The 72,089-nt window shown below is 32.0% G+C and overlaps 11 protein-coding genes across 11 annotated transcripts; 7 read left to right on the forward strand and 4 right to left on the reverse strand.

Moving 5' to 3' along the window:
- Positions 1-1,112: 1,112 nt before the first annotated feature.
- Positions 1,113-5,730, forward strand: HELRODRAFT_171194 (hypothetical protein; the record flags this gene model as incomplete). The annotated part of the gene is made up of 11 exons (XM_009017939.1): positions 1,113-1,306; positions 2,022-2,134; positions 2,402-2,749; positions 3,001-3,242; positions 3,607-3,687; positions 4,055-4,178; positions 4,583-4,713; positions 4,788-4,881; positions 5,016-5,094; positions 5,212-5,296; positions 5,515-5,730. The coding sequence occupies 11 exons, from the start codon at positions 1,113-1,115 to the stop codon at positions 5,728-5,730; spliced, it is 1,707 nt and encodes a 568-aa protein (XP_009016187.1).
- A 457-nt stretch (positions 5,731-6,187) lies between these two features.
- HELRODRAFT_77483 (hypothetical protein) lies at positions 6,188-10,780 on the forward strand (the record flags this gene model as incomplete). The annotated part of the gene is made up of 12 exons (XM_009017940.1): positions 6,188-6,292; positions 6,584-6,655; positions 7,112-7,188; positions 7,650-7,780; positions 7,990-8,088; positions 8,242-8,425; positions 8,568-8,708; positions 8,849-9,041; positions 9,119-9,305; positions 9,368-9,451; positions 9,595-9,686; positions 10,736-10,780. 12 exons carry the CDS (start codon positions 6,188-6,190, stop codon positions 10,778-10,780), a joined length of 1,410 nt encoding a protein of 469 aa, XP_009016188.1.
- Positions 10,781-12,886: 2,106 nt separating this feature from the next.
- Positions 12,887-14,040, reverse strand: HELRODRAFT_171196 (hypothetical protein; the record flags this gene model as incomplete). The annotated part of the gene is made up of 3 exons (XM_009017941.1): positions 12,887-13,018; positions 13,109-13,223; positions 13,907-14,040. The coding sequence occupies 3 exons, from the start codon at positions 14,038-14,040 to the stop codon at positions 12,887-12,889; spliced, it is 381 nt and encodes a 126-aa protein (XP_009016189.1).
- Positions 14,041-25,252: 11,212 nt separating this feature from the next.
- Positions 25,253-27,374, forward strand: HELRODRAFT_77547 (hypothetical protein; the record flags this gene model as incomplete). The annotated part of the gene is made up of 6 exons (XM_009017942.1): positions 25,253-25,371; positions 25,778-25,970; positions 26,160-26,346; positions 26,409-26,492; positions 26,749-26,840; positions 27,327-27,374. The coding sequence occupies 6 exons, from the start codon at positions 25,253-25,255 to the stop codon at positions 27,372-27,374; spliced, it is 723 nt and encodes a 240-aa protein (XP_009016190.1).
- A 1,435-nt stretch (positions 27,375-28,809) lies between these two features.
- Positions 28,810-30,557, forward strand: HELRODRAFT_171198 (hypothetical protein; the record flags this gene model as incomplete). The annotated part of the gene is made up of 2 exons (XM_009017943.1): positions 28,810-29,375; positions 30,425-30,557. The coding sequence occupies 2 exons, from the start codon at positions 28,810-28,812 to the stop codon at positions 30,555-30,557; spliced, it is 699 nt and encodes a 232-aa protein (XP_009016191.1).
- Positions 30,558-32,392: 1,835 nt separating this feature from the next.
- On the forward strand, positions 32,393-32,878 carry HELRODRAFT_171199 (hypothetical protein; the record flags this gene model as incomplete). The annotated part of the gene is made up of 1 exon (XM_009017944.1): positions 32,393-32,878. One exon carries the CDS (start codon positions 32,393-32,395, stop codon positions 32,876-32,878), a length of 486 nt encoding a protein of 161 aa, XP_009016192.1.
- Positions 32,879-34,187: 1,309 nt separating this feature from the next.
- HELRODRAFT_77557 (hypothetical protein) lies at positions 34,188-38,952 on the reverse strand (the record flags this gene model as incomplete). The annotated part of the gene is made up of 13 exons (XM_009017945.1): positions 34,188-34,262; positions 34,327-34,418; positions 34,835-34,918; positions 35,022-35,208; positions 35,474-35,669; positions 35,901-36,041; positions 36,475-36,658; positions 36,798-36,895; positions 37,473-37,616; positions 37,739-37,815; positions 37,990-38,061; positions 38,392-38,496; positions 38,671-38,952. 13 exons carry the CDS (start codon positions 38,950-38,952, stop codon positions 34,188-34,190), a joined length of 1,737 nt encoding a protein of 578 aa, XP_009016193.1.
- A 12,571-nt stretch (positions 38,953-51,523) lies between these two features.
- Positions 51,524-56,498, forward strand: HELRODRAFT_77476 (hypothetical protein; the record flags this gene model as incomplete). The annotated part of the gene is made up of 13 exons (XM_009017946.1): positions 51,524-51,724; positions 51,977-52,081; positions 52,602-52,673; positions 53,114-53,190; positions 53,703-53,833; positions 53,951-54,049; positions 54,166-54,349; positions 54,441-54,581; positions 55,011-55,203; positions 55,322-55,508; positions 55,612-55,695; positions 56,123-56,214; positions 56,439-56,498. 13 exons carry the CDS (start codon positions 51,524-51,526, stop codon positions 56,496-56,498), a joined length of 1,626 nt encoding a protein of 541 aa, XP_009016194.1.
- Positions 56,499-57,806: 1,308 nt separating this feature from the next.
- Positions 57,807-61,290, reverse strand: HELRODRAFT_77349 (hypothetical protein; the record flags this gene model as incomplete). Its single annotated transcript, XM_009017947.1, has 11 exons — positions 57,807-57,860; positions 58,194-58,285; positions 58,510-58,593; positions 58,655-58,841; positions 58,919-59,111; positions 59,487-59,630; positions 59,863-60,043; positions 60,292-60,524; positions 60,641-60,717; positions 60,938-61,009; positions 61,138-61,290. 11 exons carry the CDS (start codon positions 61,288-61,290, stop codon positions 57,807-57,809), a joined length of 1,470 nt encoding a protein of 489 aa, XP_009016195.1.
- A 3,047-nt stretch (positions 61,291-64,337) lies between these two features.
- HELRODRAFT_171204 (hypothetical protein) lies at positions 64,338-67,338 on the reverse strand (the record flags this gene model as incomplete). Its single annotated transcript, XM_009017948.1, has 8 exons — positions 64,338-64,504; positions 64,852-64,972; positions 65,128-65,199; positions 65,588-65,706; positions 65,952-66,071; positions 66,331-66,678; positions 66,882-66,994; positions 67,121-67,338. The coding sequence occupies 8 exons, from the start codon at positions 67,336-67,338 to the stop codon at positions 64,338-64,340; spliced, it is 1,278 nt and encodes a 425-aa protein (XP_009016196.1).
- A 1,663-nt stretch (positions 67,339-69,001) lies between these two features.
- Positions 69,002-70,849, forward strand: HELRODRAFT_171205 (hypothetical protein; the record flags this gene model as incomplete). Its single annotated transcript, XM_009017949.1, has 3 exons — positions 69,002-69,547; positions 69,640-69,894; positions 70,004-70,849. The coding sequence occupies 3 exons, from the start codon at positions 69,002-69,004 to the stop codon at positions 70,847-70,849; spliced, it is 1,647 nt and encodes a 548-aa protein (XP_009016197.1).
- Between the last annotated feature and the right edge of the window lie 1,240 nt (positions 70,850-72,089).

A 72,089-nucleotide genomic window follows, 5' to 3' on the forward strand; every position in this document is an offset into this window, starting at 1 on the left:
CAAATTGGAAGGCGATCTATTTGATTGTTTATAAATGATAAGTGCGATTTAATTAGAGTTTTAATTAAAAATTTAATTTAATTCAGTCGTTGAGTGCTTTAAAATTTCTATACGTGCTCTTTACGCATCATGACTGTTCATCGTTCATTAAAACTCGTGAATTTTAGGGAACGTTTCGTCAGGCTTTTCAAAAAGTGCGTGAGTTTCGTTCACGAAGCAGACTGAAAATAAAATATTTTCTGTCAAAGTTATCTGAACATTATTAACAAAGCGGTTAATATCATAAAAAAATTTTATCGAACAGGATCGTTAATAACAAACAAACATTTTAATCTTTGTTTGTTATTAACTTTCTTTCCAAACAAACGTTTCAGATAAACGTTTAAGATTGATCATTTTTCCACAAATTGGGAGTTATTAAATTTAAAAACTGATTTTATTTCACTCCAATTAAGCGTTATTTAATGAGTTCGTTTTACTCGTTAACTTAGATTTGATTCAGGCACGAACGCTCTTTTAAATAAAAATTTTCAGAAAATAATTAATTCAAGTACGTTTTTCAGTTTAACGAGTTGAATCGAGTAAATGTTTGATTCGCAAAATGTCAAACTTTTTTCGAAATTTTTGTAGGAATTTAATTTGAAGCACCTGCCGGTATCACGTGCACTGAATCGGTTCATTAGACCTTTCATTGCTTTGCAATCCTTATAAATATGATCCGTCGCTTGCATTTCATCCCATTTAACATTTTAAGTTCGTCTCTTCGTTTTATTTTTCAAATAGTTTTTCCTACTTATTTCCAGCAAATTCGAGTTAAGATACGTGTCGGTGCAATCGAAAATTAACAATAAAAACGTTCGACTGGCCATTATGTTTTGTCACAACCAATCATTCTATTCTTTACTTACATACCATTTTGCGAGTACAAATGTTTTTGAGAATTTTTTTGCAAAATAAAAATTATGAAAAGCATTTTCCATTTTTTGAATTTTTCTTTTAGCCAATTTTTTTCTCTGTAGAAACAATCAACACAAACAATTTTGTCGATGTCAGATACGTTTTTTCCATCATAAAGTAGTAAAACAACTTTTTCTTTAAACTTTTTCTTAAAAATGTCGAGATATAACTCAGTGTTGATGTTTTCCTTCATTACATATCTGATAAAAAGTTGGGATATCCCAAACAACATGGTCCAGATTGGCTTGATAGTGAGTGATGAAGACGAGGACAGCTACGTGGGCAAGGTGCAGAATGGCTACTGGAAGGCCACCAACCAGACTGACTACAACATCTCCTACCAGTACAAGTCAGTCACAGTCATTTAATTTCATACTCTGCCGGTTACTTACATTTATACTTGTTAATAAATGATACGAATTGCTTACATTAGTTAATTAATTACATTTTTATTATTTGATATATAGTTCACTGTTATTAAATGAAATTTCATATTTTAAAAATCTCCCCAAGACTAATAAATCAATTTTTTTCCTAGTTATATATAGTTCACTGTTATTAAATGAAATTTCATATTTTAAAAATCTCTCCAAGACTAATAAAATAATTTTTTTCCATTATCAACAAAGTTAAACTATTATATCGATAAAAAAAAATTGGGACAATCACACACATCATCACATTATACACGACGAAAGCAAGTTACGTATAAACAGCAGTTTGTTAAATTTCAATCAGTCAAGCAGTAAAAATTTCATTGCGATTAAGAAGTTTTTTTTGAATTGATTAAATTAGTTTTTTAAGTTTCGCATTCTGTACGTCAAGACCTGCCCGTGCACACGCCTACAAGTTCATGCGCACTTACATGACGGCCGACCGCATTACGCACCTAAATTACGCACAAGAGAAGTGCACTTAGTTTGGAAATTATAAACAAATTTACTTCATTCTAACATGCCAACTAATCACTACTTCTGTCTTCATTTCATTATTAAAATTTTTGGAAAAGATAAAAACAGGGAAAATACTAAAACCTGAACTGTTATCAAACTGTACTCACACAGCTTGATATCAACAACTGTGAATGTGTGCGATCGTATGAGCGGCACCAGGGCAGCAATGCATCTCTTCCTGAACCAGTCTGCAGATGTCATCATTGGCTCCTTCTGTTCTGCCAGTGAGTTTCAAATATTTTGTTCAAACTTTTAAAAAATTTTAAACTATGATTTTCTATAATCGTCTTAAATGGATTCATTTCAATCTCCGCTGAAGGTTTTTAAATGAAAAAAATGTTTTATAAATAAATAAACGAACATGAATATTATGATTATAATAATAATGTTGATCATAATAATGTGATTCATATAAATGTAAATATTAACCATTTTATCCACCAAATTATGTGACTAGTCACAGAACCTCACAATTTTCATCGCGACAACAGACTGCGTGTCAAGCGCTCAAGTGGCTGACTATTGGGACCTTCCCTATTTCGCCCTGGACTGTATCGATCCGGCCCTGGACAACTCCACCCTCTACTCGTCAGCCATCAGACTGATTGGATCACTCAATGCGTATGGTTCAGCTTTGTTAGCATTTTTCATGCGGAACAACTGGAAGAGTTGTGCCATCGTGAAGGAAGTTGAAACTGATTTCTGCCAGTATGCTATGAACGCCTTAAGGAATAAGTTTCGAGGTAGTGTGAAGATCAGTGAATTTTTGGAAATCACGAATGTGCCCACCGATGATGAGGTGAAGAATCTCTTGAAGAAGATTGAACTGTCGGCTAGAAGTTTGTATTGTTAATTACTACGTTTGTTCTATACTGAATAATTTTTTTCATGCAGTGTCAGCTGTTTCAATTATAATATATTTTAAGATTGCAAATAGACTTACAAATATTTTTGGGTAAATAATGATTGTATTAATTATTTACATTAAAAAATGATAATATTAAATGAACAGACGAGTGAAAAATGTAAGTATAATGAACTTTTCATCATTGAAAATGACCACTTCACCGTAGCGATGAAACGACTTTAGATTATAACTACACTCTCATACTCTCAGTTATTTTAGTCTGCCACACCAACCCGAGAACCACGATGAACATAATCGGAAAAGCATACAGACTGGGCATGGCCGACCCGAAAGAGTACGCCTGGATCACTCTCTACAACATTTACTCCAACTTCAGCTTTGATACACTCTTCGTCCCCTGGCAGATTGCAAACGATCCTGACGAAAAAGACAAAATGAGGAAAGCATTCCTGTCCGTCAAAGTGGTTTGTGCCGATCGTCATTTATATTATTTGAGAGTGTCTTATTGACAAGTGTAGGGATGCTGCCAATGCAACATATTGTTACAAGTTTTTCTTATATCATGATTTTAGCTAATCTATTGATCTGAATATGCGTTTTCAATAGCTAATAAGAAAAAAATTGTACATTAAACGAACGTTTTTCAAATTAAACGAACGTTTTTCAACATTGCTCTGTAAATTTGAAATTTTTCTTAAGTCTGAAATGAAAAATTATTAAACAATGAAATTCATAAATTTCAAAAACTGAGTTTTCTCAGTTGTTTATAAATTAATAAATTAATCATTAAATATGATAGATTCTAATACAAATCGAACCTGTTTCCAGTTGACCTATAAGAACTACACACGTCTGCCAGATCCAGGAGCTAACTTGCCTCGAGCTGTCACGTCCAAATCATTGCAGATGGTTGAAAAACGCTTTTCATTATTTTAGCATTTATTAATTTTTTAAAAATCGCCCCACCAACTCAATGTCACAGGTATATTCAACCGCTTATAAAAACACATTTGATCTATGCCAATGGTGTTTCAGCGAATAGATACACGAACGATTTCTTTACTTGTTAACATGCTTCAACATACATTCTTGCTTGTGCTGTACTACAATTTTTAGTATTTTCTTTTAATGTTGGTATAATTTCACAAACCATTTTAACTTGAAATGAATAGATAAATTAATTTCTCCTCTTCCTATAACTACTTGTGCCTTTTAATAACCAATTTTGCATCAATTTTAAGAAAAGAGACACTTGTCTAAACTGCCTTTCATTCAGGATATTCTGACGGATTCAGTTTTCATGTTTTTCTCAGTCATGTCAAGGGCATCCAACAGAAATCTGAACCCTCTCAGTGGCAGGAACATTCTTAATTTGAGTCGAAATCTGGAACTGAATGGCGGTAGGTTCATAAAAAATCTTTAGAATGATTAAAAATTTTGCAAACTAGAAAACTGGTATTTAGATGAATTGATATATATATATATATATATATATATATATATATATATATATATATATATATATATATATATATATATATATATATACTGTCTCGATGAATTGTTATGTTGATGAATTGAAAGTATAGATGCACAAATTTATGAGAAACTTTCGAATTGATAATAAAACAGACTTAGCTATTCATATTCACACTTAAATTAAATATATAATGTTAAAAACGAAATAAAAACCAACGAAATGTGTTTGCGGTGCATCTCATAAATTTACAAATGAGCTAAACAAATTTGCTTGATACGCAGAAATTTTTTTTTTTTTTTTTAAATTTGAAATCACTTTCATAAGGAGACACTGAGGCAATAAAAATGAACGCTGATGGGGATCGGTTCATGACGTTTGTCGTTTGGTCACTGGCTCCAGATTCGACCATGTTCCGGCCATTCATCAACATTAACTTCACGGACGGAAATTATACTGTTTGTAAAAGTATTCTGTGAAATAAATATTCTCTCATTTTGCAGTTTAATTTTTTGTACCATATTGCACTCAGCCTTTCTTGGTGGACACGGAGACGTGGGGCTATGCCAGCAGTCCGCCCATCGACACACCAATCTGCAGCTTCGATAACAAACTTTGCCCACGCAGTTAGATTCTTTATTCAGTTTTATATCATTTATAGGATTTTTAGTTTTATTTTTTTTGGTAAAAATTAGTTATAAAATTTGAAAATGAGAATGTAACAAAATAAAATAGATTGAATGATTGCAACAAACACTAGATGACAATGCAATCATCATTGGGCTGGCAGTGCTGTTTGTGCTGCTAATACTTTCTGTAGTTCTGGCCATGAGCATCAGGTCGGTCCATTGAATATTACAACAGAATCAATGACAATGTGTTTATTTTGCGTGCTAGAATATTAAAATAAAATCTGTTTGGTTTAAAAACAACGATTAAAATAAAAATTGTTGAAGATCGCGCGTGAATGAGCAGAAGATTCAGAGCATGACATGGAAGATCCGATACAACGATTTGCGATTTTTCAAAACGACTAGAAGCGTGAGCCGTGTTATTTCATTCCTGTATAGTACATCCATCATTATAGAACAGATATAATAATAATAACAACGTAAAAATGTTTCTTTTAAATTGAAATTTAAAAATTTTCATGAAATTTTTCGTCACCGAACTATAGAAGTTGTCATGAAAATTGAACTATACGCAATGATTTAAAGCAATAAGTTATTAGAAAAAAAGAGAAATGTAAATCCCGGCAGATGAAGAGCATGTCCCGATCTTCAGATATGAACGAATCAGAAGGCCACATCTTTCCAGAATCCTTCAGAGAATTTGAAGATTCGATGACAGGTGGCGTCACACTGGCACTCTATAAAGGAGACGTGGTCACAGTGAATTATTCCGGAAAGAGAGAAATTGTTTTGTCCCGGAAGGATCTCGTGGAGCTTGTCAAAGTCAGCCAACTTCAGTGTTGATTTATTCAAATGAATACTAAAAATTTTACAACATTTATCATTTAATTCAACTGCCTTCTTTATCAAGCACTAAGAATTAGTACTTTCTAGAGGTACCTACTATCAATTGTTTGACATCTTGTAGTAGAGAACAGAATTAAAAAAATTGTGTTAGAAAACAAAATAATATTGCTTATTTAATATAAAAAGTAGAAACAGAAAATTATAAACTTTGTTGACATATTATTAAAACAATATATTACTTTTAAATTTGTAGTCAAAACTATCTGCATTTTTTTAGTTACAATAAAAATGTAAACCCCATAAAAAGAGGTTGTCGCAAAAATAACAAAATGTAGATGAATATTTTCTGCAATAATGAAATTCTTCCTTCAAGTTAGTTTCAGCGATCAGCAACATTTCAACTTTCATTAAAAGTTCTTGAAAATGAAATGTTATATTAAATACTTGCGTGGAGATGAAGGACCTTCAGCACGACAACATCGTCAACTTTCTTGGAGCTTGTGTCGAACTCGACAGGATATGCTACTTGAATCAACATTGTGCTAGGGGCAGCTTACAGGTTTTCATTCAATATTGTAAATGTGTTTTTTGGTTTCACAAAACTTACCTGTTAATATAATTCATTAATAATATTTACTCAATATAAGTATTAAATTCGGTTTCAAACTACCATCCTAAGCATTCAAAATGTCTCATGTTTTTTCAGCAAAAGAATTTTAGAACTTTTATAATTCATACAGTTCATGACATAAAAACGTAAAATATTTACGACTAAGATATCAAAAAGTTATTGCAATTACTAAAAGCTAAACGCTTTTATCATTGTTAATGTTATTTTTAATCTTGTAAGGAATTGTTGGCAGATGCTCAGACGGGCATCGATTGGACCTTCAAACTCTCTTTCATAACTGATCTCACCAAAGTAAGTGCAATGTTTCACAAACAGTCTTCGCAGTTGTACGTTACGAAAGCTGGTTATTTAATTCACAAAATTGACGGTTAGGTTACGGTGAACTTTATTATGGATGCTAATTTGTCTTTTTTCTATAATAATTTGACGCATTATTATGACATAAGTATCCTAATTTTATTTATGGTATTTGCATTGAAAGAAATATATAAAAGCGCTTCGAGATATCGAGTTTGCATTGTGTTGAAAAAAATGATGCTTTTATCGGCTCTTGAAAACAGCGGTAACATCCTTCAAATCAGCCTAGACTTTGACAGAATCAACTGAAAACATCTGTGTCTAATAGTTCGATGTCGAACACCATCATTGATCCTTTTGTATTATCACAAACTAAGCAAGAACCACAATGGTAATCACAAACAATCAGCAGTTGTACGTTACGAAAGCTGGTCATTTAATTCACACTAGGGAATGATCTATCTTCACAAATCTTTCGTGGTACAACACGGCAGTTTGAACAGCAACGTCTGCCTTATCGACAACAGGTTTTTTTACTGCTGCCTAACATTTTTAAATACTTATTCATTTTTATATATAATTTTCAATTGTTTTTAAATGGTCTTAATGTTTAATTGTGTGGCTGTTTATAATTGTTTTATATGAAACATTAAAATTACAAATTTTGGAAGAAAAATAGGACAATCTAACCTTATGAACAAATTTTTTTTTGTAAATGTTTTTGGAGTGCTCTGAACAAACATAAATTTTAGATTTGGTACTTTAGAGATAGAAGTTCGTCGTCTCAAAAATATTCAATAAAGCAGAGCTCGCTAATTTTTTAACAAAGCAGATTATTTGCCAATTCATCTAACATCTTAAATTAAGTAAATTTATTTTATTGTGAAAAAATGATTCAGTAGTTATTTTTAAAATTTTAATTAGTTTAACAATTAGCGTATGATTTTTAATTTACGTATATTTAATTTTTGGACCCGATAAAACTCAGGTGGGTCCTCAAAGTTGCAGGCTTTGGTCTAACGATGTTCAAAACGGAAACGAAAGAAGAAACACCAAGCGAGAACTTCTACAGGGACCTCCTCTGGACTGCACCTGAGCATCTGTTGGCATCTTATTCCAGTCAGTTTTTGAACATTAGCTTATTGAAAATGAGCATCGTAAATATTTTTTTCATTCATCAACTACTTTTACTAACCAATTTTGTAGTTTTAGTTAAATTTTTCTGCTAATTTATTTACTCGTTTTTTTTAAACGAATCGTTTTATATTTTTTTCCGACAAATAATATTTATTCTCTCATAAATTTCCATCATTTTATGCGCTACACAGAAGCCAGCCAAGAAGGAGATGTGTACAGTTTCGCCATCGTTGTCTACGAGATATTGTACCGGTGCTTTCCGTACCAGTCCACAAATCTCAAGTACAAAGGTGGTTGCTCAACACTTTAATCAACTTATTTTCCTGATTGGTTTTTTTGCTTTATATTGTGTGCTTGTGATCATTTAATACATTTGTTTATTTTTTGTTTGTTTTTCGCAAAATTATGATTAGTCAACGATATTGCATCTGCATCGAAACCAGATATAATAACTCGCATACATAACTGCCAAGACGGATCGTTTCGACCTTACTTGCCGTCTCTGGTCGATTCCGATGCAAATCCAGCAATTTTGGACCTGGTCAAGCAGAGCTGGTCCGAGGATCCAGAGCTTCGTCCCAAGTTCGATGCCATCGAAAAGACCGTTAAAAAATTGCATATTGGAAAGTTTGTTACTGAATGATTTGAAATTTTCAGATTACCAAAATCTATGTTAATGATATTTTCATATTTATTCAGACAGCATATTTTAGCGCAATATTATATTCATAAGAGACATATTTATTTTTTAATTTATCTGTATTACAAGAACGGACGGAATAGTTGACAGCATGTTGAAAAAGTTAGAAAAGTACGCCAACAATCTGGAGTTAATTGTGAAGCAGAGGACTCAGGAGCTGGTGGATGAGAAGCGGAAGACTGATCTTCTACTGAACAGCATGCTTCCACCGTAAGCTTTTTTTTTATTTATGACTTAAAAAATATGATTTTCAATAATAATTAATATAATATTCCGATGATGAAATTTGCATGTACTGTAGTTTTTATCAATTTATTAGATAAGGGTATTTTTTTTTTGTATACCAATAGTTTTATAGCAGATGAATTGAAGGCAGGCCGCAAGGTAGAACCGAAGATGTACAAGAACGCCTCGGTGTATTTCTCAGACATCGTTGGGTTCACGACGTTGTCATCTCAAAGCACTCCCATGCAAATTGTAGATCTGCTTAATGATCTCTATGGAGCATTTGATGATACCATCTCTAGGCATAATGTCTATAAGGTTTGCTTGTTTATTCCTAGTTTATAAAAAAAATTATCACATTCGTTTATCAAACTAAAAAGATATTTCAATTGAAGGTTGAGACGATAGGAGATGCGTACATGGTTGTGAGTGGTCTGCCTCAGGTAACAGAGCGCCATGTCGTGGAAATATGCAACATGGCATTGGATCTGCTGGGCATCGTCAAGACCTTCAAGATCAGACATCGGCCTGAGATGACACTCATGTTGAGGATTGGCATTCATTCGGGACCTTGTGCTGCCGGTTCGAACGTTTTCACTAATCTCTGAAGGTTGTATGCTAAGTGGTCCTAATAATTTCAACAGGAGTGGTCGGTCACACGATGCCTCGCTACTGCTTGTTTGGTGATACGGTCAACACCGCATCCAGGATGGAGTCAACTGGTGAAGGTAAAATTTTTCTTTGTCAGAAAAAAAAATTATTTTCAGATTGAATTAAATGCGTTACACACGCTCAAATAAATTTAACTATCATTATAATTGACGGTAACGATGGATGAACTAAATTTTTTCTACCAATTTTATTGGAATAGCGTTAAAAATCCACTTGAGCACACCCGCCAGAGATCAGCTGTTGAAATTTCCAGGCTATGTTGTTGAATTGAGGGGTCTTACAGATTTGAAAGTAATATTTGTAGATATTTTCAATTTATTCAAAATAGTATTCATGTTTATTCAAATAATATGCTTAGATATAAATTCATCATAATTATTTAAAAACGTGTTTTCAATGCTAATATATTACAAACAGTGAACTATATAATTTTCTATTTATATAAAGTATAATGTTCTAAAGTGTCAAAAATATGAAAGTCTTCCAAATATTTCTAAGGGACTTAAACACGCCCCGGCTTGCCAGCCTTATTGATTTAAGTGTCAAACCGCAAGTTGACTATTATACGGAACAAACTCAATAAAATCAGGTAAAAGGGATTTGTGCAAAAGCTGTAATCTACTCTTATTACATTGTATTAATCGTGGTAAGAATATTTCAAAATAATTACAAAAATAAGTTTTTAGTATAGCCAACAGCTAGCCACAGGATTGGTAAAAATTTGTTTAAACGTGTGCACAGACCGTTCAGTTAAAGCCATATTTCTAAAGAATCAGAATTAGCACTAACCGGGCTTCTAGCTTGCGCAGACCGCTTGAATAATACAATTCAATCACGCACACCTGGCCTTCCCAGCTGTTTTCTTAAATCCAAGCCAAGCCGAGCCGATTGATGGAGCCGATTAAGTTTGGCCCAGAATGTAGAATGATTAACGTTCGAGTTGTTACTAAGTTGTGTTAGCCACAGTTTTTAAACAAAAAATCGTTATAAGTAAATTTTTAAACATTTATTTTGCTTCCATTGTCACAAATCAAATAAAATGAAAAATTTCGTTTTTATGAAAGAGATAACATCTTTCGACATGTAGACGTTCATTATCTTTGTAGCTCGGTTTAGCTTGGATCGACTCGGCTTGGTCCTTCAAGCCGATTCGGCTCAGCTTGGTTTTGAGTTTTTTCGGTTCTCTTCAGTTTGACTTGGGTCTCATGTCTAGTCGAGCCGAGCTACGGAGATATCCATTCTAGTGACGTAAATTGACCCAATACGTTGCTACATATAATCCTTCTTATCTTAACAATAACTTCAATATTTATTTGGAAATTATTTCAAAATTTATAAAGGGCAAAGGAAATATGGTGACATATTGGCTGTTGAGGAAAGAATGAACGGATGTCAGCTAATTAGCCATTTTAATAAATAAATACAATTTGATAACAATTAATACAATTTATTGTAAACTGTACATGTCGATAACGCTTTCAATAGATTTTTAGTTTGCTAGAAGTTATATTATAAAGACAAAAATGTTTTTCATTTAGTTGTCTCCTAAATTTCGAAAACTTCACTTTACACAATTATTGAAACTGATTTAGCATCAGAAGATGTTGCAATAATAATCATGATGCTTCCTTAACTAAATATTTGTTTAAGTCAATGTTATTTGGTAAGGTTACATTAGAATATGTTAACTAAAAATTTTTGTTACTCAATTTTTTCTTTCAAAAGTTACATTGTTTATTAAATGTATAGTATATGCAGAACATCCCATAATCATGCAACCAACGTATCTTTGAAAGTGTACACAACTATGCTGCAGACTTGAAACAGGTCACCGTGCACCAAGTGTATGCGTGCTTATGCTCTTTATTGAATATATATTTTACAAAATACAACAAAAAATTCCAAAATATCCATAAATAGTCACTTGCAGTAGCACAACTGTGAGCCAAACAGTGAAGCAAACTAAGCACATAAGTGAAAAATGTGTCATACAAACAGGACCAGCAAATGATTTAAATTGAAAATTAACACCTTACCATAATCCTACACGCCGAATCACCACCCATAGTTTGGGTAACTTTTCATAGATCATGCTTAACATAAACAGGTTTCAAAATGCGTGCAACATACATTCACGTTGGCTCGCATGAATGATTTTCAGACAACTTCTCACAAAGAAGAGCTTCGTAATTGTAATCAAACAAGTCACGCATCCAAAAACAACTAAACAATTACAAGTTGTAACTGCTGAACGATAAACTTCACGCGTGAATGTTTTTAAACAATTTTCTCGTTTAATTGCTAGCAAGTGAAGAACTGTTTGCGCAATGACAAATTAATATTTCAGTGTTGACGGCTCCGTGAAAATATTAGCATCAGTTAATTGAGTTGCAACCAGATAATACAACAACCTCTGATGTCAGTGATACATTTGAAACTAATTAAAATATTTCTTATTTCTTCATTTCATGATATAAATTTTACGGGATTAAAAACAACCTAATCACTGATTAGTCAATCCAATCCATCAACGCCAGAAAGGGTTTTGAAATATGAACAAAAAGCAATAAATTTCACCAGATAATAACGTTGACGTATTGCATCTAGTTATATTTTATTCAAAGAAATTTGAATTGAAAAAACTTTAATGAGCATTAGTGATTTTATAAAGTAAGGTACACAATGCTTTATTAACGTCTGGTACATTTAAATAGACATTCCATTCAATCAAGTAGCTCGCACCTGGATCGCGTGATGAAGAATTATAAGGTTCGTCATTGTTCTCGCTCTATCTATTCGTTTCAAGCATTAACAAAAAATTTATGAGAGTGGTTTGATGGTAGAAAAATGTTTAAAATGAATCATAGATTGATTAATTAGAATAGAAACAATTGTAAAATCTTTTTAAGAGATGGACAATGGACGTAGAAATGAAAAACTAGCATCGATGAATCATAATGGGAAATTTTTCCTAATTAATTGATGTTGAAGAATCAGCTGAACAGGTGGGCGCGTCTGCTGCATGCAAATCAAATAATGTATTTTCAACAGTGATGACGCCATGCTAGGCAATTGTTACATCGTTATAAAGCATTAGATATTTGAAAAATATGAAACTTATTTGTAGGAAGTTTCATTGTTTAATGCAAGAATTAATTAGTTTGTTGTTAACAATAGCGTACATCTAGCGACGGATAATTATATTGACTCTGAATTGAAATATACTGAGTTATAATGCACTTATACAAATTGAAATTTTAAAATTTTAAACAGTATTTCTTATTTTTGACACAGGTAAAACTTTCATCCATCAAGCATAGCCTATAATTTTGCTGTTGTTTTTAGATATGTTGTGATTTATTTTTTTTACAATCTCTCAAATTTTTATATAGTTGTCTTTGGAATGCGCAATTTCAAATAAAATTTATGTGCATTTTTATGTCGACTTATATTCAAACGATACTGTCCAACTCTTGGGTGGTTTATTAAACTTATTTTATTTCTCCAGACGTTTGACAGTACTTGTTGAAACTAGGATTGATCTCAAAACTCGTCACCTTACAGGTTTCATCAAGGAGTTTGTCAAACAATCCTCCAATAAGAATTTGAAAAATTGTAATCGGCTGATCTTTAGTTAAAATTAAAAATTTAAATTTACTGCAATTATCACGCACTCAATATTATTATTTGAACTACCTTGTAACTACCAACACCTTTTTCATAACTTCAAAGATCTCTATATTTCCAACACCAGTGTTGTAGCCTCCAACGATCGTCAAGTGTTCGTTATTCCGTGGGTTCAAGATTTTCGATAGATGAACACAACTACTTCAAAAGTAAACTTGGATAAACGTTTATTTGAATGCTAACAGTAATTTGACCACTAAACTAACCCAATTCCAGACCCTTATGTATATGAGATTCTGACAATCCAAAGATTAAAAATATAGCAAAGATAGCAAATATAACAAGATAATAATTAATTATATAGCGTAATTCAACCATTCAGGCGGATATAACAATATCCTTAAAAATTCTTTCCGAATTATTTCTCAGCGGTATCAAGTTATAATGATGAGGTCTCTTTGCATTTAAGCTCAGTTTCTGCAATAGCAGGAGCAAATATTAACCATATTTTAAATTTGGATAAGTATATGCGTGCACTTTTTATAATTACCTAAGCAGCAAAATCAACGTAGTTATTTGATAAGTCAAACCTTATACATACATAGCTTACTTTATACCTAGCTTACTTTTACATTTATTTTGTATAACACACGCACACTCACATGCATGTGTGAGAACTTATATAAATTCAGAACTATCAATACCAACTAAGCTAACTTACGCTACATGTAGATAAGCACATAAAACTTTCAAATAAAATTTTCAACCAAAAAAGTTCTCATCAGCAAATTCTTAATTAAAAACTTTTCAAAATGCTTCATAAAAGCGCAAAATTTTTCAATTTTTCTCTAAAATTTTCATTTACCCATCGCAAAAAATCTCACTTCGCCATCTTCATCCTTCTCTTCACTATTTCCTTCCAGTCGGCATCATCAACTTCCGTTACCACTAAGAACGACACAATCACCATTGGGGTAACCGTCAGCAGCATCAACCAGGACTTGGTTGGCAATGCCATGAAGGCTGGGTTTTCGAGTGCTAAAGATGATCAAGTCTTTAATGGAAACTATACGTTAGTGCTTCAGTCGCTTTTGATTTTTTTTTAAACAAGTTTATTTCATGAAAACACATGAAAAAGGATACCAAAAGAAACCAAAATTCCAAATAACAAGGAACCCCACAAAAAATAATAAAACACATTAATGTTGTCAAACGTCAGTATCAATTTTTAAAAACTAATTAGTATTGTTACAAAATTTTAGAATTAAAAAACATATGCATAAAATTAAACTTGTTCCAACGAGAAAGAAAAAATTTTATCACAAAAAGAAAGAAATTAAAATAAAATGAATTAAATAAAATAGAATTACCTTTAATATAAAACCAAAATATAAAACCAAAATATAATATCAAAGAAAAGCGTATAAATAAGAAAAAACAATATAACAATATTGTATACTAAATAAAATTAATTAAGATAAACATAAAAGAAAATTTTTTAATTTATATTTAAATGGTCGATAAACAGTACAAGTTCTTATAAAATTTGGTCGCCTGTTCCATTTCTATACCCCATAAAAACATATATTTCTATTGAGTAGTTTGGTTTTAACTATAGATTCTTTTAATTTTTTTTCAAAATTTGAACTCGGTGGTCTTACCTTGATTTCATATTTAAATGAATCATGTAGGTAATTGTCTGATGGTCTTATAGCACTATTAAGAAATCGAAAAATAAAACAACAGCATTTAAGGTAATTTATTTCAAATATCGATAGAATCTTAAGTTTATTGAAAAGGTCTTTTTTATCTATATCGTTTTTAAAATTTATAATTTTTAGTGCTTTTCTTTGGGCATTAAATAAAATTTCCAAATACGTCTTGAAAGTGTTACCCCATATTATATTTCCATAGTATAGATGTGGATATATAAAAGCGTGATACATTAAAATTAAAATTTTGTTGGTAGAATATATTTTAGTCTGTTCATTATTCCCAAATTTCTATTTATTTTTTGCAGGATGAAATCAATATGTTTTTTAAAAATTAATTTCAGATCTATTATAATTCCCAATAATTTAAAATCGTCAACTCTGTCAATTATACTGTCACTTAAAACAAATTCTTCATCGTTACAGTTCAATCTTTTAAAAATCATATACTTGGTTTTTGTAATATTTATATTAATTTTATTATAAATAGACCATGTGTGCAATTTATCTAAACAATTATTTGTACAAACATTCAAATTATTTATATCCCTAGAAGTAGTGACCATTGTAGTGTCGTCTGCATAAACAATGAAATTAAAGATTTCGGTCGTATTGACGATATCTTTGATAAACAGGATAAATAATTTTGGACCTAGAATACTCCCCTGTGGCACACCATTTATCACCCGACGAGTATCTGAGTTACAATGGTTTATTGAAACGTATTAAAATCTATTTGCGAGGTAACTACTGAACTACTTCAGAGCATGTCCTCTGATTCCGTAATGTTCCAATTTAAACAACAGTATATCATGTGGAACGGAATCAAACGCTTTTGAGAAATCTAAAAACACAGTCGAAATAACATGACCAGCATCATATTTAAAAACAATTTCATTAAAAAGCCATATGAGTGCATTTTCAGTGGAACAATTCTTTCGAAAACCAAACTGATCATTTGTTAAAACATTATTGGCACTCATAAATGACTCGAGTCTTATCTCGACAACCTTTTCCAACACCTTTGAGATACAACTTAATATACTAATTGGGCTATAATTATTAACGTTATTGTGTGACCCAGACTTATAAACAGGAACAACCGTCGCAATCTTAAGACAGTCTGGAAAAATTCCAGTGGAAAGAGATAAATTAAACAAATGTGACAATATATGACAAATAGAATGATTTATGTATTTTAAGATTTTGTTTGAAAATTTATAGTGATCTAAACAAGAAGAGTTAGATAACGATTTAACAATGTTAAATATTTCAGCCGGACAGGTTGGCTTTAAGTAGATAGAGGAGGAGACTCCATTTTTCAAAAAAACATGGAAATTATTGTTTGTCGGCAAACTTTTACTAAACAAATCAATAAAATAATTATTAAAGATGTTGGCAGTTTCAATGGATTCGTCTTTTAATAATGTGAAGCTTTGAAATTTAACCTTTTTATTCATAAGCGAGTTAATAGCTTTCCATTTATCTTTACTATTAGTATCAGGCCTGCCAAACATATTATTATAGTAATTCATTTTTGATGCTAGAATAATCTTGTTGACTTCATTTTTAATTTTACAATATTTAGTTTTATTTCCATATGTTTCATTATTTTTAAATTTTTTATATAGCTCGTTTTTCTTTCTAATGAGTTTTTTAATTTGTATTGTCATCCATGGTTGATATGAATTTTTGAAATTCATGTCATTGATTGTTATATAGTGTGAATGATTTATTTAAAAATCATCAGATCATCATGAAAATTAAACGTTATTGTTTTGATCACTATTATAGAACTTATATAATGTGAATAAATTATTTGCGAAAATAATTTTCAAGTTTTAGGTAATAAAATCTGCAAGCCTAGACTGAATATATGCAAACGCGTTAATAATCATTTTGAAGAATTGTTTCTATGTTCAATTTTAGTTACAATATTTTAAGCATTTACAAACAACAATAGTCGAAGATAAGAGCCAAATCTGTTTAAATTAAACAGTCGATATATTTTCCGACTTTATTATTTGTAATCTTATATTGGCTTAATTGTTTGATATCTAAACTTAAAAATACGATTCAAGTGTTCCTTATCTAAAAATATAAAGTGATTCAGCGAACATTTCCGAGTATACATTAAGAGAATATTTAATATAATACAATGTAACATAACATAACATGACATGACATTAAATAACATGCATAACATGATATGATATGACATAACATAACATAACATAACATAACATAACATAACATAACATAACATAACATAACATAATATAATATAATATTATATAGAATCTAAATTATATTTAATATGATCGGGAGTATATTAAATCTGTATAGTCGATTTATGACAGTTTGAGGTGGTTTTGCAATTATTAAAATCAAGCGAGTAAAAAAGTAATCAAATATTGAAACTGTTTTACGTAAGCGTAGTTTTTTGAGTAAAAGTTTTTTCTTTACTTTATTGTCGTTGTTTTTCAAAATTTTCGTTTATTAAATGAATATTTTATTGAACGCGGTGAAAATTTGAATAACAATAGTTTGGAAATACGCACGATAAACCGGTGCGAAGGCATGCTAGGTGCCAGTGAAGGCCTGACGTTCATCCGCAACTTAACTGTTGATGTCATATTCGGGGCTTATTGTCCTGCTAGTTAGTGCATGTCATGTTATTTCTTCATTTATTCTTAGAAAATAAATTCTACAACCAATAATTTTTATTTGCAGAGTTTTTATGGCGACGTGGTTAATACTAATAATAACAATATGCTGTGATGCACGTGTGTACATTGAGTCAGGTTACAGTAGTAACGTGACTATAAGAGCTTTAAATTATTCATCCAATAATTGAATCTATATTAAATTAGATGAAATAAAATAAAATTTAAAATTTTTTTCTCCGTGTTAAAATGTTATTATTAGCAACTCAGAATTGTTGAAAAAATTTGAGTATTCTAATCTAATTTACTCTGCTATTTGTTTCACAAAACGTTTGATCTAAACAGAAATAAAATAAAATCTATCAGCAAGCTTTACAGCGCCTAAATTTTTTAAATCGAGTTTTTTGCTATTAACAAACTATTATACTTTTTGTTACTAGTTATTTGCTCATCACCAACGATCTGTCTTTTTACTAATTGGAAGAAAATAACATTCAAACTAATCACGTTTTCCAATACTTCTTGTTCATTCGACTGAATGACAGATTGCATATCAACTGCACAAGTGGCGACCTACTGGGACATCCCGTACTTCCCTCTGAACTGCTTCGACCCAACACTTGACAACTCAACTGTTTACACAACAACCATTCGATACTTCGGCTCCTTGACGGCATTTGGCATTCCTTTTTCAGTTTTTTTCCAAAAATATCAATGGAAAATTGTTGCCATCATGAGTGAAACTGGGTCGGAAGCATGCAACTATGGCGTACTAGCCATTCAAAATTCTTTGAAAAAAAATTCTGTGAAGGTAGTAGAGTTTGTGGAGTTACAATCAGCCTTTGGCAAGGATGATTACTCGGTGTTTACAAAGATACGTCATTCCGCTAGAAGTTTGTTTTTGTTCCATGTTTGAATGTTTGTTATCAGTGTGTTATATATTTGTAATATTAGTATGTTGCATTTATCACCCTACTTGTTATTTGTCATTTATAAAACAATTTTAGAAAGAATTGTTTAAAAATTTTTCAACACGATCAAATTTGTAATCCTTGCTAAACAATCAATTCATCTCCATTTCGCAATGCAGTCGTTATTTTCTGCCATTCAAACTACACTGTTTTCCAGCAAGTCATGTTTATGGCACAGGATCTTGGAATGACTGACCCAACTCAATATATCTGGCTTACGTTCTTTAATATCTACTTGGGTATGGTTTGAATTAATTGAACTAGGCAAAAATGCTTATTACAAGGGAAATTTTAATGTTTTTATTACGTGAACTTAATTGTGAATCCGCATCAATTTATTCAATTTTCTTCATTTTATCAACGAACTTAAACCAAAAATGAACATTCCTATAGCTTTGGCAAAACGTTTTAAAGTATTTCTTACATTATCAAATTTTTATTGAACTTATGGAACGCTGATGGTTACATTCTTCAAAATACTAACCATTAATTTAAATTAAAGTTGTACATCATTTGTGAATATTATTGAAACCATCTTTATTACCTTTATAAACAATTAAAAATTAGCGATTTTTTGACAGGTTTTCCATTCCAATACTTGCTCTATCCTTGGCTCTCCACTAACTCCACTAACAAGACTTCAACTGATGACTATAGAAGAAGAGCCTTCTATTGTCTAAAAATAGTAAGCAGGAGAAATGCTTTCAATCTAGTTATAACGTTTGTTGATGTAATGTTGCTGAATATGTTTGTAAGAAATCTTGGGGTACCCATTTCAATCTTACGGTTATGATAGTTTTATTTCATTTTTGTGAGAGTCATGATGTTAAAATGTGGAAAAAGTTTCATTATTTGCCATCAACATAGGTGACGTACAAAAACACGACCATCATTCCTAACCCCAGCATTGATAGGATCCCTGTCAGGTTCAACCTTGTGGTGCGTACTAACTTTTTTCATTATTTTTTAATTTCACACACCTGATAGGTCAATAATTATCATGAATTGTTATTTCAAAATAAGAAAAAGTAGGAAAAGTATGATTTATAGAAGTTCTAATGTATTCAGAAACAGGATTTGGCTGCTTTTGTTTATTATTATTTTTTCTTCATTATGCATCTCTGACAAACGCAGAACCGCTTAAGTATCATCCGCGTATTCAAACCTTCGTGCCCCAAAGAATGTACCATCCACTCGACACGACATATGTATGTTTGCACGCGCACCCGAATCTTACGCGCAAGGCGAGTCTGAGTTTCGACCGACAGTTTTCGAACCGGGCTATCGCGTAACTGCACGAGACATGGCGCTTCTACCGACTGAGATAACTTGCCAACTAGTGATATCACGTGATTTCTAAGAGCTATTGGAATTATTTTCATTTTTGAAAAAAGTCGACCTATCCACCTTTAAGCTACTCTAGTCACTCCAAGGTCGGCCCCCTCTAACACCATAGGTCGCGACGGTCCTGACATAGATATATTTATAATTTTTGTTCAATTTGTAAACGACTTTCTAGCAATCCTTAGGTGATATACTATATGTGTACCTGTTGTTGAGGAACATCACAATGTTGTCGGGCAAGAATCCGAGAAGTGGATACAACATCCTTAATGCCTCCAAATCGGCTGAAATTAATAGTTTAGTAACAAATTATGAGACGAATGAGTGGATTAAAGTTTAAATTGGTAGATAGCTATCTATCGATCGATCGATAAATAGATGGATAAATAGGTAGATAAATAGATAGACTGTCAGACAGACAGACAGACGGACGAACAAAAGCGGAGAGGCACACAGACAGACAAACAGATAAATAGATAGATAGATCGATCTATAAATAGCTTAACTAATAGAAATAATATAAATACAAAATTGAGTGGAATCTGAAAGATGTTTTGAAAAATTGAAAAACATTGGAACGTTTCTTGCAGATAATAACGAGAAAGTTAAATTTAACCCGGATGGAGAGAGACTGATGTACTTTTACGTCTGGTCACTCGCTCCAAATGTGAGTACATACACTCCCTACATGGAAATCAACCTGACCAGCAACAACAATTATACGGTATAAATTAATATAACCTTTTCACTCTCCATTTTTTTTCTTCCCGAAATTCAACCAATTTACTTTTTTTTACTCATCTTTCCTCAGTATTTCTTTAAGGTAATAACATAAAACAAAATTCACGTAAATAACCGTGCTTGTCATATAGTGGAATCTTTACGCATTCGAAACCGGTTTCTGTAACTGGAGCGCTGAACGCCTTAGCCATAGCTCTACCAAATATTTGAATATTGGGCATACGTATACGTGTTTATTCATAGATCAATTTAATATTATATTTATTTAGAGAATCAACCAAGAAAGCAATAAAAATTAATTTTTGTAAATTATATTTGAGGAGTTGCTCCACTTTCTGTCCTTTAATTTTTTGTTTATTTCATAATCAACTGTGAGAACATTAAGTCAACTAGTTAGTTTTTTCGTTTGTCAATCAATCTGCCAAAAAAAATCATTTGTTGTAACGTATAAAAATACAATTCATTACAATACAACGTTTGACCACAGGTGTAATATTATGCATTAGCAAATTTTATCAAAGCATTTGATTCACGTTTTGTGCAAAATACATTTATATTTCATAAAATCAAATCAATCTAGGTTCAATCAATCTTAGTGATGTTGAGTTTCATGAAATTTTCTTTCACCAAACTTGCGCAATCAGAAAAGATGTTTATAATTATAGTAACACTATCTTTAAAACCATCATCGTTACAAATATTTCTTCAACCTTTACCCGTACGTATTTTCATTGAATAATTTCTCTGAAGCCAAAGTCTGCTATGACAATGGCCAACCATTGTTAAGCTTCTACCTATTCATTTACGACGTCAGGCCAATGAAATTAATTTCAAATAGATATTAATTAATAGTGCATCGTACATAACGAACGCACGATCCATTATGTTCAATCGTAATTATAATTTAGACTATTATAAACCCAATTTAATATGTTGAAAATTCAATTTTAATTAATTTTAATTCACAAAAGTGTCTCAAATAATATTAGTTTAGTCTATCTTATAAAAAAATGGTTAATTAGTTGTAATTATTTTGAATCAGGCGTACGTAATAGGCTATGATAGATGGGGAACAAGGTACAAGGCGCCAGTGGATACACCTGTTTGCGGGTTCGCCGATGAGTTCTGCATCCAGTCCTCAGGCACTTACTGAATAATTTTCATATTTTCATATTGTCTGATTTTGTATTTTAAAAAGATTGAACTAGTAGTTTAATATTTTTGAACTATTTCAAGGTTCAGAGAAATGAAGAACATACAAACAGCGTAAATGAATATATGCTAAACGACGCATCACACACAATGCACGTGATAGGAGGAAATCTTTTGTCGTATTCGAACCCGGTCACTGCATGCACTTCGAAAAAGGAACAGGCACCTTTAATCACTTGGTCATTTCTTCTAAAGTTCTCACGGCGCTTTGCACGCGTGATATGCATCTCTGGGTAATTTTTTGATAAGATTAACATCGAAAATTGAAAGCTCTTAAAATACTGAAACATTATCAAATACATCATTTTGAACATCACCGGCAACAATATTTTAATACTTTTTGCAGATATCACTACGTATCTTGTAACAACAAAATCATCTTGTATTTTAAATAAATATGATATTTTAAATTTCCACAAAATTTTCCCAGACAACACCGGGCTACTCGTCGCACTTGCTGTCGTTTTCATGGTCATACTTGCAATTTCGTCTATTCTATATTTCGTCAGGTATGCCTAAAGGCAATTTTTAAACTAACTTATATCCATTTCACTAGATTTTCATTTTTCCAGTGTTTAGTACACTTCATATGAGAAGCAACACAATTAAGTACCAAAAAAATCAAAATCTAAGTTTGTAGTCTACCACATTAAGTTCTTTACAATGTAAAATCATTTTTTGTTTATCGCATTTACTTGAACTTAAGTTAGTAAAAAATAATCTGCATAGACCTAAAATCAAAATTAAAACCAATCAGATTTATTTTCTTAAATAAACAAATCCAGAATAACATTTGTTGAGAGGAAAATATTCAAGATGTCCTGGAAGATCAATTATAGTGAATTGCATTTTTTTAAAGAAAAGAGAAGAGTGAGTAATTTTGATTATTTTCCTGAAATAATGTTTTAAATAAGGCAGCCTAGAAACATAATCAATTAAATAAAATTTAAACATTTTGAATTTTGGAACTCACGTGAAATGGAAATAGATGAGGAGCAATTCGGGACTCGCCGACGGTTCCAAGGTATCTGGCGATGACGAAAAAGTCCGAATGAGCAACTTCAAAGATTTGAACGACGATCACGGCCAGTTGAAAGCTGTCTACAAAGGAATGTTGGTGTCTGTTTGTTACTCAAACATGCACAGCATCAAACTGACCAGGGAGGATTTGGTTGAACTGGTCCAAATGAAGGAGCTCCAGCACGACAACTTGGTTCCGTTTTTAGGCGCCTGCACTGACGACGACAAAATTTGTTATATAATCCAGTATTGTTGTAGAGGCTCCTTACAAGTTAGCTAATCTAGTTTTATCAGAAATTTACTTGCAAATAATTTTTTGGGTTTTTTTTCATAACTTTTCAACCAATTTGCTGGTTGAGTGAAAATAGCGAAAATGATTTTGCTTCTAAATTAGTTTTAAAGATTTAGTAAAAAACTCTACGTTACCCTGAAGCATTATCCACGTGGGCAGTCCTATAATAAAAATTATATCACCAAAAATAAAAATATGGTTTAAAGCTTTTTAACACCCACTGAAGGACATCCTTAGCGATGAAAACATGAAGCTGGATCGGTCGTTCAAGCTCTCATTCATGATTGATATTGCGAAGGTGACGTCGATACTTGTTTTTTTGCTTGTAAAAAGAAATCATGTATGTACCATATTTGTTAAGTCAATTGTACAATAGCCATTCATTTAAATGTGTAATACATTATGCTACAAATATATTACTACACATTATTTGGCATAATCTCACAATTTCACCAAGTTTTTCCAATGTATCTAGCGATGAAATAACTAATTCGGTAATGCACCTTTAGGGCATGGCTCACCTTCACAAATCTTTTTTCCAGTCTCACAAGAAACTGACGAGCAGCGTGTGTATGGTGGACAACAGGTAGTTGCATGTTAAACTTAAGCCGTTTTATAAACTCAAAATAACCTTCTAACAAAAATTTTAAAAATTGTCGGCTAATGCGTAAAATCAATACCTTACAGATGGGTGGTCAAAATAACAGGATTTGGTTTGCAAGCTTTCAAACCACCAACAAAAATTGATGAAACAATCGACAAATTCTACGACGAATTTCTGTGGATGGCTCCAGAACTTTTGAGATCAGGCACCAAGTTGTCTGGCAGTCAAAAAGGAGATGTTTACAGCTTTGGAATCATCTGTTATGAAATTGTCTTCAGGATGTACCCCTACCAGCAAACTGGTCTGACTGCTAAAGGTCAGTACATTCAAAGAAATGTAAGCATTTGTTGGATTAGGATTTTAAAATTTTAATACGGCTTTCACGTGGACAGCTTACAGATTTGCTAAAAATTGGTTTAACCAATCACAGTTTTTGAAAATGCTTAAAAAATTTAAAAACAAACAATAGTTATAAGTAACTTAACTAAAATCAAAAAAGTCACAATTAAGATAACATAAAATTGAATTCATATAAAATTAGTAACTCAGTTGAAATCATAAAAAATTTGCATGATTGACAAATTTTTGATTATATGGGCACTGATAACGAGAACGTTTTGTCTATTTACACAATTTTCTTTTACTACAATTAATTGCTTATTAACATCTTTGGTCCTACTACGAACTCTCTCAAAGATGACATCTTTTAGCTAATCCATCATTGTTAATTTTAATTTTTTAATAAAAATAATTTTAATTCTTTCATAACCTTTTCAGAAGTAATTCATAGAATCATGTTCAGCAACGAGGCCATCTTTCGACCGCCGATGATGCCACACGAGACAAAGAACATCAATCCAGTGAAGATAGAACTGATCCAACAGTGCTGGGATGAGAACCCTGCTAACAGACCAACGTTTGAAAGTATCGGCAAAGTTTTGCAAAAGTTTACGAACAAGTAAATTTTTTTATGAATGAGACATATTTTTAAAAAATCAAACATCACATCCAATAACTTAGTCCAATGAACGAAACACAACGCAGTCTGAGATTTTTGCCAGAGTCAGAATTTTTGAGCGACCTGAGTCAGATAGTTTTCATCCGACTCTGACACTTTGGTTATTTGCATTTTAAAATTTGTTTAATTTTTACAATTTACTCTGCTGTATCTTTAAAGATACCAACAACAAATCAAGCATCGCATATGAGTGAAGAAGCGCGAATCAACCCATCAAGCGAGGATCATCTTGTATATTGACCGTTAACCATTACGTAATCATGCCGCTGTTTAAGTTATCAACAGTTTTCGAAATTTGTAACCAAACAAAATTCATGTCTAAGCCTATAAGGAATTTTAAGAAAAATATTTGCTTGAAAAGCATAAACTGACAATAATGATGAATTTATTGTTCGGTGGTACATTTCACTATAACAAAAATCTCTTACATTTCAGTTGTCTGTTGTAATTTTTTTTTTCAATGTAAACATTTTAATTATTTTTTGTCTATTTGTCTACATTATTTAACGAGTTTAGTATTTGAATATTTAGTAATCGATATTTTTTCATATTTTAACTATTTTCTCCAACTTGAGAACTGTTCATACCTTGATTACCAACAAAATAAAATATTTATAAACCCAAGGACCAATGCTAACATAGTGGACAGCATGTTGGAAAAACTGGAAAAGTATGCCAATGACTTGGAAAAAATTGTGGACCAGAGAGCAAAGGAGCTTGTTGACGAGAAGAGAAAGACTGACTTGCTGCTTCACAGCATGTTACCGCCGTGAGATTATCTATACTTCCACACAAAAATTTTCACAGTTTATTCTTATTTTGTCCAACGGTTTTAAGTCTGACGCTTTTTATTTTGTGACCATCTTGTTCATCTTAATTTTCAGACACGACTATACACGTGTGTATTTTGTTCCATGTTGTTCTGTCTATAACTTAATAAATTACTTCCATTCCGTCTATTTTGGAAATGGTTAATTGTTTCATTTTGCTTTAATGAATTCAACTAAAAATTTAACAATCTGATATTCGGGCCAAAAAAGGGTATTAGTTGAAAAATACATTAAAGTAGTAAAGAAAAAATAGCGTTTAAAATTATCATTCACACAAAGACATGTATCTCAATACAAATTGAATCCTAAACTTGTTTCTATTCATAAATTTATCTACTGAATAAGCTTCATTGTTGAAGAGTTGAAAGCCGGTCGGAAAGTTGAACCGATGATGTACCAGAACGCCACGGTGTACTTCTCTGACATTGTTGGATTCACAAAACTCTCATCTGAGAGCACTCCCATGCAAATTGTGGATCTGCTTAACGATCTGTATGGAACATTTGATGATACCATCTCCAGGCACAATGTATATAAGGTTTAAACCTCTAATACTTTCTTGCTAATTCAGCTGATTTTTATTTTGAAGTATTTAACATAATGTTCAAAAAATCAATTTTGGTAAATAAATCAAGTGTAAAAATTTGGTAAAAAAAAACTAACTGTGCATAATATACTTTAGCAGTTTTTAGATATTTATATTATCAACAAAGCATTTCAATTGAAGGTTGAGACAATCGGAGACTCGTACATGGTTGTGAGTGGTCTGCCTCAGGTAACAGAGCGCCATGTCGTGGAAATATGCAACATGGCATTGGATCTGCTGGGCATCGTCAAGACCTTCAAGATCAGACATCGGCCTGAGATGACACTCATGTTGAGGATTGGCATTCATTCGGGATCTTGTGCTGCCGGTTCGAACGTTTTCACTAACTTCTGAAGGTTGTATGCTAAATGGTCCTAATAATTCCAACAGGAGTGGTCGGTCACACGATGCCTCGCTACTGCTTGTTTGGTGATACGGTCAACACCGCATCCAGGATGGAATCAACTGGTGAAGGTGATAGATATTTTTATTTTTATGCAATAAGGCGTAAAATATTTTTGTTGATAATTATGCCAATAAATTTTGAAAAAGGCGTTTTTGTCGTTAAGACTAAAATGTTGCCGATTTCGTAACTTGTTATTTATTTGTGTTTCTCGTCTAGTTTTTATTTAGCGAAACTGTTTTTCAATATTTTTTTAAAAATATATTAGTTTATTTAAACTTTCTTGTAAAAAAATGTTTAATTTGTTTTTATTCCAACGAACAACAGCCCTTAAAATTCATCTGAGCTCATCAGCTATGGAAGAACTTTCTGCATATCGCCAGTACAAGGTGGAGCTGAGAGGGAGCACGGAGTTGAAGGTTTTTGTTCATTCAATTAATTAATGTACCATTAAAATTTATGAAAAGGTATTTGTTAGGACAGCAATGTATGTTTTAAAATGCATGAAACAAAAAACCTATACACACTCAAACGCTAAATGTAGCACATCATAGAGTCAAGAATCTCATTACAGTTGAGTTGTTTATGCTGCTTAAAATTTTATTCGGAGTAACAGTATATTTATTTGCAATTTTATATATTTCTTAGTTTAATGAATCCTAGATACTTAATCAGGCTGGACTGCTTGATATGAAACATTTTTATAATGTATCAAACACTGAAATAGATGAGTCTTATTAATGAAAATGGTTTGAAAATAACTCCAAAGCTTTTTTTTCCCTTTTAAACTCCACAGAATTTAAAAAAAATTTTGTTCATCGTTTTCATAGCGAGTTGTTTTTGAGTCAATATATTTGTTAAAATCTTGTAATTTTTACATTTTCATCTTATTTGACCATCTGTAGGGAAAAGGAATAATGACCACATATTGGCTTGTAGGAAAACACTCTTAAACTGATGAGCTCGTGCTAGACAGACGACTTGTTCAGACAATCAATCATTTAAAAATTCATACATTTTGTGTCCATTTTTTAACTGTTCATCTATTTAATCATACACTCATACGTCAACCAAATAATTCGTTTTAGTCGTCTTTTATTCACTTTTTAGATGATAATTCTTTTCTTTAATATTTAGTTTTTAAATAATATGAATATTTCTTTTGCATTTTTACATTATTTTAGTTAATATTGTTCAGACCAGTGACGCTGGGCTTAAATTTGTTGCAAAAGTTGGCGATCTTCTTTTTGCTTATAAAACAATTATTTCGAGAAATATGGCTTTTCAAAACAAGGGATTTTGTACAAAATTATACACAACTTTCTCGTTTTGAGAGCTTAAGTATTTTTATTCCGAATTTTTCAAATTTTTGTAAAGATTTTGTTCAATTTAGCTTAACGCCTCTGGTTTGAACTCATTTCAAAAGACATCTCTGTCGATGTTGTGTTATATCAGGCTTTTGTACTTAATCGCTCGAGCACTCTTAACATTATGTTATTCCAATGTAAGTTAGTTTTGTACCTTGCCTAATTACGATTCATAAACATGAACCTGTTCTGCTGTTTGCATTTTTGTTGTTTACTATTTAAACGCTTAACTGTTGTGGACATTAAAAAATGTATATTCTGATTTATTCAGCATTTTATATTACTAATATGTTTTTAACATGCCAGGTCATCCAATTGTTTTATGATCTAGCTTGACGAATTAAAATAACTATCACCATCAATCCCATTTCTATTGGACTGCAATACTTCGCCACATTAATGGTAAATTTTACATAGACACACCTAAATAACCCATTAATGCATAGTGTCCTTTTTAAAGGACACTTCGTAATTCAAGTGCTACCCGTATATGTCTTAGATTGTGATGATTAATGTTATTCCTGTACACCCCTGCGTTATTTATCTAATGGGTTAAACCGGATATATACGTTTTTGTTGACATTTTATAAGTTTATTGAAGGTTTAAAAATAAAGTTTGTCGAAAATCGCATTTTTTGTCATGTCTCAATATAAAAAGTAAGTAACATTCATTTTGTAGAATTTTCTCTACAATATTGTTATAATAATGTTATAAAATCATCGCTTTTTCATTTATTATCAAACAGTGACCCACGATGTCGCAGTAATAGCTACAAGGCATGTTTTAGGTATGTCCTTTAAAAAGGACGACATGCAGTATAGGGTACATGATTTTAACGTTGGAGATGGCTTATTGTACATAATAATAATAAAGCATCTTTTTTCAACCGTTGTTAATTATATTTGGCTCAATTTAATTTAATTAAATTAACAATTAACTAAAAAGATTTATTTCCTATATAAAAGTCAACAAAACTATTAAAATTATTTCAGGCGTTTCAATGTTGCTGAAGTAATCAGCATGCTGGAGGATTCAGATTTTCAAACTGCAGATATTGTCATCTTACCACCTGAAGATGCAACCAAATCTGACCAGGATAGTGGACCAGAAGACGATGATGGTGTCATTGGCAACCTCTCTGGAAATCAGCTGCGTGCTGAAGCTGAAGCCGTACTTACTGTTGCTGGTTTTCATAAGCAACAATTAGAGACAGCCTTGTTGGCTGACGATAATGTTGACTCAAATGATGACTTGCCGTTGATTGAAGTCTACGGAAAGAAAGTTGATAAAGATGAAATTAATGTCAGTAGATCAAAGCGGCGAAGACATTCTGCCACAAGCACTCACAACAGCTCAGCATGTGCAACAACTCCACTACAACAATCGTCGAAAAAAAGGACTGCACCACCACCACCAAGGCAGTGGGTTAAATGTGATTTGAAGCAGTCAGAAAACACATGGAATAGTACTCCAACTCCAATCAATGATCACACACCGGCCTCCCTATTTGAATTATTCTATGATGATGTGGTTATTGACCATATCACAAAAATGTCCAATTTGTATGCCCTCCAAAACTTGAAGCAGTTAGATGCAACAAACTCTAAAATCCATTTAGCCATAGCAATTCTTTTCATCTCAGGATATGTCCCTTTAGCTAACAGATGTTTAGCTAAATGCTGAAGATGTGCACAATGAGGCCATTAGCAGTGCAATGACTGTAAACCGATTTGAGGAGTTGCTGCGATATATTCACGTTTGTGATAATACTAATCTTGATGCAGGGGACAAGCTTTCCAAACTCCGTCCACTATTTGTAATGCTAAATGAACGCTTTGCTCAACACTGGCCTACTGAACAGGATATTTCCGTTGATGAATCCATGGTGCCGTACTATGGACGCCACTCATCAAAACAGTTCATCCGTGGCAAACCTATTCGTTTCGGGTTTAAAGTCTGGTGTATGAACAGTCGTTTGGGCTACTTGGTGCAGTGTGAGCCTTATCAAGGATCAAATGGCTTGTTTTATGCAGATCTGGGACTTGGTGGCTCTGTTGTGACTCATCTAGTGAATACGCTGCCTCTTGGACCTCCATACAGACTGTATATAGATAATTTCTTCACGTCTCCACGTCTTCAGACAATGAATATTTCTGCGACTGGTACTGTGCGAGCAAATAGGATGGAGAAGTGCCCTTTGATAGAAGTGGATGTGTTGAAGAAAGATGCACGAGGCACATCTGACCATCGCTTTGACAGAAAGTCGGGAATGTTAGCTGTTCGGTGGAACGATAATAATGTAGTAACAGTGCTATCTAACTGTTTTGGAGTTCATCCACTGGTTCAAGCCAAAAGATGGTCAGCAACAGAAAAAAAGCATGTTCGAATTCCCATGCCAAACCTGATTGCTCAGTATAATCGTTACATGGGTGGAACGGATAGAATGGACCAGAATGTTGCCAAATGTCGAATAAATATTCGTATCAAGAAATGGTGGTGGGCATTGTTCTGCTTTGCAATTGATGTAAGTGTTCAGAATGCTTGGCAACTGTACAGGATATCAGAAGCCGCCAAACATCATGACTATAATCTGATAAAATTTCGGCGAGATGTTGCAATGACATATATCTTGAAGTATCGAGCCACAAATAACATTGGACGTCCAATTCGTAGTCATGCTACTAGCTGCCGTACAGTCCAAGATGGTGTTAGATTTGATGGTGGACACATTGATGGTGGTCAGAAAAGATGTGTTCAGTGTGGTATGAAGGTTCAGCGAAAATGTAATAAATGTGGTGTGCCTTTGCATGACCGCTGCTTTGAACTCTTTCACACAAAGTGAACTGAACTTATATCATTAGCAGTTGAACCTGCCTTAGTTTGATAAACATTATTTTTATGCTGTTGCTAACATTAATACATTGTATCAGTCATGTTTTCAAATATATATACCTATATTTCATGAATATTGAATGTTGTTAAAATATTATACCAGTTTTATTCTGATAAATGTTAATTTAAAAATATCATGGTTATGCAAAATTAATTACATTTACTAATCTAGACATCAGTAATGGTTATTTTCCATATAACAGCTCTTATATTTATTAAAATTATTACCAGAATATCATAATTGACAAACCAACGTCATTATAAAAAACATGTACCCTGTAGTGCATGGCGTCCTTTTTTAAGGACATTTTTTATTTTCACTCTAACTCAATTATTAGGTGTCCCAATTTTTTTTTAATATTTTTCCAATTGTTTTATACCTATAAAGCATCAGTTGTGAAAAAAAAATGAAATCAAAGATGTCATGCATTAATGGGATAATTCAATTCATAGATGTTCATGACATTTAGCACTTGACTCATGAGTATTGTGTTTGTTTGGCATGTATACGCTTCATAAGATTTTTAACAATTTTATGATTTGATATCGTTTTGTTAGTTAAAGCAACAAACAAACAAATAAACCAATGTACATCGATGATTTTTATGAAGGAATAGAGAGTAGAATTAAAAACCGACTTTACGAAAAATTCCAACTCTGACTCCGGGTAAAATTTCCGATTCCGACTTTGACTCATGACACCGGGTTCTGACTCAACGTAATTGTTTTCCTTACTAAAATTACATGTATAAAAACATACGGGAAGGAGACATGATTTTATTCATGTTGTTAGAGTTGGTTTTCAGTAGTAAAGATGATCACATGTTGCTACACACGACCATGTTCTAAAAAACACGATTCAAATAAATATTTTCAGAATTAAAAATAAAGAAAAGTTTTCAAATTTTTTTTATTTACCGGAATCGAATGAAAATATCCACCTTAGTCCGTCAAAAAATTCCAGAAAAATCTCCGACCACGACGCTAACGATTTGGATTTAACTAAAATTTCTTAATCATTTTTCACTGAGCGTTTTGCTTTTTATCATCCATATAATTTTTTCTTGTTTACTTGAGTTTTGCCATGATAGGGTATTTCTCCTCAAAAGTACTTCCAATAAAGTTAAAACATCGTACAAAGTTGAAAAAGGTTCTCCATGACAAAGGTCAACATCAAAAGAATATGAGTAATTAAAAATTAAAAACAATTAACAAAGTGAACGAATGCATGGAACAAAGTTGAATTTCAAAGAAGTTGACATCAAACAAAAATGACTTGAAACAAAGTAATCCAAAGTTAATTGATCAAAGGACCACCTTGTCCACAATCATCACTGAGAATATTTCAAGTGGGCAACATGAGAGCCATGCACATCAATCAAAATTTTACAAAGTGAAATCCTAGAACAAAGAAACATTTTAAAGTTGATGTTGAAGTTGAAAATTGATTTTTAAATGTTCACAAAGGTTTGCAGATAAAGTTGATTTGTCAAACTTTCTATATAAGAAGCTAGAAGCTCGAAATGTCTGAAATCATTCAGAGTTCATCCACGGTATAGACCGATTTTGGATTGAAATAAAAAAAGGTTTTTGAAAAAATTTATAACTTAATAATTTTATAACTAATTTAATTTTAATCTGAAGTTATTATTCAAACAAAATAAAAATAAGTAAGATATTACAACACTCGAAAATAAAATCGAATTGAATAATGGACAACAACAACAACATCAACGATAACGCTGAAGACGCACAAAATATTGATAATGTGAACAACATTAATGAGATCATCAATAGAAACGGTGATGGCGGATGTGAAGAGGATGACATCATTCAAAACAGTTACCTTGCGCAAAATTATGACCCTCAGTTTTTCATTAGGAATCCTGCCAGTTTCGATTGCATCAGGAAGGCAACGATTAAAAAATTTAAGAAGTACAAGGTCAATACGAGTAAAGCAGGACTCTTCATGCAAGTGATGTTGAAGCGAACAGCAAGAAAGTGCAACAGTTGGGTCATGTATTACGACATTGCGGTTGATCCTACCTTGATACCGGTAGACCAACCTACCACAAAAAAGTCGTCTCGTCAACGAACACGCTCACTCGATAGTGTAGAAGTTGATGTGCAAGCTGCAAGGAAGTTTCATAAAAGATCGTTTTTAAAAAGATCATCTTCATTTGTTAATCGCTCTTAAGTTGTTGTTGAAACTTCTGTTAGAAATTGTTTCTATAACTGTTCAAACGATGTACATACAATGTACAGAGCAGTGACAATCTTTATTACTTTGAACCATTTCTTTGAACATTTTCATTTCGATTCATTTTTTTTAATTTGTTACTCTATTTTTCTTCATTTTTTGAGAACAAATCATCTATGTGTTTTATGTTGTAAAAGTATAATGAATTGCTAATAAAATTAAAACAGTGAATTGAAACTGTTTGTGTTTTTATACAAATCGTGTTAATCGCACCTATTATATTCCCCGTGTGGGTGTACGTACAAATAATATGAGTGTACCATAAGTTTCCTAAATTTTTTTGGAATATTCTCAGCAGAAATTTCTTACCATATGATTTAAGGTAATTTGTATAAAACTTTATCAGAGAGAGGCCTTGTTAAAAAAGATTATTGAGCTGAAGCCTTCACACAATAAATATTTTTAAGGGTCCAGATTAAAAGTAACCAATTCTTCATATATATTTACTTTAAAAGTTGTAGCAGACATACTTGGCGATTAGTAAAAATTAAAAAAACTTATGGTTTAAATTAAAAAAAAACTGTTTCATCCGACCGGCAATAATGAATTTGTTGATTGAAATATCTGTAACCACTGATAATGTATACATTTATATCTGCTATGAATCGTAATACGAATATGTCAGAAATACACAATGTTTAAAGAGACGCTGTAAAATTATTGATTTAAAACCATTTAAAATTGTGACCAGACTGTTTTATGTTTAATATTGATTTTGTCTCAAGTTTTTCTAAGAAAAGAAATCATTGAAGAATCAAAAAACAAATTAAACTCGCTGGTTCACTAAAAGTGTTTTAATTAATAAAATAAATAAATTCCAAACGTCTGCAGTTCAAAAGTTAAAATACAAAACAACAGATGTTGTGTAGGACTAATATGAAATCAAAAATGATGTGAGGTAATTTTAATGAGAATTTGAAAAATTTGAAAAAAATTAATATAAATTATAAAATTTAACATTAAAATAGAAATTGTTTGAATTTAATACACAAGTAGACTCCCTGGATGAATCCTTAACAGCCATAAAATAAATAATAAATGGTAATGCAAATTGATAATGGTGAAAAAATGAAAAATTAGTAAAGATACTGCAAGACATTGCCACACAAAACTAACCACAAAACTCGAACTGTGCAACAACTATTCAATTATATAGAAATATTTTTCACAAGCTTTTTTTGAGAAAAAAAATTCCACTTTTACTTCAGGAAAATTAGAAAATAAAAATATTTACGATAACTTTTGTTTAATCTTCTTCGTCTTTGGTATCATCTGCAGAATCTTTTCTGAGCAACCAGTACGTTACCATTGTTCCTTTACCCTGGAAATAAATTGAAAACTTGTGTGACTCAGACAATTTTCAAATTATTATTAAAATGACACACCTTCAATTCTGTTGGACCTCTCAGCTCCATGACGTAACCTGGAAATCTAGAAAGTTGATCCCTGGCTGGAGTGCTCAGATGGATTTTAAGAGCTTAAAAAATTTATATATATTTTTTAACGGATTTCAAGATCAAATTTAACCAATTTGAACAATCCAAAAATTAAAAAAAAATTAAAATCCTGTGAAGTTATAAAAAATGGATGATGAGTTGTTTCTTTTTGTCGTTTTTTATGTCAAAATACATTGTTGACAATTACAAAGTTTTTGACAAAAATGGATGTTGGCTAGGTAAAAAATAAAAACCAAGATGCAAAAAACAAACAAAAAATTTCCTATTTAACATTTTGACTCTTTTGTTTTTTATTTTTGTTCATTTTGTTCTGTCTTTTTAATATTTAAAAACAAAATTAAGACTAGTTTGCTCAGTCTGTTGAAAACCTCTTTTGGGATCTAAGAAAACGTTAAAACATCTCAAGTAATAATATTTTGATGACTCAAAAACATACCTTCTCCAGTTGACTCCATCCTCGATGCAGTATTTACCGTATCTCCAAACAGACAGTAGCGAGGCATGGTGTGACCAACCACTCCTACGTTACAAAAATGTTATGAATGATTTCAATTTTCAATTTCAGCAGCTCTTTTTCAAAATGTCAAAGTTGATCTTAATTAACGGCAACATTTCTGACAAACCAGCAGCACAAGGTCCCGAATGAATGCCAATCCTCAACATGAGTGTCATCTCAGGCCGATGTCTGATCTTGAAGGTCTTGACGATGCCCAGCAGATCCAATGCCATGTTGCATATTTCCACGACATGGCGCTCTGTTACCTGAGGCAGACCGCTTACAACCATGTACGAGTCTCCGATTGTCTCAACCTAAGCACCAAATTTTTTTCAAATGCAATTTGACTTTTATAGTTAAATTAAATTAAAAAAAATAACTCATTCGATACGAGCTCAACTGAAATAGTTTACAGTTTTTCTTAATCAAAAATGTTATTTCATATACATTTACGACGTTGTTGAAAAAACTTGAAATTGTTATTGAACTGTTTAATATTTGTTATGAATTTTATTTTAAGCAAAATTACTAATTCTCATGTAAAATAAAATATAAAAATTGATATGACCAGAAGAACACAACCTTATAAACTTTATGCCTGGAGATGGTGTCATCAAAAACTCCATAGAGATCATTAAGCAGATCAACAATTTGTATGGGAGTGCTGTCAGAGGAAAGTGTCGTGAATCCAACAATGTCTGAAAAGTAGACAGTTACGCTGTGGTACATCTGGGGCTCCACTTTGTGACCTGCTTTCAACTCGTCGGCTATGAAACTGAAATCAGGTGAGAACAAAACTAAATTAAAAAGTTATATCCTGCATAAGTGATGCAGTTTTAGTGAAATTATTTCTAATCATTAATAAACAAAATGAAACATAGCGTGAAACTTTAATCAACGATCAGACAAATAGAATTTAAAAAAAATTAAAAGTTTAGACAACTCGGAAATTTCAAATAGACATTTTTCGTTCTCCTTATCTACAAATATTATCCATAAAACGAACGGTGGCAGCATGCTATTGAGTAGTACGTCAGTTTTCTTCTTTTCTTCAATCAGTTCTGCGTTCCTCTGTTCGACAACAAGTTCAAGGTTGCTTGCGTACTTCTCCAATTTTTTCAACATGCTGTCCACGATGCTGTCAGTTCTGTGGCATGCAAGAAAATCAATATTATTAAACGCTATGTAAAAATTGAGAATTTCTTTTGGAATTCCGCCCAACTGCTAAAGATTCTATTATTTAGCTAATTCATCATTCGTTTGTTCTTCCATTCATTCAAAAATTATCTAATCAACTCATTCATTCAATTCATTTATTAAATCATTCACTATTTTATTAATTTGATGTGGAATTGTACCATCATATATTTGTTGTAAGTTTTATCTGCTATCAATGGAAGCTTTCACGTTCTACATTCATTGTATTTATACAACATACACATCCGTCCCATGCGGTTAAAATTAAATTGTGTTCTTATTAAACTCAATTCATTTTGCATTTAAATTTATAATGTTGTGTTACATATTACATTCAAATTGGACCGACAATTCAAATAAATGTTCACAGAGAGATAACAAACTTTCCGGTGTAGAATTTCTTCATTGTTTTTTCTATAGTATAAAAGGTCGGACGATCACCTGGGTCTTCGGCCCAACATTCCGTCATCAAGTTCAAAATTGAAGAATTGACCTCGGAATCATCCAAAGGATGTAGTCGAGGTCGAAATGATTCATTTTGGCAGTTGTATATGCGCGTTATTATATCTGTTTTTGTGTCATTTGCAATTAAAATTTGTTGTAAATTTAAGAGTTGAATTTGTTTTCAAAAATACACTACTGATTTGTTGGAAACAATGAATACGAAGTAGAACTTATATAAACATTCATTTAATTTGTGAATTACAAACACCTTTGTACTCTAGGTTGGTATCATAGTATGGATAGCATCTATAAAGTATCTCGTACATAATTATTGCAAAGCTGTAGACGTCGCCTTTCTGACTGAAACCTGCTTTGAACACCATTTATTTTCGAACATAATTCACTATTTTGCTACTTCAAAATCTATTGTTGTTTAGTATAAACAATACATGCAATTATTATAAATGTTAACCATTCCATAATAAAAACCAAAAGCCAATTGGAAAATTGTATTTTGGATGAATATCAATAGGCAATCCGTAAAAATAAACGAAATAAACGACGTTACTGATATCTTATATTCAGTTATTTGTGAAAATAAACCATTGCGGATTGTATTCAAAAAGCAGACAAGTTGTTTTTAATATTAAACTTTCATTTAACTAGATTTTTAATTACAAAAAAAAACTGTCATACTATAACCAAAATGGCTCTTTTGATTTTTTTTCTTATTTTTGTATCTTACGGATTTAGCCGTCTGTTAAAATGCACGCGTGTTTAGGCCTGAAAGTAAACAATTAATAGATAACACCGATATAGCTTGCCATTTTTTTACGGTTTTAGCCGGCGCTAATTCACGCGTTTTTGAAAAACTTCATTTGTAATTCAAAATAAATTAGCCGATAATATTAATTTTACACATTTTCCTTATCAACACGTGTTACACTGACTTAAATTTGACGACAGGAGGTGCTCAGGAGCGGTCCACAGAAGTTTCTTGTAGTAGCTCTCACCTGGTTCATCTTCCTTCACGTCTGATTTAAATGCCGATAGACCAAAGCCTGCAACTTTAAGGACCCATCTGTTTCAAATGGTGTGCAACTCTACATTGAAATTCATTCATGCATGTAAGGATACATTGAATCGTAATAAGGAAAAATTAGAAACTTTTTAAGTTTAACTAAAGATATTGATAAAACAAACCTGTTATCAACCATACAGACACTACTGTTCAGCGTGCCGTGTTGTTCCACAAATGATTTGTGCAAGTAATTCATCCCCTGGTGAAAATGTTCATATGTTTTATTTGTAACATATGTGTAGCGTTGACAAGTTGAGGACATTTTTAATGAGAATTATTAGATGTTTCAACAGTTGAAAGTCATGATAAAGATAAACGTTAAAAGTTTTTTTATACGTTATTGAAAAAAAAACTCAAGTCGTATTGTATTAACTTTAGTTAGATCAGTGATGAAAGACAGCTTGAAGGTCCAGTCAACTGCGATCTGGAGATCGGCCAACAAGTCCTGGAAACAACAACGACGATCATTTTAATTTTTAACAACTGCTAACACGAGTTTTAACACTGAGCTAGAGGTAACAAATAGATCATTCAAATTTAAATATTGATGACAATTTTTCTTCAACAGATCATTCAAAAACTAAGTTTTATAATATTATGATCAGAAAAAGTCGTTTTTCACTAAAAGTGTAAATCCAATGAAATCGGGCAGTTGGTCTAAATCGAACATTTCGTACATTGTAGCTTCCTTTTCAGATGCATTTCGTTTTTTTAATGTTAATACAATCTTTGGTGTATGGTTGATGAAATAACTTGAAAGTAAAAGATAGCTTACCTGTAGACTGCCCCTAGCACAGTATTGGGTGAGGTAGCATATTCTGTCTGGTTCAGCACAGGCTCCAAGGAAGTACACTATGTTATCGTGTTGCAGTTCCTTCATCTGTTGGTCATAGGAGTGAAAAATTTGGTCAGGACAAATTGAACTAAATTGAGGACAACGATACGATTTATAAATATCTCAAAAAATAAGTGAGTTTGCTTACTGTATCAATTGGTTCGTCGGTCACTATTTGTTATAAAAATCGAGAAAAATTCATTTGAAAATGTTGCTGACTTTCACAAGCTCCACGAGCTCCTTCCTGGTCAGTATGACTTGCTTCTTAGCAGAATAGTTCACAGTGACCACATCTCCCTTGTAGATTGCAATCAGCACTCCACCGGCATTTGATTTTTCGAGTTCTTTGAACGAGTCAAGAAACAAATGTTCATCAGATTCGTTGAGATCAGAAGACCGGGATAGGCTCTTTAACTGTTCAGTTGAAAGGTATATACTATTTTTATTACACGCTGCTACTTTATTTTGATTGATTTTATTAATGAGAAGTTTATTTTGCATTTGCTGTTTGAAGTTTGTACAATAATTGGTGTTAATCTTTAATCCTCATTTAATGACTCACACTTCTTGGCGTCTTAATGAAATGCAGGTCACTGTATTTTATCTTCCACGTCATGCTCTGGATTTTCTGCTCATTGATTTGCGATCTAAATATTTTTCCCCAATAAATAAAATTAAAAATTTTAATAATTTAAAAATCAAAATTTTTTTTAATTTACCTTAGCAATTAACTTACCGAATGACCATAGCCACAACCAGTATGAATATAAGCAGCAGGAACATCACAACCAGTCCGATTATTAAGAGTTTGTTGTCTGGCATAAATTAGTTTAAAAAATAACTGTTGGTATCTAATTGATACCATGAACACGAACTTGTTAAATATAAATAAATAAATTAAGGTAAACTTTTGTTATTCGTTACTTGTTATCCATCATACGAAAAAATTGAAAGATTTTAAATATAAACTGCAACGAACAAAAATAAATTAACCTTGTGAGCAAAACTTGTAATCAAAACCACAGGCTGGTCTATCAGGCGGTGGGATGCTTCCATAACCCCAGCTCTCTGCGCTCACCAAGAAAGGCTGGATGAATGTAACATATAACAACTGTAACAATGAAATACGTTGTAATAAAGTGTAACTTATTGAAGCTGCGTTAGCGTCTATTTTGAATTGATTTAAGAGGCACAACTGCGTGCGCGTGCGTGTGTGCGCGTGTGTCTGTCTTTGTGTGTCTGTGTTGGTCTGAATATGAACAACAGCTATCAGGAACCGTGTAGCCATTATCAGTGAAGTTGAATGTGAGGAATGGTCTGAAGGTAGCGGCGTCAGGTGCCAGGGACCAAAGATTGAATGACATGAACCTATCCCCATCGTCGTTCATCTTTATTGTCTCCGTGACACCTGTGAACATTTGCTATTTAAACTATCGAAAAATGAGGATAATTCATTCGTTTATTTAGATTCTGGTATAATTTAACAACTGATTAAATAAACTGAAAAAATTTAAGTGCTACAAATCTTCTAGCTTAATGGTTTCTTCAAATTGTAAAAACTTTTTTAAACGTCAATGTTTTCATTCTAATTTCTATCGTGACGACAATTTTTCCATGTTGTCCAAAGTCATCAATATTTTTAAAACCGCAGCCAGCTAAGTCAATAGACAAAAAACCGATGGTACAGTTGTTAATGTTTCAGCAAACATTGAACTATATGTAATAATTATACTCAAAGATACAATTAAATATTAATTGACACACGCATAAATAATAATAATAGCAACAGCAACAACAATAATGATAATATAATATAAATTATATAAATAATAATAATGTTATAAATGTTATTAATATAAATAATAATAATAATATAAATAATTATTATAAAAATCTAAATAGTCTAAATAATAATAATAATAATACCTCCGCTGAGCTCTATGCTTCTGCTTAAGTTCAAAATGTTCTTACCACTCAGTGGCTCCAGGTTATTTTCGTAAGCTTTCTCCATCAGTGAGAAAAATAAAAATATCGAATCGGTCAGAATATCCTGAATGAAAATGTTTTTGGCAATTTGATTATAATAATAGAAACTTTTACAACGGATAAATGTAGGCATATGAAACAACGCTTAATTGAAACTCTATCACCTCCATCACCATCAAAATCATCACCATCATATATTACGTCATCGTCACTGCTGCCATTGTTGCTACAATTTGCCTCTCGAAGCCTGAAATCACCACCATCATCATTTCATCACCGCATCATCGTCATCATCATTGTCTGGTCAGCATATCTTCATTTTGTAGTCACCATCATCGTCGTCTAACCAACTGTAGTGTCTTGGAGGTAACGTTGTGTGTGAGGTTAGCTCCCGGGTCCATCAGGCGAGTATAGTTTTTGAAGGTCAGCTGGTTGATGTTGTTTCATTTCAAAAAGTCAATCAGCATATTTTTTAAATATTACTTCAATAAATTCGGTGGATGAACTTGTGTCATAAAATGTCAAAAACCGAATTTGTCAAATATGTCCAAAACTATTCATAATTTACCTTGCCAAAACATGCCATTATAATTTAACATTTCATCGAAATTTAACTCAATGTTAATTACTGTTCATAAGAACTAAAGATTCCATTAATGCAATTAAAGATTAAAAAAAGATTCATTTCCAAACAATTTAAACAAGCACCATGACAAACTGATTTAACAGCAAGAAATGCTTTCATTGATTTGTCTATCTGGTCAGTACCATTGGCGACCATCCAAGGAACGAAGAGCGTGTTGAAATTGAAGTTGGAGTAAATGTTGTAGAGGGTGATCCAGGAGTACTTGCTTGGATCGGCCATTCCACGCTGATATGCCAGGTTCAACACTTTCAGCATGGTGCTCGGATTCGTGTGGCAAACCAAAATTACTGTGGATGTGTTATTTTGTTTCAAAAAGTTCACATAACTTTTCCAATGATATTTAAAAAAAATAATAGTAAAATAATTATTATCACAAATATGGTTTAGAGATACATGTTTTAAGTAGTGAAAAATTGTGCAAAATTTGTAAAACGCTACGATTTACATTGCGCAATAAAGGGACATTACAATATTTTACTTTTGAAGAATAGGACGGATAAAACATAGCAAACTTGGCAACTCGCATGAAAACTCAAAAATATAATAACTGAAGTGACGCACTTCTGTATAAAAACTGCGTACATGAATAGGCGTGGAAGCAACATATTACGCTCGTTGATCTTACTGTCCTGGATCAGACGTTACAACCATAAAATACAAAACGTGCAAAAATACAAACTTCTAGCCGAGTTATCAATTTTATCCAAAAGGTCGTTGACCTCTTCATCGGAAAGAACGTTGCCAACTTCCAAGAACTCACTGATGTTTATTTTAGCACGAAATTTATTCCTCACTGCATTCATCACGTACTGGCAGAAATCAATTTCAACCTCCTTCACAATGGCACAACTCTTCCAGTTGCTTCGTTGGAAGAGAGCAGCTAAGACTAAACCGTAAGCATTGAGAGACCCCGTCAGCCTGATGGCCGTGGAGTAGAGTGTGGAGTTGTCCAACGCGGGATCGATGCATTCCAGAGCGAAATATGGAACATTCCAATAATCAGTTACTTGGGCACTCGACACGCAGTCTATGAGGTGTGGAAAAAAATTTTGTAGCAAAATTCATTTGAGTGTCTGCGGTAGAGAAAGAAGTGAGGAAAGAAATCTCACCAAGAAATCGAACAAAGAAATCGTTCCAAGTTTACACTGTTAAAACATCACGAATAGGTCATCACAAAAACTAACTGGCGGAACAGAATGATCCAAAAATGACATTAACAGTCGCGTTCAAGTAGAGTTGCATGGTAGCTCGTGTTCCACTCATGCCATCGCATGCGTTGATAGTAAGGTACACAAGACTGTAGTTGGTTTCAATCAGTTTCGAACAGTACATTTTTTAAACGTTTATCTCTAATTAATATAACTCTTTTCAAATAATAATTAATTTATTTGATTTCTCAACTTGATTTTTTCAAAAAAATTCCATTTAGACTTGAATGGTGATTGCCATTACTCCATAAATACAATATATTTCATGAAAAATAGTAATAAACGGGTAATTAAACCTTAATAAAAATTAATCAATTAACATAAATATTATATTTTTAACCATTAATTTCCTAATAGATAATAACTAAAAAATGTTTCTTACTCATAATCAGCCATGGTCCCATTGCTACTATGATTGTATGCTCTAATGTAGCCTTCAACCACGTTGTTTTTAAACTTCGATTCATTCTCTTTGCTTATCATCACGCCAATCTTGACGGACTTCTCTATTGTCGGTCGTACTATCATTGATTGCACCATTAAGGATGTCAGTGTGAAATAAAAACTTTTCAACACTTTCATTCTGAGAAATAGGTAACAATTGATTATTAATTTTTATTCTTTATTCTAAAAAAAAATTGAGTAACAATTAATTTTTGTCATCATTTTCGATTTCTTTGTTCTGTGCAACGCTCTTATATTGGATATACTAAAGACTAATAAAGACTATTTTAAAATGGCCATGTATTTAACAAAATCATAAGTTATCGAAATTTGAAATTAAATAAACATTATAAATATATGAATTCTAAAATTAAATAATATATTGTTGAAAAAAGGCGAGAAATGAAAATGTCCTCGTCTTAAATAGTGTTCGTGCTAGGTGTGGCGAATGAGGCAGGCACGTAGGAGCAGATCGGCGAGAATATAACACAATAGTGATTGATTAACATTAAAAAATATGCGTAGGTGAGACGTTGACTAAATTGAGTGCAATAGATTTTTGATCTAATTGAATTAAAATGAAATTGATGATTAATCTATTTGCATTCATGAAAATTGATGAATGGTTAAGTTTGAGCTGGTAGCGGTCTCCTGGGGAAGGGGCAAGAATGCATGCATACCACCAGTAGACCAAAAAATACTAAAAATTCTGCGCAAATTAATGCCATCAAGTAAACGAAAATTAGAAAGGTCATTATTTTTATAATTTTGAAAATCATCTCCAACCAAAACGTGAATTATAAGGCAGAATAGGTCATTAACTTTAGCCTCATGAAACCGACCCATTCTTGCAAAGTTTTGGATCCTCCACAGCACCACATCCGTTTTATCGTTTCATCACAGTTTTTGTGGGAGCAAGAGATTCTAGTACTAGCACGAACAAATTCTATTTTATCCAGTTGAAAATTGTTGTGCACATTTATCAGTTTTCATGTCTGAAGTATCATCTTTATCATAATAACGATTTTATTCATTAAATTCGAATTCGAGTATTTTTTTAACTTTAAAGATCTATTTCAGTATGTGATTTGTTTAATTTTGTTTATAATTTTAACTTTGTTAACTTCGATGGTTTCAAACTTTTTTGGTTTTTTCGTTTGTTTGTTCTCTCGATTTTGGATGGATTGATGGCTTAGTGGTCGTCTGTTGTTTCCATTTGTACTCATTGTACGTTATTTGGCATCTACACAAACGGCTAAGATGTGTGTTCGACAACTGTCTAAAACTGCCGTTGAACTCTATAAAAATGGTGCTATGCAAATAACATTTTTATTGATTGGCGTGGAAAATATGACAAAAAATGTGATAAATGAGTAAATCAATTGAGCGAAATTGTTAAAGTATATGGCGCAAGGCAAAACATTTTCAAGTTCAGTTATAAAAATGATCATTGCTTTGAGCTGAACAAATGTGAACATTGGTCGGAAATTAGCCGAACATTTTTGAACAAACAAAAATGTATAAAAAATGTTTAAAAAGAAAAAAATTGAACTAACAACTTGTTCATTCTAAAAACAAAACTGAAAAATTCAAATCTAATGCAGTAAGCAAAAACATATGAAACTGCCGATAATTAATGAAACATGAAGACACATAAAAAAAGGAAAAATTTGTTAATCAAGAGAAAGAAAGAAAGAGAGAGAGGGAGAGAGAAAGAGAAACGGAATGAATTAATGAATTACAAAAACTAAAAACTTGTGTCGCAAAAAAAGTGCCATTGCAGACATGAGACAATAGATAAAAAAGGTTTGTGTAAAAGCAGATGCATTGAGCGGGCTAATCAAAAATGGTTTATCGAATGGTGGTAGAGCAGATAAAACATGACGTCGTTGATTAATTTAATCACGTTAATGAAAGTAACGTATCATTCTAATATTGAAATTTTGTCAAATCAACACTCAATCGAAATTGTTGGAATCGAACTCGGAGTTTATAATTTAATTTATTTCATGTGTGCTTATTTGCCTGCAACAACCTGCAACAAGGCGTTGAAAATAATTTAAAAGTGATCATTAAATCACATGCCTTGCCTCCAACATAGTTAAAAATTCAAAATTAACGACAATAATTAATTTTGTGGAATCAATACATATACTCACGCTCGCTGTTGTGATAAACGAACTCGGTTTATTTAATTGAATTAGCTCTGTTGAAGTTCAATTTCAGTGCAACGTTAAAGTTGTGTGAAAAAAATTTGTTAAAAAATTTTGAAATTTCAAAGTATTTATAAAAAAATGTTCACAGAAATTAACGTAAAATTTGTTGAGAATTCAGCGTAAGCAGGTGTAGTTCGTTCATTAATAGTTTTGCGAATAATCGAAAAACTTCAATGAATCAAAACTGGATAATGTGATCTTGCGTACGTAAAATTGCGCAATTAATTAGGCGCATCAAAAGTTTTCAACATATTAATCAAAAGAATTTTTTCTTGTTCTGGATAAAAATATACACTTGAATCATAAATGAAATGTACAATCGTGATATGTAGCTATCACAGGAGTGATAAAGTTTTTAATACTGCTGAATAAAGGGTATGTCATATTTAACAGAATACTTTGAAAACGTTTTTTTACTTAACAAAAAATGAAAAAAGTTTTTTATTTTCAATAACGTGCAATTTAAAGAAATTGTTAATTTTAAAAAATTATTTCTAGCATTTTCAAAATTAAATTTCGAATGTTGTTACACCTTTTTATTGAATAAACATTTATACATTTCAAAATTAATTGACAGTTCAATCTATGATGTCTTTTGCCTTTTGTCTTTTTCATGGAATGCATAATGCTTAACTCAAAATGTGCTTTTCCTTTAAAAGTCAAAAGGCGACCTGACGTTTAATTATTTTTCAGTGCAACTGTGCAAATCCGTATTTTCGCCTTTCTCGTAAAATATTTAAAAATATCAAAAGCAGTTATGAATTATTAGTTGGTTTTCAATTTTTAAAATCTCTTTTAACAATCGCAAGATATCATCTATTTTAAAATATATTTAAAAAAAAATGTAAAGTCAATGTAAATTATTAATTATCCTTTTTTACCAGGTGCTTTTACTTAATTGAGTTCCTGTTGATATGACCTCACTTTCATCCTTTGTTGTCGGTTCCGATCAAATAATCCTTTGATGAGTTTTGTTGTTCTTGATGTATCTGGTTCAAACAATTAATTAATTAAATATCATAGTTATTTTTTTTAAATCTTCTACGCTAAATGCTATAAAAGATTGAGAATTTCTTCGGCCATTATTTTCACATTAGTTTAATTAAACGCCTCGCGCTGGTAATTATTTTGTGATGTTTAACAAATACATAATTTATCGTTAGCATTTGACATAGGATAGTAAAGACCCAAATTTGTTTAATAGTTTGTAACGTAAATAATAATTGAAAAGTGTGATTGAGACTGAATAATGTTATTTAACTCAACATTTAACCCAAAAAATGAATCATTACAGATCAGAGAGGGTTTCAACAAAACTTGAAACAATGCTTTTGATGTTAACCCTCATCCACCTCGCCTCAGCCAAACTCTGCCTCGGGGCCAACATTCAGGTAGGAGTAATTGTGAATGACCTAAACGACAACTACACGGCGTGTGTGTACGAGGGCTTTGAGATGGCTGTCAGCGACGGCATCGATAGGGACAGATACCAGTACGAGTGAGTGGAAGTTATTCATTATATGGAAATGTTTTTTTTTTGCATAATTTTGTTTTTTATTTTTTGTATTCATGCATTTCCCCGTTGTTATTCCTCTTTATGTAGGGCTTTTTTTACAGCATCAATTGATACAACAGTTCTTCCCCTACCTTCCTCTTTCCATTCTGCATGAGTTTCAATTTTATATTTGGACGTAGATTTTCTTCTCAGCGCATGATTGACTAATCCAAGTTTTCTGAGTTTGAAAGGTTCTAGAAATCTCTTTTTCTTATGTCAAATTCAAAATTTTTTTATTTTTGCTATCTTCAGTCAAACTGATCCTCTGCATCCGTTTCTTAACCCACAATTTCAAATATTTTTTATTGTTTTCCCGGAATCCAAGTTTCAAAAGCATAAAACTGAATATACATATAGATAAATTGGATTAAAACTTTGATTAACGGTTTAAAAATTATCAAATTATTCGTATCTCATTTGCAAAATTAATCAATGATAGACTGTAATTTGATTTCTTATTTTTAAAAATGTTAACGCTATCATTCAAAAACGCTTAGATTGGCTGGTTAGGCTGAACGTTTTAAAATGTCTGAATTATTGTGTTTTTGGATATTTGAAAAATGCCTCAAAATATGCATTTACGGCACATCGATTGTTAGTAATGAAATTTCGTCTAAATGACATTCAGTCTTTACACGGAGACTGTGGTGGTGTGTGACGGCATCAGCGGCTCGAGAGCTGCACTGAATCTCGTCAGAAATTTTAACGTCGATATCATCATCGGGTCCATCTGTTCCGACAGTTTGCATTCAAATTAATTATATAAAAATTCACTTCCAATAAATTGAACTGAACATTTTTATTTATTTAAAATCTATTAATAAAATAGTGTCGTATCATGAAATAACTTGAAAACATGTATCAGACTGCATCTCCACTGCACAAGTAGCCGATTACTACGACGCTCCTTACTTCCCACTGGATTGTTTTGATCCCATCTTGGATAAATCTCAGCTCTACAAAACAGTAATGAGCCTAACCGGATCGCCAACGAATTTTGGCTTTGCTTTTGTTGTCTTTTTCAAGCGCAACAACTGGGATAGTTGTGCCATCGTGAACGAAGTGGGGAATAACTTCTGCGAGTATGCGGTTGATGCAATCAAAAAGAAGACAAAATATACCGTCAGGTTGAGTGAATATTTGGAAGTGAATAACAACCTTGGCGAGGACGAAATAAAAACTATCTTAAATAAGATCGACTTGTCTGCCAGAAGTTTGTATCGCTCGGCTTGATATTTTGTTGTATAATAACCATCTAGTTTATCGTTGTCAATTGTGTTTACTATGACAATAGTAATCGTGTGATGCATGGTTTTCATGCGTATTCATGTACGCTGTGTGTATTTGTCGTTGATACCTCTGAAACAAGTGCACAAGAGAGATTGACTTTTTAATCTTTTTAAACCTTATTGAAATTTTTTTTTCTTTCATAAATTTTAAAGAACTTTATATTATTTATTAATTCGTATTTTAAAAGAAGTGATTGATTTAATATGCACGAAATTTTTTTGACAAGGCCAATCAATATACTAAATTCACAATACGCACTTCACCCGCCACACCATCCCTTAGTAATCGTCATCTGCCACACCAATCCGAGCACCATGTTGAGTATCATCTACGCGGCACACTTGCGAGGTATGACCAACCCGAAGGAATACGCCTGGATCACCCTCTATAACATCTACTCCAGCTTCAACTTCAGCACGCTCTTCGTCCCATGGCTGGCAGGCAAGGATGATGTGCAGAAGGCCGAGTTAAAAAAAGCTTTTCTTTCCGTTAAGGCCGTTAGTAGCTATGCTGAAGATGGTGATGAATTTCTCTGTAATGATGCCGGTAAAGATTGTTATAACAATAATTTTTCAAAATTCAATGAAAATTGTTCTTTATAACAGCAGCAAAACAGTTTGTGTTGAATAATAAAAAGTTTGTCTGAGTCTTAGTGCTCGGTAAATACATTGTCCGCGTAAGTAATGTTAACGGCAATAAAGAAAAATTTCTTTCTACAGCTGTGACGGAGAAGATAGTGTTGTTGGTGATGTATAATAATTTTTTTTGCCTTTTTTTAATTTTTAATGTCTAACTTGCAAATGAAGTGCGCGGCAATGATGTTAACAACATTCAACTTCATACACACACGTGCTTTCAAGCTTGGCACAACGAGAACGCTCTGTGGTTTTCTCAAAACTCTCTCGACAAGGTTCATTAGGTCATTGCGCGTGTGCATGAAATTGTTTAAAGACAACTTGGGAAGTTGATCATTTGAATATTTTTACGCTCATTAATAACATCGATATATAGCACAAAACCATTCAGAAATATTTTTAGCTAACGATTGTTGTTGAACCAGATAACCTCCAAGAACTTCACTCGACTTCCCGACCCCGGCCCAGATCAGAATCTGAATGTTACATCGGCATCAATGCTCAAAGTTCAATATTAAACATTCACACGTTTTAAAAACATTTGTTGGTACTCTAATTTAAATAATGTTTACAAGCGGATAAATATAAAAAACAGTAATGATGATCTTCACTGACGACATTGCGCGTTACATTTTGTTAATATTAACCGTGTTTTTTTAGTTTGAAGTTGTTAATTTAGTGTTTTGTTTGTTTTCAGAGCTTTCTGACAGATGCCATCTACCTGTTCTTCAAACTGACCGATGAGGCCAATCGTCAACGTCAAGAAAACCTCAGCGGGAAAATTCTCCTAAATTTAAGTCGTGGAAGGACAGTCATAGGTTGATCAATTATTTATTCGGGTTCAACTTTTATGCTTCCGTGCTTTATCCATGGTTGATTATTTGTTATTTGTGGTGGTAATCATCTATAAAATTTTTTTTTGTTGGAGATTTTACAGTTCTTGATTTTATTTATCTTGAAAATTAATGAAAAATTATTTTTCGTTTGTTTGACTTGTTTTCCTTAAACATCTTAAAAATTTTATCCACAAGGAATTTTTGGCTTACCAATTCATAGATTAAAAAAAGTAAAAGTTTATATGTTTTAAATAAATTCAGTAAGTGGAAACTATCATTATAAACCACAATTTACGAATTCATTTTGATTTTATAGGCAAAACAGAGAACATCTCAATCAACCAGGAGGGTGACAGGTTCATACCTTTTGCGGTTTGGTCTCTGGCACCGGAATCCCAAACTTTTAGTAACTATCTCATCATTAACTACACCATTCAGAACTACACGGTGAGGAGTGATTTTTTTCTAGAAAGCAGTGCACCGATGTTTTAGATTGTAATTTTTTTGTTGATTTCTTTTTAAATGTCTACATTTTTATTTGGTTTTAAATGTAAACTACTTTGTCAGCGTACTATTTGTGTTTTGTTTAAAATTGACTGATAGGCAAAAATTATTTAACATTTTTTATTATAGACATCCTGGAATTTTTTTGGTTGGGCTATAATTTGGTTTATTTTGCTTCAAATTTGTTTATTTTGTTTCAAACTCAAACTTGAAATGATTTGAATATTCAAAATTATCCAAGTTTTAACTTTTGATCTCCAAACTTCTACAGTTTCAGTCTCGAGATGAAATTTCAATATTTGTAGGACTACCAGGTGGACGAAGAGTGGTGGGGCCATTCCGACAAACCACCCCTCGACAGACCAAAGTGTGGCTACGATAACAAACTCTGCCAGGATGGTTTTTAGTGTTTTTTTTTCTAAAATATGTGTAACTCTTTGTTTTTTTTCAGTTTTGTTTGTAAGTTCAATGTAATATATAAACTCTCGTTAATGTCCACGAAACAGAATGTTAAAACTTTGCTCGGATCACACTTGATTTCAGAACAATTGTGATTGTTCGATTAGGATATATAACAATAAGCAAAATCAACATTTGAAAAATATTATTGTTGAAACTGCTCTCAGCCAGCAGTCAGTTTACATAGTTGCATTAATATTAATAGTGTTTGCCTTGCATTGCAAACAATCCTTGCGATTCCAACCGATTTAATTCAATAAACTAAAAATAATTAGATTAGCAATAAATTTGAATGAATTTAATCTAAAAACTCATAAAATTTTTTCCAGCGGCTAACAAAACTCTCATCATCGCCTTAGCCGTCACTTTCGTATTAGTCATATTGATACTGACCATCTCCTTGATTATCAGGTGCGTTTTCTATTTTGTTAATTTCATCAAAATTGTCTTTGAGTTTCTTCCGAATGTTCACATTCTTTTAAAATTTTTTTTTGATCTTATTATTTAAAAATTAAACTTCTTTCTCGAATCGTAAGACGAAATTGTGTTTCTCCTACTTTTTTGTGTTCTTGCGTTCTGTCATCTGTCATGACAGGCGTCCTCCTAACCAAGTTCTGACGTAGCCAGCAATCTGAGGTTTAAATTAATCAAATGTAGTAATTTATTTTCTGGTAAACAATTTGTCTTTTGTCGTGACACGTTGGCGCGATAGAGTTTGAAGCATTAATTTATAAATAAATATGTGCCAACATATTTTCTCTAACCATGTAGCCAACTGTCAACTTTTTCTTTGGTTTAACCGTTTGAAAAAAAAGATTGTTAATTAAACTGTTAAACTGTTTTTATTAGTTTAGGTGAAATAATGAATGAAAATGAAAATTTCACAATATAAATTATCAAATTGACGAAGGTCTCGAGTGAACGAGCAGAAGGTTCTGAGCATGACGTGGAAGATAAGATACGGCGATTTACAATTTATCAAGAAAGCCAAGAGTGTAAGGATTAGTTATTCAATTCGAATAAATAATTTCAGTGAAACAAAATAATATATTAATAATAATAATATTATTTATAGTAATAAAAATAGCAACAATAATAAAATCATGACCATAATTATAACATTTTCGGATCTCAGTCTACAATTCTTAAACACATCGCCTTGCATTATCATTATATGATTTTATGAGTTTCTTCTATTTGTTATTTTTCAAAATTTGAAAAAAAAAATTGGTACAATGTTTTGTCGAACGTATTTTGCAATACCGCTAACAATTCGGTAAACACATTAAAAATATGCAGTTAAAAAGTGTTTCGAAGTCCTCAAACTTGAACGAATCAGAAGAAAACTTAACTCCGATTTCATTCAGAGAATTTGATGACGGACTGACGGATGGAGTCATAATCGGCATCTACAAGGGGGAAGTTGTCACCGTTAATTATTCGGGCAAGAGGGAACTCACTTTATCCAGGAAGGATCTTGTCGAACTTGTGAAAGTGAGCATTTTCTGTTTCATAACTCTGAAATTGTTTTAACAAGTTTTAGTATCTAGTGAATTATTTTTGTAAACTTTTGTATCGAATATATTGATGAGTAACGTCTCGATACTGCTTGTCACCTCTAAAATATAAAGAGCAAAAATTGTTACAATAAATAAATAAATATATAGCGTACGTATTTTTACAATATAACATTTACAAATCATAACGTATGCATATAAACAAATGAGGCACCGAATATTTCATCAGATGAAGGAGCTGCAACACGACAACATCGTGTACTTCATGGGGGCCTGTGTCGAACCCGACAGGGTATGCTACCTCACACAGTACTGTGCCAGAGGCACTCTGCAGGTTGCGACAAGAATTTTTACAATTAGGAAAAACTCATTATTCACATTAATTTTTATCACGATATTCAAGAAATTTATTTTATGATGTACATTCGTTAATAATGTTTTTGCCTTTTAATACCATTTGTTTACAAAGAATAATTTATTTTTTCAAATTATCGGTAATAACGCATGAAGTTGTTGTACATATATTAGTAAAAAGTTTTTAAGAACACGGAAATTATAAAAAAGCTAATTGTTAAATTTTAATATAAAAATTGAACTAACTTTACGACAAATCTTTTACTGAAAAACCAACAACCAAGCATTGTCAAAAATATCGATAAACAATCACTGCAACGTATCGTTTCTGTGGATTAAAGCGTTTGGTCATCAGCAATAACGTGACTGCTTTATATCTAGCCTGTCGATGTCAGATGAAAAATATCTCAGATTTTATCAATTGTTACTCATTAAAAATATTTAATCGTTTCCATCACTGTTACCATTTTCATGAAAATAATCGTCATAAACAATGGAAGGATATGCTGGCAGATGCTCAGACATCTGTTGATTGGACCATCAAAATATCATTTCTTACTGACATCAGCAGAGTTTGTATAATTCTCAAATTGTGTTTTTAAGTCGTTTTTCTAGTTTGAGTTGTAGATTTGGTTATATCAGCTCTCTAATTTTGACACTGAAATATGCCCAGCGTACATAAGAGACAACACATCACATTATGGTCACTAGAGGTCTCGCTCGAACCCGATAAAATATTACTATGCTAGTTAAAGAGAACTTGGCTCTTTCGATTGTTTAACAATAGACAACAATTTAGTATAAAAGTTTAAGGAACCTGGTTTCGATCATTGTTTTCTGCATTTAGGTCTATCTTACCTAATATCATAAAGAACAACACGCCAACAATGAAGATTTGATTTATCCGCTAATGAAAAACTTTTATAAAGAGTAACTGAAATAAATTATTTTATGGAAATAAGTCAAGATGAATACTGAATTGTCGTCAAAAAATTTGTTGTTATTTCACCAGGGAATGAACTACCTACACAAATCTTTCATAGGGCTTCATGGAAAGTTAACCAGCAACGCCTGTCTCATCGATAGCAGGTCAGTCAGTTTACGCTAAACTTGTTTAAAATTCTTCAATGAAGAAATCAACTAAAATGTTGCTTTTTTATATACAGAAAAACAATTACTAGTTTTCTTTATTTAAAAAACTTGCTCCTTTTATTTTCTGACTTTATTAGTTTTATTTAGGGACAAATTGAAAAAATTGACTCTGCCCCTATTTGGAACACTTTTTATTTCGTTTATTTATTTCCGGAAAGAAATTAACTTAATTGAAAAATTATTTCAGTCCAGATTATTCTGAATACTGTTTTATGATCAACTTATTGAATTATTTTGTTTTTGTTTCACTCAGTTTAAAGCATTCACATAGTTGATGGGAATCAGAAATATAAAAAATCCCTGAATTTTATTATACAAATAAGTTAATATCTAAAAAATTAAAAAAAACTTTAATTTCATGTTTTGTCATAGTGTTTAATATATTAAGTAATCGTTAACAAAAAATTTCGAAGTCGCTTTATTGAACAATATATCGTTACATGGATAAGGTGGGTTCTCAAAATTACCGATTTTGGACTGTCAACCTTCAAATTGGTGTTAAGGGAAGATAAACCTGGAGCTAATTTTTACAAAAATTTGTTGTGGACCGCTCCAGAGCACTTGATGTCTTCCATCTCATGTTAGTTATAATAATTTTACCGTTACAATAATTTTTAGAATAGTTGCTGTTGCATCCAATATTTTGCTGAAGTTAAAAAAATCTCATTTTATACAATCTATTTATTATTAAATGTAGTTGCAAGTCAGAAAGGTGATGTGTACAGTTTTGCCATCATAGCTTATGAAGTACTGTACAAATGCTTTCCATACGATTCAATTAGATTGGAGTACAAAGGTAGCGATACAATAATTTTGCGCAGTTTTCAAATTAATAAAAGATTTTTGTTCTAACTGATTCCCCAACGGATCTAACTATTTTAGGTACCAGAGCCATCATAAAATATTAAACAGACATAATAATGCGCATACTTGACCTGCGTATTGAACCATTCCGACCACACCTGTCGCCACTGAACGACCCTGACGCCAACCCTGCAATCTTGAATCTCGTGGCTCAGTGCTGGTCCGAAGATGCAAATGTTCGTCCAACGTTCGATGTCATCGAGAAGACGCTGAAGAAGTTTTACTCTGGAAAGTTTGTTATTTTTTCCCAATTTCAATTTTATAATTCAAAAATTTTGATAAAATTGTTTCATTTTTTCAAGTTTGTATAATTTCAATTTCAGAACTGAGAGCATAGTGGACAGCATGCTGAAGAAGTTGGAGAAGTACGCAAACAACTTGGAGATGATCGTGAAGCAGAGAACACAGGAAGTGATTGAGGAGAAGAAGAAGACAGATTTGTTGCTGAACAGCATGTTGCCACCGTTAGTAAAGTTTTTGATTTAAGGTTTGAAATAAATATTGATTAAAAATTATTTGAAACATACAAGTATGGTCACTGAAAGAATTAGCTCAGTAGGTGGAAAAGCCATTTCTAGCATGACACCAAAACAAGACAACGTATGGATATATAGAAGATGTGTGATAACAGAAGTTTTATAGCAAAAATAATTAAATCCCATTAAATTCATTAGAAAAACATTCTTAAGTTTATTTTAGTTCGTCAAACGGCGACTAATTTGGACAATTAGGTCGTTAGGATGGGCGTTAAGATATTATCCAAGGTGAAGAGTCGTTTAATTTCTAGAAAAATCGTTGAAATTTTGTTGAAAATATAATGTTATTGATTTGAAAAATAATTATTTGTTTATCAACGTTCTGCTTTATTTGTTAAATATTTATTTATTAACTAGTTTCATAGCAGAGGAGTTGAAGGCAGGTCGCAAGGTTGAACCCAAGATGTACCAGAGTGCCACAGTGTATTTTTCAGACATTGTTGGATTTCCGACATTGTCATCTGAAAGCACTCCCATGCAAATTGTGGATCTGCTTAATGATCTCTACGGAGCATTTGATGATACCATCTCCAAACATAACGTTTACAAAGTATGAAGGATGCTTCTATTAATACAATTTATAGATCTTAATTTTGAATTTGGATTTTATTGTTAGATTCACCAAAAAATAAAAGTATATGCAATTTTAATGTTCCCATGATGATAAGGTTGAGACGATAGGAGACTCGTACATGGTTGTAAGTGGTCTGCCTCAGGTAACAGAGCGCCATGTCGTGGAAATATGCAACATGGCATTGGATCTGCTGGGCATCGTCAAGACCTTCAAGATCAGACATCGGCCTGAGATGACACTCATGTTGAGGATTGGCATTCATTCGGGACCTTGTGCTGCTGGTTTGTCAGAAATGTTGCCGTTAATTATGAACAGTTTTGACATTTTGAAAAAGAGCTGCTGAAATTGAAAATTGTAATCATTCATAACATTTTTGAAACCCAGGAGTGGTTGGTCACACCATGCCTCGCTACTGCTTGTTCGGAGATACGGTTAACACCGCATCGAGGATCGAATCTACCGGTGAAGGTCGGTAATATTTTGTTTATATTTATAGTTCAACCTCGTCGTGAAATTAATGCGATCATACATTGAAACTAATAAATATTTTGGGCTAGAAAGTGATTAACTTGATAATTTCAAATGAGTTGAAATTTTTTATCTTCAAATTGCTTTGTAAGTAGGAAGCGTATCAAAATTTTAGTTCATTTTTCAACTGAAATGAATGGCAAATTATTTAAAAAATTTTTTGTTAAATCATTTCTTGTAAACGATAAAATTTTTTTATGTTTCTACAAAACAATTTTTATAAATCTTACAATGTGCGTCAGTGCAGTGTCAATATCAATGCCAACAAAAGAACATATTGTAACACTTTTCATTAAATTAACTGAAGAAAACTTTACTATTGCCAAACTAAAATTATTTTCTTGTTCATTAATCTCTAATAATGCAGCCCTGAAAATTCATCTGAGCACTCCAGCCAGAGATCAGCTCTCTAGATTCCCAGGGTACGTTGTGGAAATGCGAGGTCCCACTGAGCTGAAGGTGAGTTTTTTGAATGAAACATTTCAAACATGACGAGAAAAAAAACGCGAATAGAATTTGTTTGAATGTTTTTACACCAACTATTATTAAAAACTTCGTTTTTAATTATTTTTTCAAAATTAAAATTTACGGCGTTTTTTTAGTATGCAATTTTTTTTGTAAAATTGTGTAAAAACTGTCTAGATCCTATATTAAATAATTAAAATTTTAAAATCTGTTCATAGGGTAAAGGATCAATGATAACTTACTGGTTGTTGAGGAAGGATAGTACACACGAAAATTAATAATATAATTCATTAAGGAACAGTTTAAACTATATTTTTAAATTTTTGAATTTAATATCTTGAAATCAGTTGGTATATAGATTAATATATAACCAAGACAATATTGCTTAGTTAGTCGTTGTAATTTTTATAATATTTTCAATTGATAACATTCCATTTTCATTTAAAATTTTAAATATCACTCTCATCATAAATCACAAACTTTTGAAATTATTTTTCCAGATTAGATAATAAGTCTTTTGTAAAATCGAAATGAATTTACACTGCAATGTTATTTCGTTATTTCATATGTTTGTTGATAACTTTTCCATGAGAAGCTTAATAACAAGGCAATCTTTTCATGTCTTTTTTTTATTTAAAACTCAAAAAGCTATTTGAATTGAGTATGCAAAATTTATTTAAAGTATTTAACATATCCAAGTGTTTGAAAAAAAAACGTCATTTAACTATCTGCATCAAAAAATCCTGTGGTGCATAGCCCTACTTGAAAATGTGATTGTAAATGTGATTGTTACATGAAAACTAGAACATGGTTGTTAACGTATTATATGCTAGTGTCTTTTCTCAACAACTTCATGTAGGTACTACATTTAATATATATTAATGGAGGATCCAGGGTGAGATGCATTCCCACCAGACCACGAAAAAAGAAAATGCTGATGATTCCATGTAAAATGAAGTAATAAAGTAAACTCGAAATAGCTAAAAAGGTCATGAACTTTAGAACTTTCATATCACCCCTAAACCGCGGAACATTAGGATTCACCGCTGGTTATATGTAATTCGTCTGATCGTTTTAATGTTTTCAAATGCTGTATGAATAAAAAACAACAAAAATATTACTACAAGAGACATCTACACGAAGTTATTCTGTGTTAAACAACGACTAATCTTAACAACATTTAACTGAAGTGAAAAAAAGCTATAACAATCGAGCCAAAAAATTATTTGTATGCTGATTCGGAAAGTTAATTTAATTTGTCACTCTAATTAATTAACTAAGTTAATTTCAATTATTTTAATTAAATAAAATAAATGAAATGAAATGGACATTGAAAGTTAGAATATTATGGCATAACATTGCCAACGTAAAAATAACATCGTGGTGTAAAGAAAGTTCAACATTTAAAATAATGTCACATAGACATTTTTACTCAAAACAAAACCAATAAAGAAAGAAAAAAACCACAGAATAATCAATTCGAAAAATAATTCGTTTCCAAAATTTACATCAAACTTTACTAAATTCATCCAGATTCAATGTGATTTTCGAAAAGTTAAAGAAAGTATTTTATTGCTACAAAATATTTAAATATCTTCCTTTCTCCTAACCAGCCAATAAGTCACCATTGTCCCTTTACCCTGCATTGACGTGGAAAGGTTTTATTGAAAATGTAACCACTACAAAGCGAGAAATATAAAAATCGAAGTAAAAAAACTGAGTTTTATGATTAAATAAAATTATCCATTTCATCGATCTAAACTATATAAAATATATTTAAAACAACATCTTCTTAGACAAGACAGGCTACAAAATATGTTCTCTTTACCGGTTTATATTTAAAAAATATTACATATCATTTTTAATTTATAAAAATTAATAACAAACTTTTATAATTTTTTGGAGTTTTTTTTATATCAATTTAAAAACAAAACATTTAATCTTTCGATATTTGAGATTGTGAAACAGATCACCTTTAACTCAGTGGGACCTCTCAACTCGATGACGTAGCCAGGAAACTGGAGAAGTTGATCTCTGGCTGGCGTGCTCAGGTGAATTTTGAGAGCTTTTAATGTTTTTTTTACAAAAATTGGCTGACGGTTTTAAATCAATCAGATGCTCTCAATATCATAAAGATGCGTAAAATGTTATTGTACTATATATCTGCTAATCTGTTACTAGCGTTAAAGTTTATATCCTTACTAAAAAAATGATAAACGCTTGCAAACCATCATTATTCATATTTTAAATAAACATGAAATAAGTTTTTAAAGTTTTTGTAGCACCAACCTTCACCAGTTGATTCCATCCTGGAAGCGGTGTTGACCGTATCACCAAACAAGCAGTAGCGAGGCATCGTGTGACCGACCACTCCTGTTGAAATTATTAGGACCATTTAGCATACAACCTTCAGAGGTTAGCGAAACGTTCGAACCGGCAGCACAAGGTCCCGAATGAATGCCAATCCTCAACATGAGTGTCATCTCAGGCCGATGTCTGATCTTGAAGGTCTTGACGATGCCCAGCAGATCCAATGCCATGTTGCATATTTCCACGACATGGCGCTCTGTTACCTGAGGCAGACCACTCACAACCATGTACGCATCTCCTATCGTCTCAACCTTCAATGGAAATATCTTTTTAGTTTGATAAACGAATGTGATAATTTTTTTTATAAACTAGGAATAAACGAGCAAACCTTATAGACATTATGCCTAGAGATGGTATCATCAAATGCTCCATAGAGATCATTAAGCAGATCCACAATTTGCATGGGAGTGCTTTGAGATGACAACGTCGTGAACCCAACAATGTCTGAGAAATACACCGTGGCGTTTTGGTACATTTTTGGTTCTACCTTGCGGCCAGACTTCAATTCCTCGGCAATAAATCTGAAATAAAAATTGTTGCGTGCGTTTTTCAGAGGTTTCATATCAATTTTTAAATCTGGTTAAATGTTTGATTGTTTTTTTTCTTTGTATAACGCTGTAATTTTATTTTTCAAAACATAACTTTATCAGAACAGTCAGTTGATATGCTTCTTTCTTTCCCACCTATTTAAATTATAGGAACAAGCTTAAGTGATTCAAATTATTCACTCATCTCATACACAATTTATAATTTTCGTATCTTAACTAACAATAGACGTAATGATCGTGTGCATCTCAGCGTTATAGACAATTACTTAAACGATTGGTTGGGGATTTTTATTAAATGTAATTGAATAGTCAAAAATTTTATGTTAGTACAATGAAAGGGCATCTTACGGTGGTAGCATGCTGTGTAACAACAAATCAGTTTTTCTTTTTTCATCGACCAGTTCTTCTGTTCTCTGCTCCACAATTCTCTCAAGCTCGTTGGCGTATTTCTCCAGTTTTTCCAACATGCTGTCCACTATGTTCGAGTTGGTTCTTGAAATGTAATGTAATTATGAATGCTCTTGAAATCTAATGTAATTATGAATACTCTAGAACGTTAGACTGCTTTTGTCAAGAAATAATTCATTTCTTCAAGTTGTTTTGCTCTTGATATATTGAAGTGAAAGTTTCTTATTGTTGAAATTATTTTGAATGATCTCATTTTTATTAAACCAATTTCAGAAAATTGGTATTTACTGTTCACATACATTAACAACGCAACTACCTGCTAATGAACTTTAGCAGGAGTTTGCTGACTTGTTCAAATGGTGGCCTCTCTGCTGGATTCTCATGCCAGCACTTCTGAATTAACTCCAACATTGATGGGATGACACTCGTCGACTCGTTGAAAACAATTGAAGGTCGGTAGGGAATATCAGTGCTGAACATTATTTTCTCCACTATTTCTAAAAAGTATTTGTTCCAACTATTCATATGACCAACTGAAAAATTTGGAAAACTATTTGCTAAATTTCATCAGCATTGAATTAAATCATATTTATTTGTATAATATTTTAAAATTTATTTTGACATTTTATAACACATTTTGCATAAATTAACAGTTTGTTTTTAATTCTTATTTCTCCGTTCCAGTTAAACGGATGTTAATGATGAAGTCCTTTTAAAATAAATATTCAGACCAGCCACATATAACCTTTAACGGACAGACCAGTTTCTTGGTACGGATACAACCTAAAGACAATTTCATGACAGATGATACCAAAACTGTACACATCCCCTTTCTGACTTCCCAAATGTTTGATGCTCGATCTCAAAATTTCAGGGGCTGTCCACAAAAGTTCTTTATAGAACTCCTCATGTGTTTCATCTGCTGTGGTGGGCGTTCTAAAGGCACGCAAGCCAAATCCAGTTATTTTGACCACCCATCTATTTAAACGTTGTAAAAAATTCGTGATAAATAATACATAACTACATTCGTTCAATTTAGCTAGACATGAAAAAAATAAAAGAACATTTTAAAAAAATTTAATCATAAGGCTGACCTGTTATCCACCATGCACATGTTGCTACAGAGTTTTCCATGATACAGTACAAATGATTTGTGCAAATATGACATACCCTAAATAAATAATTATAATAATCCTGTACAAATGAATAGGCACGGTAGCATGTGTTTCTACTTGTTAACAATTTTCAACGTTTTATTGTGAGAATCTTTTAAAGGACATTAAATTAATGCAAATTTTTCGAAATAACTTTGTTTTTCACAAAGTATAAAACTAAATGTGTTAAAACATTTACAAGATTTTAACACTTCAATTATAAATTCATCATCCCACCTTCACGATGTCCATCACAAAAGATAATTTGAAGGACCTGTCCAGTTTCTTGAGGCCATCATTCAGAATATCCTTTGTTACAGTTCAAATTGTTTATAATGAGCAAAAGTTTTTTTTTTTAGATCGGCACAAAATATTTGACGAAATAGAGCAAAAATTTTTTTAATCAACAAACAAAGCAATTTAACAATCTATTCTACCTGCAAAGAACCTCTACTACAATATTGGACAATGTGACAAATTCTGTCATCGTCTGAGCAGGCGCCTAAGAAAGGGAGCAAGTTGTCGTGTTGGAGCTCTTTCATTTGGACCAGTTCAACCAAATCCTCTCTGGTCAGTTTGATGCTGTGCATGTTTGAGTAACAAACAGACACCAACATCCCTTTGTAGACAGCTTTCAACTGGCCGTGATCGTTGTGCAAACTTTTGAAGTTGCACATTTGGATTTGTTCCTCTTCGTATGATAAATTAGAACCATCATTTACTCTCGACAGACTTTTCATCTAAAGTTTTGTTTTTGTATTCATTTCAAATGTACTTGAATAATTTTTTTGCGAGATTAAACTAGACTTAAAAATATATTATGAACATCATTTTCATTCATCAAAAAAATATATAAATTGATATAGTTGTTATTATCAACATTAACTCAGGGTCGTTACCTTCGCTTATTAGTGCGTCTCTTAGGCGGTTTATCAAAACTGCCTTCGATCCTTTCAAATCAAAATTTTGTTTTTGTAGTTCTTTTTTTAGACTAGTTGTATCAAGTTCTTTTAATGCTGGCATTCTTTATTGCAGAAAATTTCAATCTATCCAAAATCCTACTTTTGACACTAAAGTTGTAAACTTTAACGCCCGTTACTGCCAACACCAATATTATAATTTTAATGATCCATATGTCTCCAACACCAGTGTTGTAGCTTCCAACGATCGTCAAGTGTTCGTTATTCCGTAGGTTCAAGATTGCCGATAGATGGACACAACTGTTTCAAACGTAAACTTTGTTGAACGTATATTGGAATGCCAACAATAATAGAAACACCCAACTAATCCAAGCAACTACATAAGTCATATCTACGACTTCTTTTCAAACATCGCTACTAAATTCGTTATTCAATTCCCTTATACACAGTTTTACAATCAAACTAGATATATTTAGTTTTTCAATGATTACAAATATAGCAGAAATAACAAATAGTCAGATAACAAATAATTTAGCGCAATTTGACCATAGCAGCGGTTATAACAATAAATTGAATGTGTTTATTTTGTCAACTCACACTTTTCGCCTCCCGAATGAAATGCAGATCATCGTAATTGATTTTCCAGGACATTTTGAAAATTTTCCTTTCAAATAAAGTCAACCTGTGAGTGTTAGTCGTTTAATTATTTTTTATTCTATTAAAGAAGTTTGCAAACCTTCACTCTAACGTAAATAGATCAATAGTAGATTAAATGTTTAAAAAAAGGCGTCATATCTCAGGCCAACCTAACTTCGACAATAAAGCTTAATCGATACAAAAGCTTTTTAAAAAATATTTATTTGTAAAGTGATGAATAAATTGCTCCACGTTTCAGACTGTATGATCTGTGTTGAGAACATTTGACTGAGAACGCTTTCTTAATGCGTATACACAGCAATATGTCCAATGTGCTTGATTTGGGATTTTCACGCGTGTGCTTGACCTTGATACTTCTGAAGCAAGTGCACTAGAGAAGAATGACTCTCAATTTTTTCAACATTTATTTTATTTTTGCTAGCGTCTGTAAATGTTTTTTGTTGGACTAACTCACCAAAAAACATAAGAAACAGACGATACGGCGATGACGACTATGACGACAACTGCAAAAATTATCAGCAAGGAAGTACTGTCTGTGGAAATTTTTCATTTGTAAATATTATTTTAGATTTGTTATTTAAAGAAATTTTAAGTATTTTTAAAAATTTTTGGAATGTTCCCAAAATAAGTTGATAAAATTTTAAACATTTTATAAAAATCTACAAAAGAATAAAAACTCTCCAATGTCAAACATCAAAAATTTAATGACTCACAAAAAATCAGCCATCAAATGATCATTATATTATCCTAACCAAACTTCCGAATGCAGAGTTCGTTAGTGAACCCACAATCAGGTGTGTCTTTCGGTGGCACCTTATATGTACCCCACGTTTCATCTCCTATTATGTGTGTCTTTAATTTTTTTATACTAATTTAATTTATTTAATTTAAAGAATTTATTTACAAATATTTCGTATGTATATTTCAGGATATCACTAACAAATCCATAAAGCATGTGCCTAAATATGCGTAAATTTATGCATCTCATCACACACATCGCATGAGCTATGAAAAGATCTCCTTGCGTTCAAATCCAGTTACTGCATCAGCAATGCCAAACATCTTAGCCATTACACCATCGGGCATAAAATAACAAAAAATATGGGCGCAAGTTTTAACTTATGAGTCCATTCCATTATATTGCTCCATACACATCGGAGTGTAAGGCTTTGGTTGCAAAATTTAAAAAAAGGTAATAAACTAATAATTATTTAACAGATTTAACGTAATTGTAGTATATTATATTTTAAATCAGAGTGGTTTATGATTTATTAGAAAAACTCGTGTTCACACCTGCATAATCTAATAAGCACATTCAAGTTACAAAACAAATTGCAAAAAACTCAAGTAAAATGATATTGTATATAATTTGCCTGAATAGCGACAACTTGATTGGAACTGTCATTACAATTTTTATTCAACATTAAAGACATGTTCGTGAATTTTAAAAAATTTTAAAATAATTTTTATTAAAATGAAATATAAATTTAAAAATAATCAAAGGGTATTCCGATAAATAGAAGGACATAGAGGTATAAATGAACTTGAACGTTTGAACTAAATAGAAAATAATTAACATGAAAGTAGAAATAGCGATGAGATAAATTAAAGAGTGCCATCAACTAGATAGAAGTAAGATTGGTTTTAGCTTTTACATAAATCCTTCCTTGGAAGTCATTATGAATCACGAGCAATTATAAGAATACAACTTGACGGAAGCGAGGCTTGAAAATAATGATTGCAAAGATTTTAATGTAACAATTAACGTAAGTATGAAAGCTTTTAGATTTTTTAAAAAAAATGACAACGTATACTGTAGGTGCTACGTGAATGAATGTCCTCACAGTACAAAATTAATTGGATGGCAGTGTTTTAATTATGGCGCGTATGTAAACATGATTGCAAAAAATGTTTTGAAGTTTAATATATAATTTCTAACCACTATTTGTAACTTGCATCTTTAAATTTGTGCAAATTTATTTATTTTATTTGTTTGCATACATTCTTCTCATACATAACGATAAAGGTGTCTTCTCGAAAACTAACAAATAATGAATGCCTCACCCAGTCATTGAAATATTTAATGAACCAACCGAGTAGTTATTGACATCAATCGGGTTGATTTCCATGTAGGGCCGGTATGTTGTGGCGTTGGCTGCCAGAGACCAAACGTAGAAGCTCATCAGTCTGTCGCCATCCATATTGAATCTTATTTTCTCGTCTTCGTCTGTGTTTGGTAATAATTAAGTAACAAACATTTCACGGAACTCTAATGATGTTCTTGTGTTTATGACACTTCCTGGGAGCCTGCCAGTCAAGAGATTAGGCAGTTTTTAATGAAGTGCTTCTTGTCTAAAAAAACAGCGATGGTGTCAAACATTTACTTGAAACCTACCGGCTTGCCTAAATAATTTATTAACTCATCTACTTTAATTTCTTTACATTTTTTCATCCTTATTTTGTTTGCTTTAAATAAAGTCGATCAAAACACTGTAATCGAAATTGTAATTATTATGGTTATTTTAAAGATTTGTGCATTTGTTAACGTATTTTTTTCAACAAATGCCAACCAACCAATTATTTCCGCCGTTCTTGAAGTATTCAGAATGTTGAAACCATCGTTTGGGTCTTTTCCAGACATTATAGTTAAATTCCTCAAGGTCAAGTACACATAAAATATGTCCCCGAACGATTGCTGTGGAAATGAAAAAATGACCATAAAATTGATTAGAACAACGTCTCAGGCTTTATCATAAGTGCATCATTTTAATATAAATAAATTATTTAAATAAATTGTTATTTTGATTAATTAAATTTTATTATTAATTAACTAAATTGCAGCTGACTTACGGCGAGGGTGAATCGTATGTTATTGGCATCAACTCTTGGATCAGGAATTTGTGTAGAGTTTCTGTAAGTAATCTGCACGTATAATGGATGATTTTGTTACTAATTTACTCGTAAGCAACAATGTGCTGATTGTAATGGTTCTTATTTTTGATTAATAAAATCGAGCCGAGTTATTAAACTTCAAAGTGAACGTTACAAATAATACATTATTTTCCCCTCATTACTATCAACTGAACCGGAATGTTGTGAATCAACGTCAAAGAAAATCAGTTATTATTTAGTAATGAAAATAATACAAAATTTATGCTGTGGAAACTGTCACTTTAGATTTGCATTTTTTGTCGCAATAAACCTAACAAAACAAAAGACATAACGTTTTAATATTTTTTCAAAAGAACGTCATTACACGTGTCAATCTGTGACTAAATTTTTTATAATCCAGATAATTCCAACAACTAACTATTTTGAGACAGAGAAAAGCTTGTTTCCTGTATTCATCCATTGGAGTTGCTCTGGCAGACAGCCAGGGGTAGAGCAGAACATTGAATGAAAATTCTGGAAGAGCTGACGCCGAGGCAACTGAAAATGAAAAAAAATTTGTTTGTTGGATTGGCTGAAATACCTTTTAGCGTAAGCACGTTTTGATTGCTTTTAAATAACATTTTCTATTATGATAGACTGACAAAACTTTGGTAAAGTACAAATCAAAGAGGTTAGCACTTTATAGGAAAAACATTTTCAAATTTAAAAAGCCAAATATTATTTTTGAAATTCTTGAAAGAAAAGTTTATTAAACAGTTACAAATTTTTCCCATATTCCTAACTGGTGTAAATATTGAAGAAAGTTATCCAAGCATATTGACTGGGATTGGTCATTCCAAGATCTTGCGCTTGAAACATGATCCGTTGCAAAGCGGTGTAGTTGGAGTGACACAAAATGATAACTAGAAGAAATTGTGGATTGTGGAAAGCGTTAGAAATTGAATATATTGCGTACGTGCTACGTATGAATTAACAAAAATAAAGGTAATAGTTTTTGAAAACACGTCCGTTTTATTGGATACTTATAAATGGTATAAAATTAATCATATTGTTTAGTTTTTTTTGTGACAAACGACAGTCATTATCAACTTATCATACAATATAAAAACATTTATGACAGTAAATACAAATCGCAACGGCATTGACATTCAGCGTAAATACTTCGAGCGGAGATGCGGATTTTATTGAAGAGCATGATATCCAAAGAGTCAAAGAGTGAAGGTACATGCACCACCTCAGCTATCGTCAGCAAGTTGTCTTTCAAATGTCGCTGAATTGCACTGGCACCCGAAGTGCAGAAATCTGTTCCAATCTCGCTCATGATGGCCACGTTATTCCATTGATAACGTCTGAAATATTCTACAAATGACGAACCAAACGCTGATAGAGAGCCAAAATATCGAAGAGTGGTCTTGTAAACTGAAGAGTTGTCCAGGCTCGAGTCGAAGCAGTTGAGTGGAAAATAAGAAATGTTCCAGTAATTAGTTACTTGAGCTGTTGCCACACAATCTGATTAGGTTGGGATGAGGTTAATAAAATTAATAGTTATAAAGATAAAGCTTAATCTTTATACCTAACCCAAAACTCAGTAGATTGTGACGTGGCATATTGAAAATAAATTAATAATTCAATAATTTGAAAAATGATGAAATCTAATTTAAGTCATAAGTTTAAACAAAGTATCCAGAAGCGATTAACTTGAGTGAACTTACTTGGAGAACAGAAAGCTCCAAAAATGACGTGAACGGCGTGTTTGAGGATGAGGTGCATTCCTTCACTCAGGCCAATCATTCCATTGCACGTATTCACTACGCGTAATATTAATCTAGAAACCAATTATATATTTATAAACTAAAAAATATTGCCATTGAAAAATTTAACTTGAAAAAATTGAAAAGTTTTGAAACATTTACTATAAAAATAGTGTTGTGTGTGCGAATGTAGCACTAACGAATAATTTCCCCGGTAGATGTTGCGCTTCAGCGCTCTGTCGTAGCCACTGGCCATCGCTTTCTCGACCAAGTCATAGTTCATTCTGCTAATAGTTACGCCAATGATGAGGTTGTCATTGTCCGACGATAAAGATGACGATAATGCAGAATGAATATTAAAAAGGCATAAGAATGTTATGGGGTTTGATATGCTGAGTGATTTAAACACGAGATGCATTTTCAAGAATTTTTTAAATGATGCATAATTGAAAAATAATTCAATTAATGGTAAATGTAATAGAACTTTTGCAGAGATTTGAACGGTGTCAACATATTTCACTTAATTAACTTTGCTGAAAAAAAAATAATAACGAAATAATTATCGATAAGGTTTTCCGTGAAAATTACTGTGATGAATGATTCAATTTATAAAAGAAATGATCCGATTTTTTCCAAAATAATAAATTCAAGTCCAATGATGAAATAAGCAAGAAATAGCATGTGTACTATTTGGTGGGACTGGAATGTTTCCGTGATACTATTTATTCCAAGAAAATATACTCTGGTGCCGCAATATTGCTGACATAAAATGATATCATATTCCAATTCTCGTAAATATATACCATAGAATATGTACACAAACAGGCAAATTGTGTTTATTTCTGTTGCGCATGCTGAAGTGCGTGCTAGCTTGTGTCAGAGCCAACTTGCCGCAAAAAACTCTTGAAAGAATGAAACTACATATTTTGTAATTAGAGAGTTTAATTTTGTTAATTTATAAATTTATGATTTTTTATTAAAAAAGTGAGCGAAAAGTGTTCAATGTTGCATCAAATCTATACATTTCACATTTGTATCTTGATTTCCATATAAAAAATTAAATTAATATTTATTTATGTTCAATTACGTTTAACACAGATATCTGCTCACGCTGAAATATTTTTACAGCTTACATGACAAAACCAGTTCATTTGTAACCAAGAAAGACAAGTTATTAGGATTTCTGCAATTTTGTAAAAGTTGCAAATTTAAAAAATTTTGACAATATCAACAAAAGTGATGAAATATATTTTTTGAAAACCTCATCTTACCGAATGATGTAAAAGACGAATGCTGCAAAAACAATAAAGACGAAATAAACTGCCAGTGCAAAAAACAACGGGATGAATTGGATAGACTTTGATAATGGGAACATTGAGAAAAGTGCTCAAGATTGCTTCTTTTCTGTTCATTACACATTTTGCCCTGATTTCCATACAGAAATTTATATTTTTACTCATACTCGTCAAACGATGCAGTTGTTACTAGGGTGAAAAAATTTGAAACAAAATAGATAAATACAAAAAAATTGAAAACATTTAAAAAATCCATTATGCCGACTAATGAAATTTATTCAATTTAAATCAAAAATATCCTAAGTGAATGCATTTTAACTAAAACACATCAAATGGTAAATTTTTATGTAAAAATATTTGTAATAAAAGTTTTTTTATTTAGTTAGAATTTGCTTTTAGAATAAACAATTAACTTTCTGAATCTAATAAAAAATCTTCTCTTTATGTGGACTACTACCATCAAATTAACTATGAATTTACAATTACATTTAACAATTACCGTTTACAATTTCGATAAACATCATTTGCTCTTTGTATTTATAAAGTGAATTATCTCTGTGTTAAAAAAATTAACTTTGCTAACTTTTACACAAGAAGAGTGTATAGCATCAAGTAGGGTAATTTATTTCAAAGCAATCCGTTGTAAATTTTTTTGTATATAAAGCGATGGCGATGAGGCTGAACCATCACAATTTTTTGCAGATTCATTCTCGCCAGCCAGCTGAGATAGACATATTGTGCCATTATTCAGCGATTAATTATCTTCAATTTAAAAAGATATTAAAAATGACAGATTTTTCATCAAATTATACAAAATCATTAGGAATGTTGAGCAATCGTTGGACTGCCAAAGATGGAAGCCCTGAAGATGATAACTTGAATTCTAGAAACATTAATAATGGCTTGCAAGTAACTACTGTGCCACAATTTAAGTTTAAGAAAATTAATTCAGTGCAGAACAATGACCTAGATAGCCTTGCTTCGAGACAACGTTATACAAATTGGTTCTTTAATAGCAACATGGAAGATGATAGCTCGACATTTTCGAGCATATCTGGCCAATTTTCTATAAATTCCTTGAAACGTGAACATCTTACTCTCACGCAATCTGTTGGTAATTTGCTTCACGGCCTAAACAATCTATGTAAAAACGCTGAAGATCAAATTATTTTCACAGAAAATACGAAACATAAGTTAACCATTTTTGATTTTTGTGGTGAGCGGATAAGTTCTGGCTATCTACTGGACAATGGATTGCGTTTTCCTGGTCATATGTACCAGTGCCAGCAGACGAGAAGGCTGGTTATGGTCGAAAGACCTCCAATCAGAAAAGTAAGTTAAAGTAATTTTAAAAGTTTTTAAATAACTTCAATTAATATTAAAATATTTGATTAAAATTCTAATGGTACATAACAATTTTTTAGATCAAGATAATAACGGCGGATTTCAGCAAAGTTACATCGTTCTCGTACCATACAAATAATCCGCATGATGTCTGCGTGGACCGAAACCTCAACATAATACTTCTGGATAGCATGTTGAAAACAATCTACATATACGATGAGATGGGAGTACTTTTGAAAACTGTCTACTGTCGGGACGTTCTTCTTCCTTTCAATATTGATGTCAATCAACACGAAGAGCTCTTTATCTGCGACAATAAAAAACACTGCATAGAGGTAAAATTTATTTTTTAACACACTTTGATCCTACTACTCCACTAAACATTTAATAAGTGAATGAAATAGAAACATTTTTATATTTTCATAACCAATTTTTACCTTTCAGGTGTTCAATTATGAAGGAAGAAATTTGCGAACGATTGGAAAAAGATTCATCATAAATTTTCCAATTTTTGTAAGAATAGGAAGAAATGACGAGGTTATTGTAGCCGACAATCACATGGGCTTTAATGTAACAATTTTCAACAGGGGGGGTGACACGATATTGGCGGTAATGCAATCAACAGAACGCATTAAAAAATGTTACAGTGAGGCGGTGACCTCCAAAGGAATGATCGTTCTGACCACCGGTGATTGCAATTTACTTATTTATAAATTTCCTCCGACAGTATTAAAGAAGCTAAATTGGGATTCAATTCCAGACATGAAAATCAATTGTAAAATTGATGGTAACTCTAAAAAAGCTCATAAAAGAAAACACTTCACTTCAGTTGAACGTAATGAAGACATGAGGGTTTCAACGCAGAGCAATAACCTGGAAGATGGTGGTGCAAATGCTCCAAAGCGGAGTAGAAATCTGAAAGATGTTAACAATTGTAGCAGCAAGCTGATTGAAAACAGTAGAAACTTGGATAATGATGTTTGCACAAATTGGTCTATCGGTGTTTCATCGGAAAGTGAAAAACTGCTGGAACTCAATATTGAAAATGTTAGCAGAAGTCTTGCGAAGTTAATTGAAAGCAGTTCATATGAGGATTCAAGAAAGAAAAGCGATATTTTATTTAAATGTGAAATTTCTTTCAATCATTTCACAATGGCAAACAAAAAAAATGGAAATACTAACAAAGAAATTAATGCAAGACCAATTCGAGATATTTGGAGCCACGAGAATCCGGAGCAAAATGATCACCTTGAGAGAGGATTCAAAACCTGGACCCGGGCATTATTTTGATGCAGTTGCCTTACATAATTTTTTTACTTTGTTTTAGTGTTACATCTTTACTTTATACAATAAGTTTTCTCGTTTTTGAATGGTTCGTTTTTTTTCATTCCAATAACACTTTTAAAGACAATTTCAAATTAGTTAATTTTTTAATTACTTTTTATACTTAAATTTGAGTTCAAATCAAATGCAAGTGATGTCTTTTCCAAGCAACTTTAAGATTAGAATCGCATTTAACATTTCGTTTTGGTCATAATAAAAGCTGTATAGTTGACTTGCCAAATAATGCAAAACCGTTTTGAACAACTGATTTTTTTATTGTCGATTTATCCAATGCTTATACAAAGTCATAGCTGTCATACAATGTAATTATGGCAAAACCAATTCGAGATATTTGGATCCACGAGAATCGGAGCTAAATGATCATCTTCAGAGAAGATACAAAAACTAGACTTTGGCAAAACCACTTCGAGATATTTGATGCCACGAGAATCGGAGCTAAATGATCATCTAGAGAGAAAATACAAAATCTGGACTTGGGCTTTATTTTGATGCAGTTGCCTCACATAATCTGTTTGCCTAGTTGCCTAACAAATTATATTGTCATCTGAACTTGCGCCTATGAAAATGATCAAGTTGTCGTGTTGGAGTTTCTTTATTTGGACCAGTTCAACCAAATTCTCCCTGGTCAATTTGATGCTGTGCTTGTTCGAATAATAATCATAAACCAACATTCCAGCTGTCCTTTATTTGTCAAACCGCGCTTCATCTTATTTTTTAAATTATTCAACGTACACACATTTCGCTCATCTTTAAAGCTTTATAGTTGACTTGCCAAATAATGCAAAAAACCGTTTTTAATAACTGATTTTATTTTATTATCAATTTATTAAATGCTTATATAAACGTCAAAAATAAAAATATTCACAAAAAAATGATAAAATGGAAAAACAAAGTAAGAGCATTGGATCAAAATTATGATTTTCTAAGATATGATCTAGTAATGTAATTGTCACTGTTTTATACATTAATATTTACATCGTTTTAAGTGGAGCAAAAACAATTTGTCACAAGTTTTGACAACTTAGGAGCGATTAACAGATAAAATTGATCTTTTTAAAGATGATCTTTTTTGTTTTTTGTGGCATGTTGGTCTACTGGTATCAAGATAGTATCAACCTCAATGTCGTAATGCATGACCCAACTGTTGCACTTTCTTGCAGTTCGTTTTAACATCACTTGCACGAAA

The sequence above is a fragment of the Helobdella robusta genome, assembly GCF_000326865.2.
Source record: "Helobdella robusta unplaced genomic scaffold HELROscaffold_20, whole genome shotgun sequence".
Lineage (NCBI taxonomy): Eukaryota > Metazoa > Annelida > Clitellata > Rhynchobdellida > Glossiphoniidae > Helobdella > Helobdella robusta.